The sequence below is a fragment of the Apium graveolens genome, chromosome 11, assembly GCF_009905375.1.
Source record: "Apium graveolens cultivar Ventura chromosome 11, ASM990537v1, whole genome shotgun sequence".
NCBI lineage: Eukaryota > Viridiplantae > Streptophyta > Magnoliopsida > Apiales > Apiaceae > Apium > Apium graveolens.
In genome coordinates, this window is record NC_133657.1 from 198,801,075 (window position 1) to 198,873,163 (window position 72,089).

The 72,089-nt window shown below is 36.0% G+C and overlaps 3 protein-coding genes across 3 annotated transcripts; 2 read left to right on the forward strand and 1 right to left on the reverse strand.

Annotated features, from left to right (window-relative positions):
- Positions 1 to 5,272: 5,272 nt before the first annotated feature.
- Positions 5,273 to 9,223, forward strand: LOC141696466 (uncharacterized). The gene is made up of 2 exons (XM_074500606.1): positions 5,273 to 7,881; positions 7,963 to 9,223. Exons 1-2 carry the CDS (start codon positions 5,273 to 5,275, stop codon positions 9,221 to 9,223), a joined length of 3,870 nt encoding a protein of 1,289 aa, XP_074356707.1.
- Positions 9,224 to 27,091: 17,868 nt separating this feature from the next.
- On the forward strand, positions 27,092 to 39,315 carry LOC141698580 (polycomb group protein FERTILIZATION-INDEPENDENT ENDOSPERM-like). Its single transcript, XM_074503300.1, has 15 exons — positions 27,092 to 27,409; positions 29,220 to 29,414; positions 33,301 to 33,526; positions 34,287 to 34,352; positions 34,494 to 34,616; positions 35,200 to 35,280; positions 35,372 to 35,464; positions 35,609 to 35,684; positions 37,711 to 37,790; positions 37,888 to 37,959; positions 38,063 to 38,122; positions 38,321 to 38,417; positions 38,739 to 38,802; positions 38,913 to 38,969; positions 39,096 to 39,315. Exons 3-15 carry the CDS (start codon positions 33,311 to 33,313, stop codon positions 39,154 to 39,156), a joined length of 1,146 nt encoding a protein of 381 aa, XP_074359401.1. The 5' UTR covers positions 27,092 to 27,409; positions 29,220 to 29,414; positions 33,301 to 33,310; the 3' UTR covers positions 39,157 to 39,315.
- Positions 39,316 to 41,283: 1,968 nt separating this feature from the next.
- On the reverse strand, positions 41,284 to 46,032 carry LOC141697798 (protein STRICTOSIDINE SYNTHASE-LIKE 3-like). The gene is made up of 4 exons (XM_074502343.1): positions 45,504 to 46,032; positions 43,358 to 43,633; positions 42,534 to 42,701; positions 41,284 to 41,830 (listed from the first exon to the last, which is right to left on the reverse strand). Exons 1-4 carry the CDS (start codon positions 45,833 to 45,835, stop codon positions 41,431 to 41,433), a joined length of 1,176 nt encoding a protein of 391 aa, XP_074358444.1. The 5' UTR covers positions 45,836 to 46,032; the 3' UTR covers positions 41,284 to 41,430.
- Between the last annotated feature and the right edge of the window lie 26,057 nt (positions 46,033 to 72,089).

Here is a 72,089-nt window from a genome sequence, read left to right on the forward strand (position 1 = left end):
GCGGACATTCCTAAAGCTAGTAGAAGACGGTTTCCAGTGGGTTTCCCATTGGGCCTCGGGATAAGAAATCTAAGCCCATTAGGTTTCTTGTTCTCCAAGAACTACGTGGGCTTGATCCTCTATAAATAGGGGTACGTAGGCACATTGTGAGGGGTCAGAAGCGAGAGCGCAAAGGAGCCACCACTAACCCTAAGCAATCTCAGCCCCCAATAATCAACACCACCAAAACACTGTTCATCTTTTCCGACGAATACTGTCCATCAGATCCACCGACTACTGTTCACGTTTCCGGCAAAGAACCGCCATCACAGATCTTGTTTCCGGCTACTAACCTCAAGTTTTGTTGTTCCCAAATTCCTCCGTCAACAAATTGGCGCTAGAAGGAGGGGGTCGAACAAGATCTACATCTGGGAGGAAGGATGTCTCAATATCACGATGGAGGTTTTTACGATGGAAGTTCTGAAGAAGATTCCGATCATGGCTATGAATATGAACCCTACGTTCTGCCCATGACTGACCGTCCCACACCGGACGTTGGAGGACAGCCACCTGTGCTCATCAACAACGCCGACTTGTTGGAACAACTGTATCGCATGGGCGACGCTTTGAATGGTTTCGATTCAAGGTTAAGCACCATGGAACGGCGCAAGGGCAGGAGGGGTCTTCTCCACAACCGAGCGGCTCAGGCACCTGGAAAAGCACCCATGACAGATAGGGATGTCTCGGCCGGCCATGGCCACACTGAAAGAGGGCGAGTGCCGATAACCCCACGACGCCTGGACTATTCTAATGACACGTCCCCGATCATTGAGCTAGTGGAAGAAGATGCTGATGGACGGGAAGTTCTGCGAACAGATAACCGGGGAGCCACCCATCCGAACCGCTCTGGATGTAGTCTCGAGGAACGCTGGAAGGCGGAGTCAATGTCGGAGAATCAGCCACGAGGCTTCGCAACTCTGAAAGATCGCTTGGGGGTTCGTTTGGGCGATGACGATTTGAGAATGGTATTACTTGAATGGCAGAGAGAAACTGATCGCGGAGATGTGACGCCCCATGATACAACGCGTGTGCCCCTGAATTCCCAGAAAAATCGGGAGCGGCACCGCGATCTAACGCGTGTGCCCCTGAATTCCCAGGAAAATCGGGAGCGGCACCGCGATCCAACGCGTGTGCCCCCGAATCCCCAGGAAAATCGGGAGCGGTACCACGATCATGAGAGAGCTCCTCCCCGCAGATCGCTGGATCGATATGGACGTGGGTATGGAAACGATCGATGGAGATGGCCTCAATGGAGAGGAAGAGGTGGAGGCCGAGGCAGATATTTAGACGGATACCGTCGTGGCAATTACCGCGGACACCTTGATTCCCGCTGGAATAACCAAGCAGATGGCTATGATTATGTGGAACATGATGATCCCAGGAATATAGAAAACTATGATCGCGCTACGGTTCGAGGTCGCGACCAAGGTGGGGAAGAGAATCAAGGGAGAAATCAAGAACGAAATCCTGAAATAATTGTAATACCTGAAGACGCCCAGAATACAAACCAGTAGCAAGCCCCTCCCGGGGGGAATCAAGTGGAAATACCTCTGTTGCAACCCCAAGGTCCGCAGCCTCAAATGCAGACCATTCTCGGCGTGGGAACTTTCAACGTAGGAGATCTGAAAAGGCTACTTAACCAGCTCGAAGGCAGGGTGACTGTAACGACCAAGGAATTACGCTTGTATTATATTATAATAATGATAAATTATGTGTATTATTATGCGGTTAAATGTGTTAAGTCGTTAAACCCTAACTGATATGTGCTATGTGTTGGCTGTTTTGATCCAAACGTGTTTTGGATATTTATTGAGCATTTTATCATCAGTTATATATATATTATATCAAAACCTGTACAGCTCAAAACTATGTTTTAAAAGCCCGTATTTCAAACAAAATCATTGGCCCTATTTTGCCAAAAATGCCCTATCCCATATCGCTATTCTGAACCCCTAAACGTTTTACAAATTTACTTTTTTCACGAAAAATGACTTTTCCGGACCCCTTCGGGTACCAAAAACCCCACAAAAATCACATTTTTATTTTATATGATCATGAAATTATCATACATTATTTTTCTTTGCATTTTTTTAATATTCACAATTTTTGGGAATTTTTAACATTTATTTTATATTTAATGGATATTTAAAAATTCATAATTAATACCCAAAAATTATAAAAATTAGGGCCAAATATTTTTATTAGATGTATAATTAGACCCTTAATTTTATTTAGGGGTATTATTTTTATTAGTATAAATACCTGTTTTATTATTAATTATTCATTAATTAATTGTTAAAAATCAGAAAATAAAAATTAGGAAGTGTGGGTGAAGTTTGTGTTCTTGAAGAAGGGAGAAGATCAAACTGTGATTTTGGGAGATTTACTAATCCACTGAAAACGCTCGAGTAACCAATACAATCCTTGTGAAGAGACGAATCTATTGATACTAATATCAACAACTGAGGTTTGTTTAATCTCAAAATCGATTTTTATATTCTTGGCATGAATTTCGGTTTTTCATTTTGAAGAATCATTTGATTGTTTGGATTATGTAGTTAGTTTTGTTGTAGTTCTAGGAGTAATCAGGTATTTTTATTTTGATTTTATAACCCCTGGAATGATGGGCCGAGTTCTTGGGTTTTAGTGCTTTTGATTTCGTTTTTTTTTCAGATTTCGAGATGTTATCTATTGTTTTTGTTGATGGGAATTGATTATAGATACTCAGTACTTTAATTTGGCATAAAAATCAAGTTGTTTGGTTGTGTTTTGAGGGGTTTGGGTTTCTTGCCGGAAAATTTCGAGTTCATCGGAATTTTTGGACGTTTTTGCTGATTGTGGGGTGATGGTGAGCTGCTATGGTGACGGGTGAGTTCCTGGTAACATTTAGATGGATTTAGGAACAAAAACGGAGTCGATTGGTGTATGATTGGCCGGGAATCGACCGACGCCGGACGTCGGAAGTTCGCCGGATTCTGGGCTTCTCCGGTGAGTTCTTCCGCGCCGGTCATCTTCTTCGCGTCGCCGGCGATCTGTTCCTACCTTTCCCCGCCGTTCGATCCGTAAAGTCCCTGTTTCCTGTGTGCAAAGTTGTTTCTGTAATTGTTAATTAATTATTTTATATTTATAAATCAGAAATCAATTTTAACAATTCTAAAAAAAAAAAAAATCTAATAAAAATTAGATTTAAATTCTGAAAAAAATATTGTTAATAATTTCAAAATTATTTTCTTAATTTAGAAATTCGAAAATTATTATTTATTTAATTATTTAATTGTTTATTTAACGATTTATTTATTTATTTATTAATTAATAATTAGGTAATCAATTAATAAATAAGGATTAAAAATATCTGAATAATATGATTAATAATTCGTTAATTAGTTGAATAATACGAGTAACTCGTATCTATACGAGTAATATTTTGATAAGTTAGAACTATTATTCGAGCGATAGTAACAGTTAGTTGTATCGATTATTTATTTGTAAATAATCGATATAATCGAATAATTAATAATAAGTTATGAATAATGATAATAAAATTGTAATTAATCCTAGTAATTAGGGATTAATTATTTTAACATACAATAATTATTAAATAATTATTTAAAACTATAATTAAGGATTATGTAATTATAATAAATTATTTATAATTAATTATTAATTAATTAAATCTTGTTTAATTTATAATAATTCAACCGTTAATCCGATTTGAGCGAAACGAAGACCCCTAGACTCAGAAAAATGAAACGAATCCAATAAAAATAATTATAAGTCTAAAAATTGATTATGTGCTTTATGTGCTATGTGCTTTATGTGATTATGTGAATCTATGTGCTATATCAATATATGTGTATACATGCGAGTCAGATAGAAACGCATGGGTAGACTGATAAGGTTATGTGATATCAATTCAAGATACACGTATATAGTAAGTTATCTAAACAACTATCTTTCCATGATTGGTTCAGTGTTAGCAAGGCAGAGTAAGCTAGGGACAGAAGGCGGTGAGTTGAATCAGGTTAAGTACGCGCAAGACAAGTTTTTCCCCTATTCTAAATTCAGAATAGTGAATTATACCCCATTTTACATATCAATTACACTTTGATAATTCTTGTTCATATGCACTGATACATATCTATTGATTCTTGTTTCTATTTCATTTCGATTCTTGATTTCTCCCAATTTATTGAATCCTCTATTCATATTCCAATATTTTTACCCTTGTTACATATATTATGATATATCCTGATGTTGGGATACATCAAAAGCATTCCGATTGTTCCGGATGCTAAACTTCGGACTGGATGGTTACGATACAGGCTGGGTTATACTCAAACCTTTAATTAATAGGCCATAGTTGCCTGAGTACTCCTTATGTTGGTTGGATCTATACAGTTGGGTATAGATTCGCACTGTATCCTGACTGATCAGCGGGTTATAGTGCATATGTTGGTTCTTGTTTCCAGTCTTGTTAATTTGGCACTCGCCATCATTGGCAAATTACTATTCGATACAGATACAGATGGTTGTTACAACCAGCAGCTTATTGTTTCTCTCATTTCTCTTTTTCTATACTATATATATATATATTTTGCAGGCTTGTTGAGCAATTTTGGCTCATCCCTTTTATTGTTACTCCTATTATTTTACAGTTAAGGTAGAGAATGAAACCCATCAGGACCCGCATAGTCAAGAAGCGAGTCAAGCAGCAGGACCCTCTTATACCAAGAGTGTTCCTTCCTATTTCCGAAGAGAGCTTTGAATTGCCAGATCAGGTGTAGCAGGATAAGTAGTAATGTTGGGTTGAATAAAAGTCTTGTGTAGTTTGAATAAAAGTTGTGTAGTGAAACTGTAGGTAGAATAAAGTTTTGTATCAAAGATAACTCTTGAGACAGGTTTTATTTAGTTGGGTTTGTAATAAAGTGTAGTGCGTGATTCTTGTTTTCAAACTCAGACCTTAAAAGATCCCGAGTAGTGATAGTTCGGGATAATTATTATATTTATATTCCGCTTGTGCAGGTTTAGTCGGTAATTGTTGTTAATAATGCCCCAAATCTATACCCCGGATTTGGAGGGTGTTATAGTGACGGCTACAGCTGAAATCCCTTCCCCATTCTCGGCAGCAGTAAGGGATGCACAATTGCCGGCCGGGTATCGTAACACTACTAGCGATCTCCGTTTCCACGGAAACTCAGATCCGGTGGAATTCCTGGGTCGTTTTAATATAGAGATGGATGTGTACCAAGTCCCGGACTTGGCTCGATGTCGTCTCTTGGCGGCAACCTTTAGAGAAAGTGCTCAGCAGTGCTTTCAAAAGCTCGGGCCAGGGGTGATCACCTCGTGGGATCAGATGAAGAATTTGTTCTTAACTAAGTTCCAAGCCTCGGTGAGATACGCTCCCTCTGTCACAACTCTTGCCAATGTTAGGCAAAGAGAAAATGAAAGCTTAACATCGTACTTCAAAAGGTTCAACGCCGAGTCTACTAGCGTGAGGGGGGCGTCAGACGAAGCCTTAAAAAGTTTCCTGATCGCAGGATTAAGGGTTGGTTCAGATTTTTGGAAGCACTTGCAAGGGAAAGATCCGGCCACTCTCGCAGATGTCTTCGCTTTGGCGGAATCCTTTAAAGCTATAGAACAATCTTTGGCAGATGTACAACCAACCTCACAGTCGAGTCAGAAAAATAAAGGAAGGAAGAGGGATAGGTCACCAAGCCCGAGATACCGAAAGGATAGTCGAAGCCCAGACCGGATAAATACAGCAAGCACAAGGAGGGGATGGAGCCCTCCCTCAAACTATGACTACAGGACAAGCCGGTACACACCTTTGGTCGCATCTATCGACCATATCTACGAGGTAAACAGAAATAAAGGGCTATTTAGAAAACCTGAAGCTTTATCATCATGGCAAAGCAAAGACAAGAAAAAATATTGCAAATACCATGAATCATCTGGACATAACACGCACGAGTGCCGACATTTAAAAGACGAAATCGAAGCGCTTATCAAGGAAGGATACCTCGGAAAATGGGTAGTCAAGGAAGTAAGGAAGCACAAGGGTGACAGGACAAGGGAAGAGGAAAGACGAGCCCCACGCGGGACAAATAATGATACCCCGGAGGAAAATAAATTTATCAGAGATGGCAGTATCCGAACAATCTACGGGGGAGATCCCGGAATGGAATGCAGCAACCGAGCCTTGGCAAAATACGCTAGGGAAGCCCGGTTCAGGCCTCTCACAGATATTCATAGGGTGGAAACCCGGCCACCCAAGGTGTTTAAAGGTGAGTCCATGGATATCACCTCCATAGAAACAGATGCCCGATGGGTACATCACCCACACAATGATGCGTTGGTTATTTCCATCCAAATCGGTACAAAGAATGTCCATAGAGCCTTCGTGGACAATGGAAGCTCAGCAAACATCCTCTATTACAGCACCTTCAAAGAGATGGGACTGCCTGATCAGGATATGTCGGGGGAAGACTCGTGGGTCTATGGTTTTTCAGGTGCAGGAGTTAGAGTCATGGGGTCAATTCGGCTCCCATGTACATTGGGGGAAAACCCACTGTCGGTGACAAAGATGCTCGAATTTAAGGTCCTGAATCAGGAATCGTCCCACAACGTGTTATTGGGACGACCTTTTCTGCGGGAAATGAGAGTCATCACTTCAATTCATCACCTAACTATCAAATTTCCAACGCCGAATGGAGTGGGAAGTATCAGGGGTTCCCAATATGACTCACGGGAGTGCTACAGGCAAGCAATGAAGGGTTTCAGAAAAGACTTCCACGCCGATGATACTCCGGACGTGGATCGGGAGAAAAGCATTGAGCAACCAACCGAGGAAATCCGAGTCCACTATTATGTTGAGCAAGAAGAAGAACATCCCTCTGAGTTGCCCTCGACAATGTTGTACTTGGAAGACACAATCAGAATTGAGATGTTGGGAGAAGAAGAGGAGGCGATGGATACCATAGTCCAAGCAGATTTCCATGGGGAACGTTTAGAAGGAAGATTTGATGTCTTGCAAAGCCTCGAACAGGGCGATGCCATTCCTCTTGCAGGAGCACCCTCGCCCGCAAAACATACTGAAAAAGTTGATGACTCTACTACGCAAGGCACACCTCCTGAAGGGGATGCACCCTCTCTACAAGACCAGGAGATCTATAATCCCCTTGACTTGGATCCCCGGATACCAATGCCGATAGAAAAGATGGGGCCAGCAGAAGATACGATCGAAATCCCCGTTGATGAAAAAGACCCGAGTAAGGTTCTGAGAATAGGGTCCCAATTGGCACCAAGGTTAAAGGAAGGTCTTTCAATATTTCTGTTGGCAAACCTTGATGTATTTGCATGGAGCCATTCTGATATGGTGGGGATTGATCCAGAAATAATGTGCCACCGATTGAATATCGACCCCAAGCATAAAGGGGTTCGACAAAAACGAAGGGCCGTAAGTGGAGAGAGAGCTATAGCCCTAGCAGAAGAAGTAGAAAGGCTCCTAGACGTCGGACTAATTCGAGAATCTTTTTACCCAGAATGGCTAGCAAATCCGGTATTGGTAAAAAAGCCCAACGGCAAATGGAGAACGTGCGTGGACTTCACCGACCTATATAAAGCATGCCCAAAAGATAATTTTCCCCTACCAAGAATTGATCAGTTGGTCGACGCCACGGCGGGACATTCCCTGCTCAGCTTCATGGACGCATACTCCGGGTATAACCAGATCCTTATGTATGAGTCTGACCAGGAGCACACCTCTTTCATCACTGATAGAGGGCTTTACTGCTATATCGGAATGCCATTTGGTCTGATCAACGCCGGTGCCACTTACCAAAGGTTGGTAAACAAAATGTTCAAGAAGCAGATTGGGAAGACTATGGAAGTGTATGTGGATGACATGCTCGTGAAATTAAAAAGGGCGGAAGATCACGCCGCCGACTTAACTGAAATGTTCCATATCCTGAGAAAATATAGGATGAAACTAAACCCGCAGAAGTGCGTGTTCGGCGTAGAGTCGGGAAAATTCTTGGGATTCATGGTCAATGACCGGGGAATTGAGGCCAACCCGGAAAAAATAAAAGCTCTGCTAGACATGAAATCTCCCACCAGTGTCAAACAGGTACAGAGTCTAACAGGAAGGATCGCGGCCCTAAATCGATTTGTGTCAAAGTCGTCGGATAGGTGCAAAGAATTCTTCAAAACGATCAAAGGGAGAGGGAAGGATTTTCTGTGGACCCCTGATTGTGAAGAAGCTTTTCTGAAAATCAAAGAACAACTGGGAAATCCGCCGATGTTGGCCAAGCCAGAAGACGGAGAAACATTAATTCTGTATTTGGCGGTGTCAGGATATTCCGTCAGTGCCGTCTTGGTAAAGGAAGAAGCAAGCCACCAGTGGCCTGTATACTATGTAAGCAAAAGGTTGTTGGATGCGGAAACCAGATATACCAACATGGAAAAATTAGTGTACGCTCTAATTCTTGCGGCACGAAAGCTAAGACCATATTTTCAGGCTCACCGAATAGAAGTTCGCACCGCTTATCCACTCCGGCATATTTTACATAAACTCGAATCGTCGGGGAGAATGTTAAAATGGGCCATAGAGCTAGGGCAATTCGATTTGGAATATTGTCCACGCATGGCAATCAAAGGACAAGCGCTGGCCGATTTCGTACTTGAGTTTGATGAAGAAATTGATGATAAGGCCATAGTGCCGGCAGAACCAACCTCGCAAGAAAGTCATCAGGACGAAAAGAAGCAGGAACTCCCCCACCCGTGGTGGACATTACATGTGGACGGGGCCGTAAACAACAGCGGGTCAGGTGCCGGAATAGTCTTGATCACCCCGGAGGGGCACCGCTTGATGAGTGCTATCCATTTCAAGTTTTATGCTACCAACAATGATGCTGAGTATGAAGCCTTGATTAACGGTCTGAAGTTAGCTCTGGAGGTAGGGGCCGTGAATTTGATAGTTCGAAGTGATTCCGAAATAGTTGTCAATCAAGTCAACGGAGGATTCCAAGCCCGAGGACCGCGGACAGAACTGTATATGAGATGTGCAAAACGCCTACTGGGAAAATTTTCAAGTGCCAGAATGGAAAGTATTCCACGAGAAGAGAATAGTAATGCGGACGCTTTGGCCAAGATGGGTTCACAGATGGACAGCGTTCAACTTGGATAAATCCCTTTGGGAATCCAGGAAGGTCCAAGTATCCCAGAGGTGGAGGTGTTTCAAACGCAAAAAATCCCACAAGAAAACTGGATGACCCCCATCCATAACTATATTCAGTCAGGGGCTGTACCGGAGGATAAACTACAGGCTCGACGTCTTCGGTACCAAGCTGCAAAGTATGTCGAGTATGACGGGGTACTATACAAGAGAGGATTTAACCAGCCACTGTTACGTTGTGTGGACAGGGAAGAAGGAAATTATATTCTCAGAGAGGTGCATGAAGGGATTTGTGGCAATCACTCGGGGGGTGGTTCCTTGGCATTAAAAGTGCTCAGACAAGGGTACTACTGGCCGACTATGAGGGAAGATGCTTTCAATTTTATCCGGGCTTGTGATCGTTGCCAACGGTTCGCCAACTATTCCAACGTCCCGACATCCACCATTACCTCATTAACAAGTCCTTGGTCTTTTGCCATGTGGGGGATTGATCTCATTGGAGAGTTACCCAAAGCAAAGGGGGGTGTGAAATACGCCGTGGTAGCTGTGGACTACTTCACCAAATGGGCAGAAGCCATGCCACTAGCCACGATCACGGCAAAGAAGATAAGGGATTTTGTGTTCAACTCCATAGTATGCAGGTTTGGTATTCCTTACAAGCTCATTTCAGACAATGGAAAACAATTTGATAGTAAGGAGTTAAAGAAGCTCTGTGAAGACTTAAAGATTAAAAAAGACTTCACCGCGGTTTATCATCCGCAGAGTAATGGTCAGACAGAAGCCATAAACAAAATCATAAAATATACCTTGAAGGCAAAGTTAGAAGAAAAGAAAGGGGATTGGCCAGAAGAAATGCCTATGGTCCTTTGGTCTTACAACACGACACCTAGGACAACCACAGGTGAAACCCCTTTTCTGCTGACCTACGGGTATGAGGCCATGGTTCCCGTGGAGGTAGGAGCAGGATCTCTACGGAGAGATGCGTTCGTCGAGGAAAATGCAGAAGTTAACCAGAGGCTCCACTTGGATCTGTTAGATGAAGCCCGGGCAAACGCTCAATTGAAGCTCGGTGCGTACCAACAGAGGGTCGCAAGGTATTTCAATAAAAAAGTAAAACCCATATCGTTCAAGGTCGGAGACCTCGTGTTGCGAAAAGTTATGCCTAACACTAAGATAGCTCAGCACGGGGTGCTTGGAGCTAATTGGGAAGGACCGTACAAAGTCAAAGCTATACTCTGGAAAGGGACCTATCGCTTAGAAGGACTGGATGGTAAACTTATTCCTCAAGCATGGAATGCAGAACATTTGCGGAAGTATTATCAGTAGGGTGTGATTGCGTCCCCCTTGTTTCCTTATTTTAATTCTTATGTAATAGACTAGTAGCAAATAAATTCCTCGTAGCCTAGGGGGTAGTACATGTGACTGCAAACCTTGGCACTAGCAGAAGGAAGAAAAATTTTCAAATAATTTCCCCATAGTGCATAGTAGCCATGGGACTGGTGTAATAAACGCACTAGAGCGCATTATCAATAAAAGAGAAAAGTTACTTCAAAAATTACGATATCCGCTTGACATAAAAATTCTCATCCGAAAAACAAAATGGCGCGCCCTATAAGGAGGCGCGCCCTATAAGGAGGTGCGCCCTATCTGATAGCTCCTGCTTTATAATCAAGACAGATATAGTAGACGAGGATGGAGGAAATAAACGCACATGGCCAGCAAAATAAGACTAAGGCAAAAGCCCCCCAAACAAAGGCGCGCCTTGGGATTAATAAGTCAATTAAAATTGTGCAAAGGTACTAATGGAAAGGAACAAGTATATATTATCTGCAATATGGCGCGCCCCTATATCTGAAAAATACGAAGAAAGAAACACAATGACAAACTTTGAGATCACACAAAAATTTATAAGAGCGCGCCATATAGTAACATACTCCATGGAAACATATGGTTGCCAAGGGGAAAATCAAAGTGACTTAACAAATTTTTGAGTAAAGATGAAATTAACAACGAGTCATACATGCAAGAATAAAAGAGTAGCAGAAAAAACAAGTCATACAACTTTGCACAGCATCAAAAGAGGGCTGGCTCCTCATAAGTATTTGAAATTTAAAACTATAAATGATTAAGACGCGCCTTGGGACTGGTCTGTTGGAGGAATAGATTGGAGAGGGACAGTTGGATCAACTTCAGGCGCATCCTTGGAGACTTCCTCTTGAGGCGCGCCCTCCCCTTCTTCTTCTTCTTCCAATCCAAGTTCTACCCTCCTTGCCTTGATTTCAGCAGCATGCTCCTTTTTGAATTCCACCATCTCAGCAACAGTCTCCTCCCCAAACTTCTCAAAGGAGTAGTCAGGATCATTGGCCATAAAGCCCACTCTGTAGAAATGAAAACCATTGGCAAATGCCTCATCAGATATCTCCCTCTTTTCATCAGGCCAGCCTAGTTTCCGTTGCTCCTCAAGATATTCAATCCTCAAGTTGGCTGCACCCAGCTCAGTGTGGAGAGAGGTAGCCTTTTTGTTGGCAATCTCTAGCTGGGAAGTAAGATTGACCACCTCATCCTTGAGAAAAGAGATCTCAGAATCCTTAGCTTTAATGTCCTTGGCATGCAGAAAGTCTTTGTCTTTGAGGGTGTTCCTCAAAATGTTGTTATCCCCCTGCAGCCTCTCCAGGCGCGCCCCCTCTTCCAGTAGTTTGTCCACCACTCGAGTAGAGTGGATAAACAATTGGCAAGATGCCTTTATTGAAGCACGAGCTGCATCTCCCAAATCCATGGCTTGCCATTGCTCCACTTCTTCATCAGAAACATGAAGGGAACCCATGGGGCCAAGAGCATTCAAGGCAGCAGAAGAACCGGAAGGCGCGCCCTCTACCCTTTGCCTCTTAGGCGCGCCCTGTTTCTCTGTAAGATCAATTATGGGCCTTTTTGGAGCAGGTGCTGTTTGAGGAATGGGGACGGAAGATGGAACAGACACCTGTGCTGCAGGAGCATCCTTCTTTGCCTTGGGCCTAGGCTTGTCACCAGGGGGCGCCCCAAAAGACTTAGGGATTCTTGGAGGAGCCATTTCTGCACAAGACATAAAGATATATTAGTTAAACATTACAGTCAAATATGTTGAACAATGCAATAAATAGAAGCAATTGATAGGGACAACATTGATAAACGTGAGTAAAATGCTACGCCTAGAATAACAGTGCGCGCCTTAAAGACGCAAAAAGATTAAAAAAAAGAAAAGAGTAGGACGCGCCAAAGGTGAAAAGGCGCGCCTTTAGATTCTACAATGATTGAACCTGAAGGATCTTGGCCTTGTAAGGAGCCATCCTCTGTTTCTTCCTCTTTTTCTCCAGCTTCTTCTTCACTGTCTAAATCAATAACACGAGAAACAGGAGCACCCTTCCTAAATTTTACGTACTTACACTTCACTCCTACTTGGTCAGAAAGGATCCCTACTCGCATCAAGTTGGCTCGAGTGACTAAGGTTTTCAAGTTCCACCTGTCAGTAGCCACTCTAAGGAGGGCTTCAGCTCGTTTTTTGGGCTCGCCTTTAAGGGGTTTGGACGCTGGTCTGTCTGAAAAAGTATAAGGATGAGAAAAGAAAGAAAAAAAAAATGTGTAAAAATAACACAAGGAAAAAGACAAAAGGGCGCGCCCTTACTTGGTGATTTGTTGAATCTTATCCTTATTCTGGGAACATCATACAGATAGAAGAAGTTTTCCTTCCAGCCTTTCTCATGGCTAAGCTTTCCAGAGGAAAAACCCTTCTTGTTGTGCTGCTTGTCCATCACCAGATAGTAGTACCCATGGTCAGATTTTCTTAAATTGAAAAAATTAGCAACTTCTGCCATTGACGGTTGAGAAAAACCCAAGTCCGTATAGAGAATAAACAGAGCCAGGATAAACTTATAGCTGTTGGGAGAAAGTTGGAGTGGAGCCACATCATACAATTTTATCACTTCCCTAAGGTAGGGATGTAAGGGCGCGCCTATACCCAAAGATACCAGCTTGGGGCTGGTCACCATTCTGGGAATTTTAAAGTTTTTCCCGTAATTAAAGATATGGGGCCGCATCATGCTTAAAGGGCGCGCCCATATGCCCTCCATGTCACAAAATTCCATAAGCCATCCCAATTGCTCATCTGAACAAGCTGAGGATAGGCCCACGCAGAAAAGCTTCCCATGCTCCTTCCTAAAACGCTTCTTCACAGCTTCAGTACATGGTTCAAATTCATCCCAGTCAAAATCTAATTCACTATCAGAAACTTCCCAGTGGTGGAAAGGGATTGGAGAAGGTTCAGGAGAGGTGGAAAATTGGAAGGAGTCCTCATCAAAGAAATTTTCCTCATCGCGAAGGGGGGACGCACTCGCTTCAGGCGCGCCCTCAGAAACGGGGGACTTAGGCGCGCCCTCTATGTGTTGGGGAGACGGACTTGGGGATACAGTCATGTAGGATACTTTAGAGGGTCCTGCTCCTACGTTGACACCCCTCTCAATGCCCCTATATCTATCAGCGTTCAAACTCTCGAACCAATCATCGTCGTCCAGCTCTATCCTATCTGGGATTGGAACTCTATCCTTTTGGACCAGCTTCTGCTTGCCTTGCCTACGAGATAAAAGAATATTGTCTGTGGACGAATTATCTGAGGAATCTGCCATCAAGGTACCCTCTTTGGAATCCTGAAGAAGGCGCGCCACCCGGTTCAGAAATTCAGGAGTGTGGTGGGCGTTTGGAGGTTGAGGATCAAAGTAAGTATTTGGGGGCGAATAAATCCCCAAATTGATGAGAAAATTCTTGAAAGGGTGAAAAGGAGAGGACGCGCCCTCGTCTTCCAGCTGTTAAGAAAACCAAAAGAAATGTTAAGGGCGCGCCCAATACGAAAGAACGAGATACGAAAGAATGAAGGAAACAGAAAAGGTAGGGATAGATTTAAAAGAAGAGCAAGGAGAGCCATATACTAAGAAGGCGCGTCCTATTCTATCAAACAGTTATAAGTAAAAAATATCTATAAAGACTAGCAAATTAGGTGACAATGGCGTGGCTAAAATAAAAGGGAACGCGCCTCGTATCAACAAAGATGCGCGCCTTATCATAGGGCGTACACTTTTGGGGGATAGACGTTTGGGATTCCCAGAAACATAAAATTGAAAATTAGACCCAATGATTTTAGATCTAGAACTACAAATCACGCATATACAATATACATACACAGATACGTACATCATTTCATATAAATCATCAAGAACAGAAGTGGAAGATAAAAAGGTAACATGGCATGCAATGTGATTTACTTAATGAAATTCAGAAATGTAAGAAGCCAGCCGTACCTTTTTGGATGGAGAAGAAGTTGACTGAAAGAGATTTGGAGAATGGCGACCGAGAAGGCCGGTTCTGAGCAAAGCAATACCGCTGGGTTTGGAGCTTTTAAGAAGAGAGAGAGAAAGTAAGAAAAAGAGGGAAGGTAAAAGTAAAAGAAAAAATGACTGCTTATGACTGATATTTATAGTAAAAAATATGACAGCTGTCAAATCAATCATATCAATTATGAATCCCTAATAAGGGGAACAGCTTTTAAAACCGTTTGAACTTCTGGGACGCGCCCTATAGGAGGCGCGCCTTATTTAATTATTATGAAATCCTTGAAACTTTAAGGGAAAAATTGGGAGGCACTCCCTATTCAGGGCGCGCCCTGTAAAAAAGTATTGGAAGATTTGTTTATACGGATTTTAATAAAGATGAAGAAAAATTCCAATCCCATTTTCAATGACATATGGAATTTGGGGGGTAGTTGTTATGCCCAAAAATTGGTATAAACAATATTTAGATTAAGATTAATATAATGGGCAGAATTAAAGGAGGAGCGCCTGAAATCTAGGAAAAATATGAGATTGACTTTCCATAAATAGAAGGCGCGCCCTAAGAACGCGCCCCACTGATTGAATAGCTGATTAACAATTGTGGTTATCATGCTTTAAAGGCGCGCCCTCCAACAGGTGAATAAGGCGCGTCCAATTATCGAGAAGGAGGAGAGAATTCTCTTAACTGAAACCTGTAGTGTAAGTGAGCCTTCGGGCGTGCCTAGAGCAAGGAAGACTCTTTGGACGGGTTGTTTGGACATGATTGCTTTGGCAGACTTGCTTGATTTAGACAGAATTGGAACGAGCCCTAAAGATGAATAGTGTAGGGCGCGCCCTATGATGTAGAATGATATAAGAAGAGACCAAAGGCCGGTAACACAGGGCGGCGCCAACATACAGAGATGTTAGGGCACACCTTGAACTTCTACTTGAACATATAAATATAGCTTTTATATGCTGCTTGGATGGATTCTCTGGAAGACTCAAGGAAGATGGAGAATGTTATTACTAACTTATTTGATGCAGGTACTCTATTGAAGAACTCCTTCCTGTAGCATATCTACAAGAAAGGCGGTGTCCGTGGTCAGAGACCTCCAGGGGTATGCCTGGACGGAAGGCCTCCTCCTGTAGTCAATGGGTGTCCTCATTGGGGATGTGGGGTAAAATCTGGTGTGTGCTTTGGGAGCTCTGTCTCTGTAGTCAACGGGTGTCCTCGTTGGGAGACTTTGGAGTATCCTGCACTTTGCACCCAAAAGCTTGGGATCACTTGTCCTGCAATCTGGTAGGGGCTCCTTATCGGGGGATAAGGATGCGTCCAACATTTGGGGTGAACCACGGCTATACCTGCGTCCACGGACTAGAGAAACAGCTGGTAGCGGAGGGTTATCCTTGGCCAGGGAGATGCCTCATCCGTGAAGTCTCGAAGCCATGGACGAGCCTTGGGCCTTTGTGGTTGGGCCTCATCGGCGGACATTCCTAAAGCTAGTAGAAGACGGTTTCCAGTGGGTTTCCCATTGGGCCTCGGGATAAGAAATCTAAGCCCATTAGGTTTCTTGTTCTCCAAGAACTATGTGGGCTTGATCCTCTATAAATAGGGGTACGTAGGCACATTGTGAGGGGTCAGAAGCGAGAGCGCAAAGGAGCCACCACTAACCCTAAGCAATCTCAGCCCCCAATAATTAACACCATAAAACACTGTTCATCTTTTCCGACGAATACTGTTCATCGGATCCACCGACTACTGTTCACGTTTCCGGCAAAGAACCGCCATCACAGATCTTGTTTCCGGCTACTAACCTCAAGTTTTGTTGTTCCCAAATTCCTCCGTCAACATGGTATATGAAAAATAAAGGGAACTTGCTTTAGAAATTTTTCTCATCTCTGCAGGCATCATAGATTCCTGCAGGTTATTTGAAAGATAGTCTATGTTCATATTAATCTTAGCATCAATATTAGTTTCTGGAAGTTATCTGGTCTGTCAAGTTATCTTTTACAAAAAGCTGCCAGAACCACATTTGTGCGTAAAAACTGAACTTACATAGGACTTCTATTTTGAATATAGAGTATATTACACTTTACACCATTTATAAATATTGATTTTTTCGATTTGATATTAAACTTTTAATTTTGGTAAAATGTATCCCTTAATTTTAAATTTCACTTTATATTATGCCCTTTTAATAATTTTCGTCCAAAATAACCGTTACTATCAGGGGTAAAGCCGGAATTTTTTTAGAGTTTATATAATGACGATATGCACCCCATAGTTTTAATATTTTAACGAAATACGTCCTATATAGTTTTTTAGTTTATACTTTTTTTAAATTTTCATAACTTTTGAAATCCATAAAAATATAGATTGTAAAATTAAATTAAAAAACAAAACATATACCAGACAAACTGGCTAGGGTCGAGTGTGTTTTTTAAAAAAGTTAAATTGAAACCCAAAATTAATGCTATAAAAACGATCCAAATCAAAATCAAATGCAATAAAATTAACCAAATTTTGATTATTATATTATGAAATCCAAACTAAACTGAATAAAGTAGAAAATTTTGATTTGTGTAGTTTAGTTCACTGGATTCTGAGAAAAATAATGTCCTATAATATTACATGCATTTTACTAGTTTTTAATTTGGTACATATTTTGTAGCTAAATTATTTAAAAAATAAACATAAGAACATGAATCAAATAAAGTATTTAGTAACACTAAAAAATTTGAAAAATTAGGAAACTTATAGTTTTAATAGAGATTACTATAAAAATATTAAAATAAAAATAAGAAATTATAAATTATAAAGATTGTATCAAAAATTAATATCAAAACCTAGACACATATATCTTTTGATATTATTATTTAAAAATATATATAATTTAAAATTATCTGCATAATATTTAAATTAAATTAATTTTGATAAAAGACTTATTTATGATTTCAATTTAAATTTAATAGAGAATATTTATATTTTAATTATTTTTTAAGTTAAAATATAATCTAATATTATCATACAAATTTATATATTTTTTGAAACGAGTCGAAGTTAAAATCGGGGTGTAATCTATTACAATATTATAAATACGGGGTGCACATTGTAATAATATAAATATAAAAAAGTATTCAGATTTTACCCTTAAAAATTGTTAAAAGAGGTGCGATACGAAACGAAATTTAAAGTTGAGCGATGCATTCTGCCAAAATTAAAAATTTAAGATTAAACCGAAAAAGTGAATATTTATAAGGGGTGCAAAGTGCAATTTACTTTTGAATATATTCCCGAGATGTATGATTTGCCCGGTTATAAAACAACTAGCTCTATAACCCGTGCAATGCACGACCATACTCTAAATTTTGTTAATTAAAACTGTTTTCGCTGTAATTTTTGATGATATATTTATGTTTTTACATAACGGATGAATAATTTATTTGTTTATGCATATGAGCACGAGTGACTGAGCTATGTTTGCAATGATGCATTCGCAGGAAATAATAAATTATGTTAGTATACATTTTTTGCCACTTCATTATTAAATGGTATTTGTATAATGCTAATGATTGGAAAGTAAAATAAATACAAGTGATTATGTATGTCTGATGTATATAAATTACTATAAATATAAAATAATTATTAATTTGTTTTTTTAAATATTTAATGTGTTTATATTTTAGAAATGTGATTGATGAGTTAGGCTATATAGGCATTTGATGCCTGTTTTGTACGTTTAGTCACTAGCAGTGTTCTAAAAAGCGTAAATCGAGATTGTTCGGCGGAGGGACCTTTCGGTGATTAATCGGAAGTAATTTATTTAATTAATTAATAATAATAAATAATTCTATTTAAATGACCTTTAACAAGATTTATAAAAATAAAACTACATATCATTAATTCAAGATTTTCATAGTTAGAAAATTACTACTAACTAGTTCAGACCTTAAGATTTAAAACAAATCGAGCGAGGGTAGGACAAAACAATATAAATATGAAAGATGTAATCATTGTTAATAAATTAAGAATATCTTAAAATTGTGAATCAATTGAGCAAGCGAGTTAAGTGTTGAGATTTGAGAGTAATTCAAATAGGGATTTTGTGTAGATGATTTACGGATATAAAAATATATGACTGTTTCTATATGTAAAAGAGTCAATATATTAATATATTATTATTAATATTAATTATTAAATGTTAAATATTAATTATTATTTTCAAAAAAACTATAATTTTTCTTAAAAAAATATATTTTTTTATTATTTTTAAACTTTAACCGATTTTTTACCCGATTTGACCGATTTTTCCCGAACTGTCCGACTTTTGACCGATTCTTTAAAAAACCGTACTTTGACCCGATTAACGATTAATCGAGACGGGACCCATCCGAACTCTGATTAATCAGTTAATCGGCCGATTTTAAGAACACTGGTCACTGGATGACATATGATACTTTCCGTCCCAATAACTTTTTATTTTGGGATGCTCCAATATATTGCTAACATCTCCCTGAATAGTATATCATCATTATAATGACTCCAAAATTTACCCCCCGCTTTCTTAATTTTTCTTCAACGTAATTCATTTTTTTAATCTCCGTGTATAACAACGATATAAATAATCTATGGGACAGTGGAAGTATATGATATATGTCATAGAATGATTAATAGTGAAGTAAATCGTATCTATATGTATAAATAGTTTATTTTAATTTTAATTCATTGCATTTGATATAATACCATTTCATTATATTAGAGGACGATGTTAGACTGATGACAAATAAGATTATACGAGTATGTATCTGTGCATGTGTATGTCCATGTACTAACTTATACTAGCATAATAACCCGTGCGAGGCACGGGTTATTTTCTAGAATTGTTTTATGCATCATGCAATTATAATGTTTTTAATTGTTCTCTTATTTGTAATGTTGTACAATGTCTAACGTATATCAAATATAAGTTGATTGTTTATCAATGTGTATTATTTCATAAAAGACAATACCAAATTACACAACATTTTAAATATAACTCATTAAGCAATATATATATATATATATTCTTGTTTGTATTTTATAATTTGTATTTAATGAATGAATATAAATATGGTAGTCAGTGTACGTTTAAAACGAAATGATTATACTTAATCTGTAGAATGCCGTTAGTATGTTTACAAATAAAAAGTTAAAAAATAACATTTATGTTGAATACATAATTAACCAAAAATTTTGAATTTTATTTAAATAAACTATATGTACTGGTCTATATTATTACTGAGTTCACTACTAACTTACAATTAACTTACTCAATTTAAAAAGATAAAAAATGTATAATTGAAGTCAGGATGACTTGCAATCATGATATACAATAATGTTAAATTTACATTATTGTTAATATAAAAGTTGATTTTAATGAAAAAATGTTAGTTTTTGAAATTCAATGTATGTATGCATGGAAAAATATTAGTTTTTTATTTACACTACGGTTACCAAAGTAACATTAAGTTATATTTGTGTGTCAACATGTAAATTGTCGTATGTTACATTTCTTAGTAAATTACGATGGTTTCAATTATTTATATGCTAAATATCTAATTTATGTACATTTTTAATCACTATTAACGTCCAGTGAGACAAATGATTACTTAAATAACATGCATTTATAATTATTCAAAAATTAAAATTATGTAATAAATAAATTGCAATAATTTATATATGGTATTCATATTATCACTGACAAACAATCTATATCTAATTTTTACGCAACCGAGTATCAATCATGGTTGTAACATAAAAATAAATTATATATTATAAAGACTTATTATTGATATTCATGATTTTTTTCAAAGATTCGAAGGAAAAATTATAATTATATCGTTATTTAAACCGTTTTGAAGTTCCTTTCATTACTACTCTAATATTTCTTCATATAATAATTTGATAACATTGTATACCATTCTCCTAAAAGTAAATATTTTTCAATTTGATAAAATTTTATAAATATTAGTTGAATTGGTTAATTCATTCAAATTATTGAACAATATATATTTTTTCTTTAAATAGTATAAAATACATTGAATCAAATGTTACAATATAGTATATATATAACTTTTATTTGAATAATTTAAAATATAAAAATAATTCAAAATATTTGTGCAATATTATCTTGATCAATGAATATTATTATCTAGAAGAATTCTTTTTAAAAAGCTAGTTTTTTAAAGTGAAAACTAAAAAATAAATTGATTTAATATATCATCGTAGTTTTAAAAAATCTCGTGAGATCTCATATCAAATTTCGAATATTTTTAAAATCGGGACAAGTCCCAAAAAAAATAACGCGCTACCAGTGAAGTTAGTAATTTTAATATAAATAATCAATTGACTTGATCTTATAAACACCTCAAACACATTAATTTATATTAGCATAAATTATTAAAAAAATAACATTATTGGTAAGATATTCTCGCCGAACTTATAATTTAAATTTACTAAACGTAGAATGTGACAATGTTTTTCGGCCGGGTCATGTAGTCGAATTTCGGGTATTTTTTGAAGAATGGGTCAAATTCTAATTTTAAATTGGAATAAAATAAAATGTTTTGACTCATTATAATTTGAACTCATCTAAATATGTAATACCATTATAGATTATTTATATATAAGCGATTCTATTTTCAATATTTTCTTTAAAAATTATATATATACATTTTAATTACTTTTTATAATAATAAAATATTTTAAAAATATATGAGATACATTTTCAAACTAAAAAAAGATTAATAAATAAGATAATAATTCATTTATGTACTATGTCTAATTTTGTATCCGGAATTTAATTCTTTAAAATTAACTGTACAAATATTTAAGTAACTATCTTTTTTTTCGGAATTCAAGTAAATATCTTTAAAGTTAAATAAAATATTCATTTAGCACACTTACATATTATGTGTATGATAAAAAGCACATGTGACATTATGATGTAGTAGTATGAGATTGTATAGGTGAATGAAATATCTGGAGTTCGATTCTCATAAAGCACATCTTTTATATAAAAAATTAAAAACAGAGGTAGTTTAGTCTTTTCAATGAGACTTTTAATCTCACTAATTATCCACATGTTCTCCTATTATATATAGAAGAGATTTATGTATATATTTATTGTATGTATCATGTATGTATGTATACAAATTTTAATTATACAACAATTAATAATTTTTAATAAATGAATGACGATGTGAATTAAATATTATATAGATACTAATGCGGGGGTATAATTGTCATATTAATTAATTTGCTCAACAGACCCCCTAACGATGTTAACAACCTATGAGACAGTGAGAGTATATGATACATGTCACACAATTATTATTAGTAATTATAAATTGTACATATGTGTATAAATAGTGTATTTTTTTATTTCATATAATTTAATATAATATTAGGCCATTTCATTATATTGGAGGACGATGTTAAATTGATGATAAATAAAAATATACGAGTTTATATCTATGTATACAACAATTGAATAAACATACAGTTGGTTAATTCTTCAGAAGATTGTTGCCAAACTTCATCTACCTACTCTGGGAAACTTCTGCTTACAGACTATTCAGACTTGGGTTGACATCAACACACAACCTCACAGAAGCTTGGCACTTTTTGTTCTGCAAGTCTTCTGCTACCATGTTTGGAGAGAAAGGAATGCTAAACGTCATGATAATAGTATTTTTGGTCTGGACAAACTTCTGGATGACATTCTTGTGGATGCCAAGACGAGAGTTTCTAATTCAAAATGGTTGAACAAATTAGAATATATTAACAACTTTTATATTTGGCTATCCTGATTGTATAGATTTCGACTAACGACCCGCTTTTGCTTTTTATCAGCAATCTGTATTCCCCAGATTGCCTATAGATAAGCCTCTATGTGGTTTGTCACATAGCATAAGTCAATCCTTGTGTATTCTTCTCTTTTTGATATAAATACTAATTAGCAAAAAAAAATACAACAATTGATATTTGTTAATAAATGAATGACGAGGTGAAATAAAGGTTGTATAGATATTAATGTAGGGGTATAATTGTCATATGAATTAATTTGTTCAACACACTCCCTGACGATGTTAACAACTTATGGGACGGTGGGAGTATAGATATAGGTCACATAATTATTAATAGTAAAGTGTAAATCATATGTATGCGTTTAATAGTTTATTTTATTTTTATTTCATATAATTTAATATAATATTTGGTCATTTCATTGTGTTGAAAAACAATGTTAAATTGATGACAATTAATAATATATGAGTATGTATCTATATATGTTTGTATGCATGTATGTGTATGTATATGTGTGTATATATGTGTATACATACATGTATGTATTTATGTATGTATGTATGTATATATATATGTATATATGTATATATATACTAAACACTACTTTAAGTTATCTCTAAAGTTTTCCATTTTTGGCTTAGTTTATCTTTGCAAAACGTGTAAGTCTGTGACTTTCCTTTGTCAGTTAATCTTGGCCCTTTATCTTGCACTCTTCAAACTGCTTTTGTAGACTTTTCAATCTAAGTGATTAGATCGTTTGTTGGTTAATAATCTTGAATATTTAACTTGTCCGCATTTTGTACTTGAGGTTCATATCGAGATCTCCAGTTTGTTGTATAGAGAACTGACATATCGATAAGTATAATGGCTTATCGAGATCTCTTAGTTCTCTATAAGTGTCTTTGACTTGTCGAGGTCTCTAAGTTCTCTATAAGTGAACTTGTCTTGTTGAGGACTCCAAAACTCTACATGTAGAAATGACTTGTCGATATCACTAAGATCTCTATAAGCATTTTGACTTGTCGATATCTCTGAGATCTCTAATGAGAAAATTGACTTGTCAATATCTCCAATCTTCATATCTTCATTTTAACTTGTCGATATCTCTGAATTCTCTATATGAAAAATGACTTGTCGATATCTCAGAGGTCTTTATATACATTTTGACTTGTCGATATCTCTGAGATCTCGAATGAGAAAATTGACTTGTCGATATCTCCAATCTTCATATCTTCATTTTACTTGTCGATATCTCTGAGACTTCTCTATTAACCAATTTGGACTTCTCGATAAGTCATTCTGGAGTTCTCGAATGACTTCTCTATATGACTTGATCTGTGACTTGTAGAACATTTTTCCTAAAATAAATTTATTCAACTCCAACCTTCTTCACCTTTTCTCTGAGGCATGATCTTGTTGATCTTCTTCCAGAGTTTATTCTTAGGCTTGAGACTGTTTACAGAAAAATACTCCAGTCTGATCTTTGACATTTTTACAGACTCAAGTATTACAATACAAAATACAAATTTAGACTATCATACAATTAAATCTTAGGGTCGTCAATATGACTTAGTCTTGTTATAGTGTAGGCATGACTTGCACAATAATCTCCCCCAATTTGTGAGAAGATTGTTTATCACAAATTCATGCCTGGTAACAAGACTAACCCCAAGTTACAATGATACAATAAAGGTTACATAAAATTGACAAGAATGCAAGTACAACTTTTATACGTCTGAGTGATTACATGAGTTTGATAAGTACATTCATTACATGAAATTCTCATAGTCTGGCTCATTTCTAATAATGTCCTTAAAATTTACTAGCACTTGAAGTTCTTCAAAGATTTCAGTCCCTCTTAGAGCTTCCACAAGCTTGAGCCAATCATTTAATGAATAACCATTCAAGTAACCAACTCCGAATATTGAGAATCTTCCAACCTTAATGTTCAGAAAATGTCCATCCTTAGAAATTCTGCTCGTCCCCTTTGTCTTGAGCTCATTTGATCTTTGTTCAAATATGGAAATTTATGCTGCATACTTTCTATCCTTTTCTTCCTTTTCAACCTTTGATTTTGCTCTTCTTTCATCCCTTACTATCAACCATACACACAATATAGCCCTTTATGCTCTTGTACAAGAGTCCTTCCCTTTCATCAAACTAATCACCCTTTTGATTTCTGTGGTTGAGAATGTATCCATTAAATTACTGCCAAGTAAAGTGTAAGATCCATCTCGATAATATATTCTGACTTCCCTTAATGATACAAACCAAACTTTGACCATTTCTTCAGCTAATTGTTGAAAGTAGTCATCATCTATGATGCACAAATTTAGTGACAGAAAGTCAGTTTGACCAAAACAATTCCAGATAGCCAGAAGGTTTTTTATCATCTTTCTTCTTCTCATCATCATCCAAGTCACCATTAGTATTGATTTGAGTTTTGGGCAAATTGGTTTCAGCATTTTTCAGATATCTCCCTAGCAGCTTGATCATGTCTTCATCTTCAACAGTCTTGTACTGCTTTGTCTTCAAGTCTGTCTCCAAAATCATAATCAGCTTCTTGTTTGCCATGACACATTGCTTAGGAATATGGAAATGTTTGCAATATTTGGTGGTCGGACAGATGTATACCACTCCCTTCATTGGTTATAAATATGCTTCTAGAAAAGCAGCTACTTGGGCCTTTTTCAATTCATTGAGCAAGAGAGTGTCTTCATGAATCACTATGTTGACTTTGTTGATCAGAATGTCCAATTCAGATATTTTCTTGTTATGAGATAATTAAGGGACACCTGTATACACTTATACACACCAGAGTCATTTATATTGGTAACAATCCTTTTCTCCTGAAAGTTGTCCCTGGTCACCAAGATCACTCTTATGAAATTTATTGTCTTGTCCAGGGCCTTTTTATATGTGAAGAAGTTGTTGTTTAGAGAAGCCCTAGCCTTTAGCAATTCATCAAATTCTCTGTTTAGACTAGGTCCATCACCTGCTTTTAGTAGCATCTCCATTCCAACATCAATTTGTTGTTCAGTTTCCTTTGATTTGCCTTTTCTAGCCTGGACAGATGATCTTAGTAACCTAGCCTCTATCTCCCCCTTAGTCTTGTTAGCAGACAAGATGAGAGGTGTAGGGATTTCAGGCCTAACAGCTTATGGAAGTGCAGGCAATGGAATGTTGAGTGCAACCATGATAGCTCTCAATGAGACTGAATTTTGCATTTGTAGATGCTTATGGGAGTCCACCAAGGTTTGGATATTAGCCTGTTGACTTTGGACTATAGTTGTGAGTTGTGATACTTGAGTTTTCAATGACTCATTTGTTGACTGCAAAGTGGAGACTTTAGATTAGAGAGCTTGAATTTGCAACTGGACAACTTCATGTAAGGCTATGAAAGATTCCCTCAGATTTTTGATGTTCTTGTCCACATATGATAAATCAAACTTGGCCATTTGATCTGTAAATCTAGAGAATATTTGCTTGATTTCCATCTGAGAAGGGATGATCTCATCTACCTTGTCCTTGACCAATTTCCTTGTCTTGTCTTGATGATCAATCAAAGTCAGTTTTAGAGTTTTACCAATAAAATGAAAGGCTTTACGTTGAGCTTTTTAGACATCTGTGATTACATCATAAACTTCTTGTGGACTTAGGGTTTTGGCCTTGCTCCCAAGGATGGTGATGTACTCTTCTCTAAATATGGCCAAAACTTCTTCCATCTCAAGATGAAAGTTTTATCTAACCAGGCATCACAGTTGCCATCCTGTTCAGCTTCATTTACAATCTTTGTTTGCTATTCTTGACCATCTGTCTGATAGGCTAGCATGATAGCTTGATAATCTTGGTTAGACATATCACATATCTGATTTAAGAAGCTGTTGAGAAATTTGAGCAAGTCCAGACAGCTGATCAACCAATAGATCATTCATTGTTGTTGGTTGAGCTTCTGCTTCCTGCATCCATTGAGAGATCAAATGAGGTTATGGTTGAGTAGGGTTAGAGGTAGATGGTTGGTCAAGTTGGATTTGAGGTGGAGGGTAGTGAACCAATAAAGCCACCTGTGACAGATGCCACGGTTTGAACTGTGGTTATGACACTGTGTTGTTCACCACTTGTGGGAAACTCCAATTGAATTGGAGGGGACTTGCCCAGGTTACTGTCATGTACCATGACCTCAAACCCTTGCTCATTTTGCAGTGAACTTGCACTTGAATGTGCTAAACTTGCCTCCCCAAGAGCATGATCATTGGCAATTGAACTCCTAACTTCAATTGTGAGTGCAATTTCAGCTAGAGTTTTGATGGGAGTTGTTCTTGCAAAAGGAACCTCCAATTGAATTGAAAAAAATTTAGATAGATCCCCTCAAGAGTACTACCCTTAAACCTTACAACCTGTGAATGTTGATTTCACATGAAGGTGGATTAAACGGTCATTAAGCGGTCAAACCGATTTTGACTTGTCAAATTTTTAATTTTAATTATTAATATTTATTTTAATAAAATAATTATCTTGATTTAAAAAATTAAAAATATATATTTTTTAAGAAAATTTATGTTTATATTATTACTTTATTTTTATTATTTTAATATTACACATATTTTTATTATATATATAATTTTAAATAAATATTATTTATCCGCTTATATACCCACCTAAATTTCCGCTTAATCACTTGAGCGCTGGAAGCAGATATGCGATTTTTAGAACCCTAAGTTATTCCAGACAGGGTAAACTACATTAATCAAATACCGGAAATAAGTACAGTATAAAACTCGATAATCTATTCTTTTTCGATCTCATAGTAACGGTCCCGAACACAATGGTTTTTACTCGCCATAACGTAAAACTAGTTTCAAGTAATTTGATTTTGGGAAAAACCTTTAACTAGCAGATTCACGTGTGATGAATCTGGTCAATCAGTAATCACCAAGTACTGGAGCAAATTAACCAACCACCAACAGCAGCGGCATCGGAAAAACATAGTCAGAGGGGTGACTGTGACTGCAACACGTAAGCCAACTTCTTTGTTGCGTGTATATATATACACACACAACAACTGTTATTTGCTAATTTTTTAAAATTATATTGTTATACAACTTTGTAAAAGTGCAAAACAATTGTTCTCACGTGTCACACTCGAAAAGTATTTTCCCAGTCTGACTAGTGTTGGAATAGAAACTACAAACTTAGGGTCAATAATTAACAGAGGATCAATGTGAAATGTTTAATATTTGAGCATAACTGTCAGAGCAGAACTTATAACAATAATTCAATTAGGGAATCGAATCTAGAGAAGACAAAGATTGAACTTAGTTGATACTCGATATGATGCCATGTTTTAACATTATTATTTGCTCTTCATTGTGATGTGATGGATTGAAAATTATGTAGTGTCTTAAAATTTATGTTTGTGTATGTTCCGTTTTTGTTGGAGAATTAGCCGGAGGGTATATAAACCAAACCAAACCAAACGTATCTAGTATATCCCGCATAACACAGGTCTGGGGAGTGTAAGATGTATGCAGCCTTGCCCTCATTCAGAAGAATGAAAATGTTATTTCCCGAAAGACCTCCGACTTGTGTGTGTGAATATGTGCGCAATGCGTAAAAAGTGAAAAAAAACCATATGTGAAATATTAAACAAGAACAAAGTGGCAATTCCGATCAAATGGATAATTACTCACACAATTTATAAAATGATATAGGCAATACCTGAGCCCATGACTTGTACTTACACGGGACTTGCCTATGGTCGAATGCATTTTCTTGTTAACAAGCAAAAATTCTCATAGTAATGGCGGTGGCTACAAAACGGATTTTGTCCCCACTTGTAACTTCCATGAATAATTTACACCAGGCACATAAATTTTATGTTGTTGATTCTAGAGACTAACCCCCAAATAGTGTTGTGTGTTTGGAAGAATACTCGTAGAAAGCATCTGTAGTTGATTATGAGTGGTTTTATTAACAAATTAACGTTTTGTATCGTCAATTGTACATAAATGTTTGCAGAAATTTTGGTTTTTAATTTCTTGATAGTTGAGTCGATTTGAAAGTTGATCTTGACACTATATCTACAATACGAATTTATGATAGAGGAACATATTGCCAAACTAAGTCTTGATTTCCATCGATCAACTCATTAATAGTAGTTGAGTACTGGTGGAGTTTGAAGCTAATCGGCTACTTGGTTTAAGAGTAAGGTTATAAGCAATGATACAGTCACGTAATAGATTACACTGTAATCTAGTGAAGACAAACTTCAAACATAGTTGATACGAAATATGATTCCATGTTTTAACTTTATCATTTCCTCATCATTGTGTTGTGATTTGATCGGAAAACATGTACTAACTTTAAATTTATCCTTGTATATTGTTTCATTTTATGGAGATTAGTTGGAGGGTACTTGTGTCACCTAAAAGAACACCCATAGGGAGTTTTTTGCATAGCCGTTTTGATAAGCAGCCACTTAGGAATGGTTTTATCAAGAAATCAGTATCTTGTATCATTTATTATACATGAAAATTTGTAGAAGTTTCAGTTTTATATTTTGAATCCCATTTGGGTTGAAAGGGATGATCCTGACACTCTATTCTACAATACATAGTCAATTTAAGATTCAAACTAACAAAATTACTTGGATCATTAAAGCTTTGGATGATAGTTTATTTGAAATTGACTAAAGTACTGACACTTAGAAATGACTTGAAAGGTCTAAAATCATATTGTGCTCGAGTGATTATTATTTGAAGTTTTAGTAAGAACGTCAGTATATCTCTCAAAAATATCATTCTCACCTGAATGTCATGCAACGCAGGAGGGGATATCTCAACATGTCAATGGTATCACAGGTACACATATACATGTATATGTGTGTATCTGTTTGTGTGTGTGAATGAAATAAAAAGAGGGACGGTGTTGAAGCCAAAAGAGTGCAGAGTGATGACCAACAGGCCTCAGGAGGGTAGAGACCTCACTACTCAAATCTTTTTACCACATTGGCAGCAATTGGGTAAAGTCATCCTCCTCTTTCATTCAGTAAAATGATACTAGTTATATATTGGTACTTTCATAAAATCTCTTGCTTATGTTAATTTTTGGAAAATTCTTAAAACAATTGTTTATAATTTGGTCTGCAAAATTGAGTTTCACTAGTGTTTCGGTTTCGTAGCTACATTTATGTTCCATTCAATTTGCAGTACATATTAGATGAGATTATCAGGCATTTTCATAATATTACTATTAAATGCAACGAAATCTACCTATAAACAAAATCTGTCAATTAATCAACTGCATTTTTTCAATACGAATTAAATTGCTAGTTATATAGTCTAAGTAGAGAGTTTTGAACTTGCTGAAAAAATCACATGAATTTAGAATTGAAATTATGAATAAGAAACCTAGCAGCGTAATCCAAGATCATGTAAATGCCACAAACTCGTTTATCATACAAAATGTGGATTAAAATCCATCAAATGCGAATTTAAATATTTAGAAATAAAAACCAAGTCAACCATGGAAATTTACTCAAAAAACCCACCACTTCCATCTAATTAAATTATTGCCTTAAAAAATATATATTGTAATCTAAACAAAGTGATTTTCCTTTTAAAAATGGAAAATATACATTGTAATCAATCTTAAAAAATACAAAGTAATCACTATGGGATGACCTAGTGAATCGAGAATACAGGAATGAACTTATGTTTTAAATCTCAAAGACTGAATAGTTTTGGAATTGAAGAAAGATAGTCTGATGTCAATTTTAATAATCTTCTGAGGTAATAGATTAAACTCTGGATACGTAAAAATAATCACATGTCATTTATTCAATTTTGATTTTTAAAACAGAGCAAGCTTGAAAAACATAGCAGGGTAAAAATAAATAGCAGAAACAAAGCATATATACTCAGCAAGAATTTTGGTGGTTTGATCAGAGAGATCAATTTTAACATGATCCATAAGAGAAGCCATGTCTAAGATAATTTTCCTTCTCAGAAACAAAAGAGTTTCGCGGACTATATATAACAAACAATTCAATGTATTTATAGATTGCAGAATATACACAAAAAGATACTAACTCCTCATTGTCTTTGGGGAAGTCGCCAGCGCCAGTTTCAGAGCCTTTCTCAGAGCGATATTAGGAGCCCTCGTCATCGAAGCCCTCTTCATCATCGCTAGTTTCGCCCTCTTATTGACAATTTCGTCGCCGTCATTGCATTCTTCATCACCGCTGTCGTTGATTTGTTCATCGCCATCGTCGTTGATTTGTTCATCGCCATCGTCGTTGATTTGTTCATCGCCGCCGTCGTTGATTTCTTCTTCATTACTGTCGTCGGGGACGATGAACTCCCAAGCGATATGTGGATGGGCACTATGTTCGGCGCGGCTTTGATATTGGGGATGGTTAGTTGCTTGGGGTTAAACATGGGGATGGGATTGGGGTTGTGGTTGGGTTTGGCGGGGTTCCGAGATCGTCAACTCCACCCCGCCAACCCCAACCACAATCCCATCCACATCTCCAGCTCCAAGTAACGAATCCTCCCCAATATCAAAGTCGTGGAGAATATAGTGCCCAAACACATAATGCTTCGGAGTTCATCGGCCCCGATGACAGCGATAAAGATGAAGAAATCAACGGCGGTAGTGATGAATGCAACGACGGCGGCGAAACTGACGATGATGAGAGGGCAAAACTGGCGATGATGAAGAGGGCTCTGATCACAAGGGCTTTGAAACTGGCGCTGGCGGCTTTTCTGAAGATAATGAGGAGTTAGTATTTCTTTGTGTACAAACTGCAATCTATAAATACATTGGATTGTTTGTTATATAGTCGGCATAACTCTTTGAAGACAAATTGTCTAAGACATGGCTTCTCTTTCAGATCTTGTTAAACTTGATCTCTCTGATCAAACCACCAAAGATTCTTACCGAGTATATATGTTTTGTTTCTGCTATTTATTTTTACCCTGCTATGTTTTTCAAGTTTGCTCTGTTTTAAAGTCAAATTTAAATAAATGACATGTAAATATTTTTACGTATCCAATCTATATCCAGAGTATAATCTATTATCTCATAAGAGTATTAAAATTGACACCGGACTATCTTTCTTCAATTCCGAAAACTATTCGGTCTCTGAGATTTAGAACATAAGTCCATTCATGTGTTCTCGATTCAGCAGGTCATCCTAGGGTGATTACTTTGTATTTTTTTTAAGATTGATTACAATGTATATTTTCCATTTTTAAAAGGAAAATCATTTTGTTTAGATTACAATGCTATGTATATTTTTTTTAAATATTGTATTGTAATATAAACAAAAACCAAGTCAACCATGGAAATGCACTCATTATTAAAAGAAAAGAAAGATCCTAGATTGCAGATTCATCAGACCTCCAAAACAACTAAATTCTGAGAATTGTATAGACCTGGGTCTATACATATATGCCTCTTTTAGATTCTGATGTAGTGCTGAAAAAGTAATAAATGGAAGAAAAAGAGAACAAAAAAAGAAATTGAACAAAATTGTGAACCAAGGACCTAGGGTTAAAAAAAGTTGAAACCCAAAAATCTTGAAATTCTTGCAACTATAACCGCACAGTGGTACTAACTAGAATTTGAGGGACTAAAGCTCATTCTTGGTCTCTTACCAACTTAGCCCATTCGATTACATTATCTTCGAGATAAACTTTGCTAGATTTGAAATTACTTAAGAATACTAAGGGGGTGTATTCAGTTGGGAGTTTGAAGAATTTTTATGGATTTTGAAAATCATGGGGTATTTAATTTGGATTTTAAATAATCCTTTATAATCTGATGGTATTCAACAAGAATTGGAAATAGTCTTTTAAAATATGAGTGTATTCAATTTAGATTTTAAAAAGTCAATCAAAATTTGGTGGTATTCGATTTGGATTTTAAAAAATCCGTCAAAACAACTCCATCAAAATCCGTGAACAATTAAAATCAACGAAAATCTTTTAAAATCCATAGATTATTAACAATCCTTTAAAATCTGAAATGAATACACCCTCCTAAGATTCTTAAATATTCCATTTCCGTTCTCTCTCTCTCTCTTCAATGGCAGAATTCCTACAAACCTCCCTACGTAGTGAAGTATGAAATTGTTCCGGTAATATTGAAGATTAGAAAAACTAGTGGTTTTTTAAAAGACAGATTTTTTGCTGTACAAGTTATGGGAGGAGTCATATTGTTAGTAATTGTTAATTAAATAATGTTCCGGGGTTAAAAGTTTATCCTCTGTCGTCCTAGGTCCTGGTTTGGACCCTCGCTCATCCCGAGAATTTGTCAGAATAGATACTCATTTTTAAGCCATATTTGTCAAAAAAAAATGTTCAAAGAATGTGTTAATTACACTGTTTTGTATTCTTGAATAATTGTATTCTTTGTCAAAAATTGTTTTGGGTCCACTTGAAATTATTTTCATCCAATTTAGGCTTCATAATTTACTACTATTAGACTGTTGTGGCGTAGAACAGATATAATGGTGTGGTGATCTGCCATTCTATTGCTCCGGTATATTTTATTTCTCTCTATTTTTGTCATTGTAAGTTTTATCATTGTTTGGTCGACATTATGATCGTATCAGGAGTACGATTGTAATTTTAGTTGTTTCCTTTCTTTACCATTTAGCTTTTATTGCAATTTCCAATTTGGATTAGGAGTCTGATACATTGTTTGATTTTTTTAGTTACCTTAATTATAAAAGGAGGTGGATCCTATGAATAGTGTTATGTATTAAATGAATATTTTGCTTTATTGTGATAAATAAAAGTATTGGATTTACACAACAAAGAGGGAGTAGGAGAGACGTATTGTTTTGTACGTAATAGAAAACCTGTTTAATTTCACGTGTTAAAATCAATACACATTCTCAGGAGAAAAGAAATGAAAGGAAAAAAGGGGGCTGCTATCTTGACGGAGATGGTGAATAAGGAACCCGTGGGGTTTGAGGTGGTGATTGGAAGCTTAACGCCGTCTAAAACGAGGAAGTACACATTGACAAACAGGCTTTGGGAGGGTGACCGACCTCTCTACGGCATCTCTTACAACTTCATTGACTCTAAATTCTTCAATCTCTTTGCTACTGTTGGAGGCAATCGAGTTAGTATACCCATCCCTTCATATTGTTTATCTTACGTTTCTTATTTTTTTAGTTGATTGAGTTTGTCATGTTTCTGTTCACCTTAGATTAGATTTGGAATTTCATTCTGAACTTGATATCTCTACATTAATTTGATTTCTGCTTCATTATTATACAGTTTTATTTCATATTAATATATTGGTATTGCCGCTGTTGTAACTCATACACCAAGGTCTTCTATGCATAATTTACTGTTTTAGAAAAAATTAGGACATTGTTATTCTCTGTTTGCTAGATTGAAGTACCGAAAAACATCTCCACTCAGAGATTGAGAGGTTGTCACACCTGCTTTTGTTTAGTATGTCAAGTCATTAACAAAATTGACACTTAATTTAGTGAACTTGCATGAAAGATGCTATACTTTCTAGTGATCACACTTCATTACTCTCTCTGTTCATATCCTGACATCAGAAAATATCTGTACTGTTTACCCATGATTGTAATCGCAAGTCAGTTTATTTGGAAAAAGCTGAGGGAACCTGCAAGTCTCTAATTGGGAGGTCCAATTGTAGCTCAACTGCTACATATCTGTTATATATGTTCCTTTACTCGCGAAGGGATTGGGGGAGGGGGAAGTGAAAAATATATATTGAATATGTAATGCTCTACTCTGAGGGTTAGCTTGTTTTTTGATTCTTTCTTGCGGATTTATATCTAATATATGATAAAACTGTTACTGTTGGCTTGTTATTACATGTTTATTCTATTCTTTCTTAATAGGTGACTGTTTACCAATGCCTTGAAGAAGGTCGTATTGCTCATCTCCAGTCTTATGTTGACAGTGATGTGAGTAAATATATTATATATGTAAAATGATCGAGGGTGTGTAGCATATATGTGTTTGTGAGTTTATGTGTCCTTGATGCATGCATTTCAGAGTATGTATTGATCCTGAAAGTTTCAAAACTAACTCGATTTGTTAATTAGAAGGACGAGTCCTTTTACACTGTGACCTGGTCATGTAACCTTGAAGGGAAACCACTTTTGGTGGCTGGAGGAGTTAATGGTGTAATTCGAGTCATCGATGTTGAAAATGAGAAGATACACAAGGTAAGCACCTCTATAGTTGCTCTTAATTTAGTTACACATGTGTGAAAGAAGTCTGTAAGTTCTACACTCAACTCCTACCAGCATCACCTATAATTCCGAAATTTTTTTAAAGGGCTTGAACAATTTCCTCTATAGTATTGGTAAGAAAAAATATAACCTCCTTAGAACATTTTTGCTTATTTTTATTTAAGAAAGTAAGCTATCAAGATACCAACTTACCAGGCCCTATAAAAACAATTCCTAGCGCCCATGACAATTCCATGATTTCAACAAAAGATAGTCTGGGAGACTTTTTTTGCACTGACCTATCTATTAAGCACATAATCGTGAAAGCAGGATGTCAATCTGTCATGTTTGGACATGGTTAAGTTATTTAGAACTACATATTCTTGCACATGGAATTATGTCAAGAGGAGTTTATTAGGCGGTAATATTGCTATACTAATAGTTCTTTGTTTTCGCACATCTACCTGAAGAGTGGACAAAGAATTTTTATCTTATATATAAATTAAATTTCCCATTTAATGGTACTTTCCACTTGTTTGACATGCTTGTTTTTATGTAAACTCTCACCCCAATGCAGTCCATTGTCGGTCATGGTAATTCAATAAATGAAATCAGGACCCAGATGTTAAAACCACAGCTTGTTCTTTCTGCCAGCAAAGTAAGCACTGCAACCTTTTCCTTTTTTCTATTTCCTAGTACATTCTTCTTTCCTAATGCTCATAATTGATATCATGTCTACTTCGGAATAGGATGAATCTGTTCGTCTATGGAATGTCCAGACTGGAATATGCATTTTAATATTTGCTGGATCTGGAGGGCATCGAAATGAAGTCTTGAGTGTGGTATTATGGAAATTGCAATGACTTCTGATACATTTGAAATTCACTTCACCATCCGTAATGTTGACCGACGGATATCCTTTTGAGATATTACTGTCACAGCAGTGATATCAGATATGTAACATATGATTGGTACCATTCTTTCAGGATTTTCACCCTTCGGATCAGTATCGCATTGCAAGTTGTGGTATGGACAATACTGTCAAAATCTGGTCAATGAAGGGTAAGTTAATTTTTTTATTGTTTTATCATTATCATGTCTCATTGTGACAGACTATAAAAGGTATCATTACTGACGGTTCCCTATTATACACACGTGTATAGGCTTGTGTTCAGATACAAGGTATCTTAGCCTACAAAAATCTACCAAAATGAATCCTGTATGTGTATGTTTGTTTGTGTGTTGTGTGTACCCTGAGATTTATTTGGGCATGTTTTGCAAATCTTTTAAGTCAGCTTATTGACTTATAAACCCGCAACAGCTTATCGGCGAGTGTTTGTCGACCCAACTTATAAGTTGAATTTATAACTTATAAGTTGATAAGTTGAATATTAGTAATGACGTACTTTTTCTCAACTTATTTTTGTTTTCTCGTTTTTTATTAATCTTAGTTTTAAAAGATATTTTTTAAATGTTAATCTAACTTAAAAGATAAGAATTAAGATAATTATATTTAAAAATTATTTATTTTAGTTCATTTAAAAAAAAGTTCTGACTTATAAATAAAATTATCCAAACCCTTGAATATAAACATTTATAAGTCACTTATGCAGTTTAAGTCATAAGTTACTTATTTTAAGATTTCTCAAACGGGCACTAGTTTGGGGTTGCGCAGTTGGTCTAAAGCCTTTTTTCCATTGGAAAGGTTTTGGATTCAAATCCCTCGGTGAACTTATTTTTTTTAGATTCATTTTGATCCCCCCTCTGGCACTTTGTGTGTGTGTGAGTTGCCACAGTTGCAATAAACTTATATTTTGTTGGGCACCATAATAACCAATGTTATGGTGTACCACTGCCCAATCCAATTAATTATAATACACAAGAATGAGATGGAGATGATCAGATGAACATATTATTGACATGCATGACTCTGCATGATTTTCTCATCACTTGTGTTTTTTATTTACCTGGACATGTTTGATATTTGGTATTTGAATGTTATTATGTAGTAAATATGCTTAAATTGGACTTAGTATTCTATTACTTTCGATCAAATTGACTTGTTGGTTTTTTAGTTTTTACTAGTAGTCGAGCGACTAGCAGACTAGTCTTCTCAAAGGTATTCGGGCGATGAGGCTCGACCGTGATAATATTACCATGCACATAATAATGAAAAAAGTCATACTTTTATTGTTTATATATGTACATGTTCTCCCTTAAAATTTATCGAGGAGTCTGAAACTTGAAAATATGATATTTAATTTTTTTTTAATGGTAGAAGTGGAAACTGAAAATAGTATAAAACAGAAAGTATGATATTTATCTTAATCTCAATACCTTCAAGAAAGGAAGACGAAAATGGCCAATAAGGAACAGAGAGATAGAATAAAGGTGTCCAAGGATGGTGGTATCAAAGACAGTTGCGAGGATTTAGAAAATAGGCAAGTTAACGAGAAGGAACAAAAGAGTTTCTTTAATACATGGTTTCATTGAATTTCTGTAAAAAAATGTTTTGTGTAAAGAAACACAATTTTTCCATTTTTCATTTTGTTTTTCGAAATTAAATGTTTATCCATAAAGTAAAAGTTAAATTAGTAAATGATTCAAACTCATTTTTTTTTGCTTTTGTATATGTACTGTATAGACATTATATTTCTACCCAACTATTTCTCCAGTCGGAATTTTGTGTATCGATAATGGTTGGCGGTAGCTTCAAACATGCATCATGGTTTTATGCATTGCTCAATTTGCATTTTCTTACTGAGGTTGGTAATGTTAAGCACAAATATATGTAATATACGCATATTTGAGGCCTAATTGATGGGATCTAAACTACTCTTTTAACTTGTAAATGATTTAAAGTGTTTGTTCACATTTTTGAGAGTTTGGATAAAGAAAAATTGAACACTCATCCAGAGGACTAAAACGGCCATTGGGAAGATGAACATAAAAGTCAACCTGCTCTAAAAAGACATGATGCATAAACACGACTGCCAACATATTATGGTCCTTCATTCAATTTATGGTACTATGAAGTTCATTTTTTCAAGCCTTCCCCATCATGATTTATGAATATATATTTATACAGATTTTTGGAATTATGTGGAAGAATCTTTCACGTGGACTGATCTTCCGTCAAAGTTCCCTACAAAATTTGTGCAGTTTCCGGTATGTGGCTCTCGTATTCTTTCTCTTTCTTCCCTAATCCAAGATTTCTCGTCAAGATATTTGTCGAAATGAATCTGATATAAGGCTTTTATTTCAGTTGTATATTGCCAAAGCACATACAAACTATGTTGACTGCAATAGGTGGATTGGGGATCTTATTTTGTCCAAGGTGCAGTCCTAATTAATACACCTCTGATTGACAGTTCATGACCGTAGGTATTAAGCAGTGTAATTAGTTTATTTTTTTTAAAAAAAATTACTTCTAATAACAGAGTGTTCAGAATGAAATGGTGTTATGGGAGCCAATACTAAAAGATCAGCAGCCAGGGGAGGTTAGACGTTTGTAATTGTCATTTTTCATGCTTTTGAGATATTAGTATTTGCACGTGCATCTCTCAGTCTTTTCTTCGCTGTTACTGCCTCCTATTCAAGTGCATCTCTCTGATCATGCCTTCTATTCGTTACTGTTTTTATTATTTAAGCAAGAATATATTTGTAAAAGAAATTTGCTGCTCTGTGAGTTTGTGTAGGGTTCTGTTGACATCCTCCAAAAATACCCTGTTCCAGACTGTGACATGTGGTTCATCAAGTTTTCTTGTGATTTTTTTTACAATGCTGCTGCTATAGGTAATACTAAGACAAGTTTTGAAGCCCTTCTGTTTTTATTGTCTAGTGAAACAGTCACTTTTTAATTATGGGAGACTGAGGGTGACCTCAGGACAGTTTCCTGAGATTATAACAATTTTTAGTACAAATCCAAATTGGTATACTTGTTAATATAAAGTTCACGCTCCCTCTTCTTGATAAATAGTCCTGTATTCGTATTAGGGATGCTTTTTAATCTTCAGGTACTACCAGAGGTCAACTTCTGGCCCAGCAAGTATGGGTAAAGTCATCCTATACACTACGGAATTTTCACAATTATTGATTAAGTGACCTGTTTGCCAGGAAATAAAGATGGAAAAGTTTTTGTTTGGGATTTGCTATCCAGCCCTCCTGTTCTCATCACGAGGTATATTTGAATTTTTTTGAAGTATTTTGGTTGAAGCATAAATGGAGAAAAACTCTATTGTAATGGAATTAATTTAGGTATCTGATAGAAACTACTCATGTTATTGTCAGGTTGCCTCGGGGAACAAGTTCAACTATTAGGCAGACAGCGATTTCCTTTGACGGAAAGTAAGTGACATGCAGCAGATCGCCTTCAGTTAGCATTGCAACTTTCAGCGACACTAGAGTCCTATATAATTGAATATACATGTCATTGTCTTTTTTCGCATTTTAACAGTGCACTTTTTGTCTCAGAACTATCCTCAGCTGCTCGGATGATGGATTAATTTGTCGTTGGGATGAGGCAACTTCCTAGGCTTCTTGGCATGGCAGTTTTAAAGTTCTCTAAAAACTTGTACTATCAACAGTCTGAAAACTTTTTTCAAGTTAGCATCCTGCTTGTTTCTCGAGGAAAGATTTATATTTGAAACATGAACTTTACCTTGCAGAAAAAGCGTTTAATTAATTGGCCCAATATTCTATTTCTTGATTCCTACTAGCTTTAGGGTTGTCATATACTCAAACTAATAATAACCAAAATGAATCTGGTGAGGCTGTTTAGAAGTACCTTTGGTCCTCCAAATAACATCTCGCTAGTGGGAGAAATTACCAAAACACTATTTTTTCTGTCTTCAAAATGTCCTAGTGCACGAAGTGGTGTACTAAATGCCCACGCATCTCTCAAATGCATATTCAGTTTTGTAAAATTTGTTAAGAACATGTACAAAATGTGTGTTCCTTTTTTACTTTAAGTGAATCATGATACGCATTCATACTAAATTAAAATATGTATGTTCTTTATATTGAACCCGCAAAACGGTATTTTAGGTATTTTGAGCTGAAAAATGGTATATTTTGGATATTATTTCTAATTAATTTAGGTATAGTATATAAATTGTCTGCTCTAGATATAAGTAGGCCATATAAATTGAGCGGTTAATAATATGTTTGCACCTTGCAATAAGATTTGTGAATTGTCAGCTCTGTAATACTTTCATGTAATTTATTTATATTTATTATATACACATTTACAATCTGAAACCATCTAGGCTGTTGGTATGCATTGCCATCAAAAAATACAAGTTTTAGTGACAATGTAAACAAAAGTTTGGTTTAAGCACAAGAGACCATTTTTAAGTTGCTATGAATCCCAGCAGCAACATGTCACAATGATTGCCGGAATGATGCTTGAGATCTAAATCTTGTATCCGTCAGCGAGGCAGCACTATGATATGTTTAGTATTACATCCGTCATTAAATACATGTCTATTTTGACTTTTGACTAATTAATTAGATCAAATTTTGACTGTAATTTACATGGACTATATAAATGAGAAAAATAATAAAAAAAAAATTATTGGAAAGTAAATTTAATCTATTTTAAAATATAACTTTCAGATCTAAAAAAAATAATCAATAATTTTTAATGGAAAGTCAAAAATTGGTCATTTTGACCCGTTGAATATCACAGGAAGACTTGGAGCCAAAAACATCATAAACATATTGAATGGCCTTGAGCATATATACAATAGCAATAATGAATATTTGTCTCACAACTTTATTCACACTCAAATGGTATATGAAAAATAAAGGGAACTTTGGCTTCAGAGATTTTTATCATCTCTGCAGGCATCATAGATTCATAAGCGTCCTGCAGGTTATTTGAACAATAGTCTTAGTCTATGTTCATATTAATCGTAGCCTCGAACCACATTTGTGCATAAAAACTGAACTTACATAGTACTTCTATTTTCAATATATCTATCACCGAGATGTATGATTTTTCTGGTTATAAAACGATGTTAATCGCGGTAGTCCATTCATCCAGATACTACAAATATTAGTCCATAATTTTGATCAGCTCGACACACGTTATGCACCAGGAATCATTTTTATCCCAGTACACATACACAATAATTCCAAACTAACGCTAACAAATTATATATGTTAAGATATGAGATACGATACTGGTGAGCCCAATTCATAACACCTTAAGATTTTAGAAGAAGTGGTTACAAACATGAAATCAGAGCTCAGGATGACGGAAGGATGTTAGGATATAAGATATGATCCTCGTAAGCCCAATTCCTAACACATTAGAGTTTTATATAACTAAATTGTCAGGCATACGAATGAAACATCAAACATATAACTTGAAAAACATGAAACTAAGTAATCACCAAACTTGAACATAGATACAAGTTGAGGAGGAGTGCATGCACCATGCTTTCTTAGGTAGCGAATTCAGTGCAACAAAACGATTGAACTGATCATCAAACTTATGTACAAATTAGATGAAACTTATTCATCGTTAATGAGACTTAATAGGAAGAACATATGTGATTATCGATTATATCTTCTTCTTTCTCTATTCACTGTGATCATAAGCTATGATTTACGGAAGGTTATGCTGCTGTATTATATACAGAATAGATATTTCCAGTGACAGATAATTATTTTATTATTCATAAGTTTCGGTCACTGTTCTTTTCTTTCCATACATAAATTTACACTAGCAATAATTCCTTCCAATCCTTCAAGTGCTACAACTCGAAAACTAAATGCTACAACTCGAAAACTAGAAGGGGGTTTATAATTTATAGACTGCAACAAAAGGCATCAATACACTCCCCATCCAAAGCTTCCCATCTTTCTCTTCAACCTCGCTTACTACTTTCACAACTTTCCCTGAACTATCTTCCAATATTTGTAAGAGCTTACCTTCCGTGCTGTACTTTACAATTATGCCATGCAGCCGGCCTCCTATGTGGATCAGATACTGAATCTTTGCTGGAATTGGAAGTTTCAGCAAAAATGTTCGGATTTTGGGATGTAATGCACAAAAGTATGTGTAGAGTGATCGCCGACAGTGTATTGCCACCCAAAAGTCGCCGTCTTCATTTGTTCTAACATTGTCGGGAAATCCAGGTAAGATTGCCATAACTTCAGCTGTCCCTGATTTCTCGCCTTTTAACCAGTACTTTCGTAATCTACAAGAGAATAGAAGCAGTGTCGAGTTAAAAGAGAGAAATGATTACCAGATTCATATTCAAAAAATTATTACTAACAGATTACCAATCATCAGCGTGTCTGCAAAATCTACAACTACGACTACTTCCAACAAATTACTAATCATTCAATATTGTTCCAGCTTTTTCAATGACGTAAAGATGACTTCAGGCTAGCTTTTGTGAAATGTACGACCCAATATGCTAAATAATTATAGTAACGGAGTAGTGGTAATCGTTCACATAAACAATTTCACTTTGCATTATCTTTTCCTATAGGCGAGAGAGGAAAAGAGAGATAAATTTAAAAGGTGTTATGCATTTTTGCTCCCTTGAAACTTGTCCAAACCATATTTATGCATATGCCAAATGCTCAAGACTTAGGTTGCTATGATGATTAAGAACTTTAGTAGCATGAATCTTTGTGCCCATAAGTTGCTATAACACTCACCATCCATAATTCCAGTGTCATTCAAGGTAAGATTGGTACGATGTAATGTCAGAGCTTATCTAAGCATCTGAATTCTAAACTTCTACAACAAACATTATAGTAATATTCCCATACCAGATGGTTTTTCTGCTGCCATATGCTCATTAATCAACATATGAACAAACTATTGTACTTAAGAATCTAGAGTGGAACAATAAACGTGTATATCTAGACTCATACAGGCAGTTGTCTTACCTGCCAATGGCTCCTTCACAGAGTACAAAGAATGATCCATCCTTGCTTAGAGTCAGACCATTAGGAAATTGGAGATTCCGAAGAACAACACTAGTTTCTTTTGTATTAGGATTGTATTTCAGGACCCTGCCACTGTCGTCCGCAGAGAAAACTAGCTGCATGAAGTTTCTGAAACAAGTACAATTTAAGAACTTGAGCACATTTACAGAAAATGGGTGCAACTATATTGCCATAAGATTAGCAAAATTGTTACACAAAAAGGCGTGGAACAAAAGAAGTTTATTCATCCATGTGCAATTAGAGAAGGTAAAATAGCCGACCTTCAAATGTGAGAAGAAAATTAAAGGACATCCTTTAGAACTTTTCTCGGTGTTACACAATTATAATTTTAAGTAAGATTTATAATAATTTCATTGAACATCGAAAGCTTTCCATTAATAAACATCAGCTACAAGAAGTTCCTTTTAAACTTTGCTTTTAAAATAATCCTTTGCAACACTCCATTCTTTTCCTTGTAATTCTACAACTACAACACATCATAAGTATTAATTTCCTTTCGTAGGTTAACTTCTCTTCATATAAGTAACATTGATTTCCTAATCTGTTTTCAGTACCAAATAATAAATTGGGCTTTGGAGCATTAGGTGAGAAACAAGAATTGGCTAGGTAGCCTTCCCAATAGATATCAGTATCACCATGGTCCTTCGAATCTAATGGTGTTACCACCCATAAAAACAAAAGCAGCACACTAGTAAGCTGAATATATATGCCAGAATTTCAACTCATCCAGATTGAATGATATAAAAGCACAATTAAAAGTCTACCTGCGTTGATACTTGCTGCTACTATCAGTAAAATATATGTTCCCTTCCTCATCAATATCCAGGTCATTTGTGAACCTCAAAGGAATACCTTCCGCTTCATTTACTAAAGATGTTGCTAATCCACCTTCAGGACCAACTTTCATTAAACCAAGATATGCATCTGCTATATACAAATCGCCTGTTTTCTTGTCAAATCGAAGCCCCAAAGCTCTACCACATATGTGCTCATTTTTTAAGTAGTTTATTGGTGATGGTTTTGGGTCGCATAGATTTGACCTGAAATCCAAACAACAAACAAAAAGTCCGTGTCTATTACAAAACATAGTGGCATTTGTAGGGAGTTCAAAATATTCTTTGACAAAAGGAGCATAATATGTATTGGATTTATATACTTATACACATATATGACAAAAGATATCCTTTGCAATATCATATACTAATTATCTTGCCACCAAACAAGTATTTATTTTGAAAAAAGAACTGGCATACGGGTGTTGGTTCAAACTGCTATCTATTATTAAGAAGTAAGAAAGATATTATTAAGTCAATTGGTAGATTCCCTAGGGCCTAGCTGCCTTTTCGTTCAACAATGCTTTGATAGATCATAGATGAGGACATGTATAATCTGTACCTAAAAAATAAAATATGGATACAACAGAAAAGAAAAGATGTATACAAACACTGCAGAGTCGAAATATGTTGATAGAGAACAAACTAAAGAAACTTTTACGAATGTCAGACACACAAATTATTTTATCTATTGACATGAAAGTCTACATCATTCTTTAGAACAGAAATTACTCTGGAACTACGTATTTGTACGAGTATCCGTGTCCGTTTATCATTACACAATTTTTTTTTATATCCCGTTATTTCTTCAAAACAAAATTAGGTACAAGCCCTTGTATACTCTTTTGATTATGTGAAGTTTGCATGTAATAAAAGGTTTAATAATATGCTAAAAACTGCAAGATAAAGACAGAGAAGAAAGTCCTCTAGTCATATGCACGCTTTATTTAGTTTGTCAATATTAATTAAAAGGCTTCTTCATAAATTATTATTATGCCTTGGATAACCAGATTTAAGAGATACCTATCAACTATCAAGATATTAAAGACAAAGGAAAACACATGAACATTTAGCATACATCAACTCAGCAACTGTGGATGTACTTTCCATTTTACATATATCAGAAGGTTTTCGGCATCATTCCTGAGTATACTACATAAATCATCTATTTCGATTCAATTAGCTCCTTTTATAAAACAATGCATTCAGCAGCACGAAATCAAGTTTATAGAAAACTTGGATAAATGAAAAATTGTTCAAATTGTATGATCTTTTAAACCTGATAAGTATCAACATGGACAAAAACACATAACTACTCTATAAGTTGTCTTGATGCCATAAGTGACGATAACATTACACCTCAAATGACGAGCTACCTTTGCACTCACACATTGACATGAATATGCCATACAAAACCCGCAATCACCAATTTTTCCTATCAGTTCAACTCAAAGTTTCCTTTCCTTTGTATCAATGAGGTAAAAGGCTCTACGTGAGCATTACCTAGAAAAGCATAAAGACTTGGCTACATGTGTTTTTAGGACTTTATGCCATAAACATTTCCACGACTAAATTGATAAAGAGGGAATTTTTAATTGGCTGTTGGCCTATCTCCTGCTGAGTGTTCTACTTCTAGCCTTATACGTAAGAAATTTAAAGTGCATAATAAGAAGTTATGCCATTTTTGCTATATTAGGTGTTTTTTTCCTGTAATAACCATCATGCTCTTTCATTTACACAAGTATATGTATAACTAAAATCGGCAAAACTTCATTTTAGTTCCTAGAAACAGCAATTCAAATATTACATAATTATATTAGGTGTTATGCTCTCTCTCTCTCTCTCTCTCTCTCTCATTCCTATTATAAGGAAATCAAGTCAACTGCCAGAAACAAGAATTCAAATTCAAATTCAAATTTAATTATTAGGTGTTATGCTCTCTCTCTCTCTCTCTCTCACACACACACACACACACTGGTTTTCAAATTAAATTTAGTCAAATCAAGTCAACTAGCATAAACCTTATCTTTCCCAAAACTCATAAACAAAAACAAACATACCAACATAAACAAATTACCTATTATTAGAAGTAACAGCAAAATCAAGCCAAGATTCTCCATTCCAAAACAAGATCCTGCCATCAGCAACACCAGTGTAGGGCCCACGTCCCTTAGGATCAAAAGCCATACTCTCCGGTCCTTGAACTTGATTCAAAAACTTTATCTCCGACTTCTGCAACAAATTTTCGACATCTTTCTCCGCCGGAACTTCAGACCAGTCCGGCATATCTACCTTAACTGCTTCAAACTCCGGGAACTCAGATATTGCTCCTTGCTTAAATGGGTCAGTCCCGCAGTAAATTGCAAACAGTAGAAATATTCCGGCCAGAATTCTCGCCGCCGGCGACATTTTCTTGATTTTCCGGCGTGGGAGAGAGAGAGAGAGAGAGAGAGAGTTAATGGGGTCTGATGAAAAGTAGTTCGGAGGAAATGGGGAGATTAAAATGTGTTGTATCTACCACCAAACTGTCAAAATTGGGACCCTAAATTTATGTGTCTTAACTGCTCTTCTTCTTAGCAAGACAAATATCTGACGATGTAAACATTGTCGCTTTTCAAATTTGCGCTGTTAAAAAACCGTTTGATTGATCTTTGAATTTGATACTCAAGAATTCGATTCGCGGGGTCACGAGTGTCACTCATGTGATTTATTATAAAAACATTTTATTTAATTTTATTAATTTTGGAAAACAATTATAATGTACGTACATATTGATTATAAAATTTTACACGGCTGAGTTCTATGGAGTCCACCTTTTTATCGGAGTCCTCGGAGTCCATCTACGTTCTGCAAATAAAATATATTGTAAAACGTGTTATTTTGCAAAACATGTTACACAAATAGCATAACTTCAACAAAATCATGCAAATCTCATATATTTACGGTACAATATGTATGTTCTGCAATATGTTCTGCAACATGAACATTTATGTTCTGCAAACTAAACATGTTTTGTAGAATATATATTTTTGCAATGTTCTGCTTGTAAAATGTATGCAATCTACAAGATTTTTGATAGAATAGTGATGTTTGTCGAAAAATAATATGTTTTACAATATTTTAAGCTATATTTTACTTGCAGAACATATATGGACTCCGAGGACTCCAATTAAAGGTGGACTCCATAGAACTTTACACTATTATATCTAAGTATATAATTACATAAATTAGTTTTTCAGACTTATAAGTTTTTAAAGGCAAAAATAAATTCTTATATAAATACTAGAGAAAATTATATAATTAGCGTAAAAGCTTTAAAGCACGAACCTGTATATATATCAAAATAATTTTTTGAATGAAATTACACATACACTGAAATAATTTTAGAATATGAAGTTAATATTTTAATTTATGTTGTATTTATATATCAATTGTGCAATATTGAATACAGTTTTCATGAATCAAATATTTTTTAGCTTTAATTGAGTATCATAAGATTTAGATAGATAACTAAACAGTAAAAATCAGATAATATGAACATCATTTTTGAATTGTCTTACTTTTTTAATTTTCATATATTTTTCAGAACACAATGAGATAATTTAAGGAATAAAAGCTTATTTTTAGACGTTCCAAATTTTCGGTTCGATTATTTTCATTCTCGAAAATCATAAAATAAATAATTAATAATAATACATATAATCGTATTTAATAAAAAAACCTATAGGGTATTATAAAAAAACATTGATTTAACATTTGGAAAAGTAAAGATGGAAAAGAGCGAGTAAATTCGTTTTCAATTAGGTTCATCCCAAATTGTTAATACCTAGACGGGTATAAGGAGTTTCACAAAAATTAAGAGAATGAAATAATCGGAAGAGGTGGTGTTGACGTAGTAATTTGGTAACAACAAAATTTGATTTTTGTAGTCGGAATCAAAGATTTGTGATAACGGTTCTTTGTCGAAAAACGTGAATAGCGTTCGTCGGAAATCGTGAACAGTGTTTGGTGGTTGTGATGAATTGGGGGTTGAGATTGCTGAGGGTTGGTGGTGGCTCCTTATGGCTCTCGCTTCCTACCCCTTACAATTTCCCTACGTATCCCTATTCATAAGGAATCAAACCAACGTAGTTATTGGGGAAAAAGAAACCTAATGGGCTTAGATCTCTTGTCTGAGGCCCAGTAGGAAACCTATTGGAAACCGTCTTCTACTAGTTTTAGGAATGTCCATCGGCGAGGCCCGACCACAAAGGCCCAAAACTCGCCCGCGGCTTCGAGACTTCACGGATAAGGCATCTCTCCGGCCAAGGATAACCCTCCACTACCAGTTGTTTCTCTAATCTGTGGACGCAGGCATAGCCATAGTTCACTCCAAATATTGGACGCATCCTTGTCCCCCGGATAAGGAGCCCCTACCAGATTGTAGAACAAGTGATCCCAAACTTTTGGGTGCAAAGTGCAGGATACTCTGAAATCTCCCAACGAAGATACCCATTGACTACAGAGACAGAGCTCCCAAAGCACACAACAGAATTTACCCCACATCTCCAGTGAGACACTCATTGACTACAGGAGGAGATCTTCCATCCAGGCATACCCCTGAAGGTCTCTGACCATGGACACCGCCTTCCTGTGGTTGCATTACAGGAAGGAGTTATTCAATAGGGTGCCTGCAACAAATAGGTTAGTAATAATAATCTCCTTCTTCCTTGAATCATCCAAAGAATCCGTCCAAGTAGCATGTAAAAGCTGCATTTTATGCCAAGTAGAAGCTAAGGGTGCACCCAAATATTTCTGTATGTTGACGCCGCCCTGTGTCATCAGCCTTTAATCTCTTCTTTTATCATTCTACATTATAGGGCGCGCCCTAAATTATTCAACGGTTAGGACTCGCTTTAACTCTGTCCAAGGAAAGCCAAGGTATGAATCTGTCAAAGTAATCATGTCCGATGAGTCCGTCTAAGGAATATGTCAATCAAACATTTAGGACTCACCCTAATTTGTCCAAAGATAAGGGATTAGATTGACCTGTACAAGGGTTTTGGTGTGTACCAACCTGTTCAAAGGTTTTGGCTTGCGCCAACCCGTCCACGAAAATCCATTTCCTTGGTTGTCCGTCCTTGGCTGTCCGCCCTTGGCTGTCAGGGAAAACCCATTTTCTTGACGTTTGTCCAAATTGAATTATGTGGACCCAAATTTGACCCAGATATTTTTTGTACCAAATTTTGGCTATAACATGTGGTAAAGTAAAAGGAGTGTAAGATATATTAAAGTTAATAAAAATGTCATGTCATTTTAGTAGAAAATATAAAATAAAACGTACACTCATAAACTTATCATGGGAAAAAAAAGAATTGGTCGAAGAGAGGGAATAAAAATGGTTATTGTATAATTTAATACAATTTCATCACTAATTTTCTTAGTTTAAAAATATATATAATAACAAATTTTGAGATACACGACAAAGATATATTATATATATCAATGTCCTAAAAATTACCAATTCGGTCGAGTACTCGGTAATTATTTTTTAATCCCTCGTCCTATCCAAGTTCGAGTAATTAGGTTCATAATGATTTTATGAAAAGTCGATTAAAACTCGATTTGACTAAAGTAATCGAGATCCAACCTGAGTCTGATCTCAATTTTTTATTATTTTAATTTAAAACTATCCCGAAAAAATATCAACACATGAAATTTTATATGTTAATTTTTTTTATAAAGTTTTGACATTTATTAGAAATGATTTGTGTTTTATTAATAAAACTAATTTTTAATTATTCTGTCAAAAATTATTAAAAAAGTAATATATATTTGACATTTATTATTTCGAATGTGTTATTAATCTATTAGTATTATTATAAAATTTATATTTAATTGGTATATAACTATATATGAGATTAAAATTAATTAAAAAATGATATCTCGTTACTCATTCCAAGTACTCTCCGAGTTCCGAGTACTCATTTTTTCGGAACAAAATCTAAGTCGAACTAATTTCCGATTCTTACAACCTTATTGGTTAATATTTATCTTCTACTGTGTTACCCGACTAATCGACGAATCGAGCAAGATATCGAACGAGTACTCAAACTTTTCGTAGAGGTGATTTTTTATTACTTAAATAATAACAGAATTTTGAGTCAAGCTCGAATTAGATATTAAAAAAATAGAAAAAATGGTAAAGAGACACTTAACTACCAAAATCACATATTCATTTAATAGTCTTACAAAATACATTTATCGACGATTTTCACCTCCATGAATTTGATACTCTTTCTTAATCCTATAATTTTAACCATCTGTTATGAATTAGAATTAACATTTTTTTGGTATACATACTAAATAATATTAATAATAGTACGTATTGTTTTGGTTGGTTTCAAATTTAGACTAATGTGTAAGTTATGGCATGATACATGTATATACTAATAATTTAGTTTTTAAAATTAACTTTTTAATATATCTGCTTTTAAATTCAAATACTCATTTCGGGTACTGTTCGACAACCCAAATACTCGTTACTCGGTAGATCACTTAATCAATTAAGTGCTGATTTTAGAACGCATTTTCAAATTAAGTACAATTTTTATGACATTATAAAAATACAATCATAACAATTAACAACATAATTAATATATGTATAACTGAAATATGTGCCGACAGCGTCTTGACCCCTGTTCATTTTTCGGGCCAATTCCCCCTCCGTGCGACGAAAAAAATGATATTTATGTCGAATCGGAATTTGTTGCTCCAATTATTACCAAACTAATAAATATTTTGTTAAGTATTTCAGGTGCTTCGGTTGCGTATACTATAAATCCTATAGCGGATCAATTTCAACGAGTTTTTAAACTAGTACTTTTGTAATCGATTCTATAACTTCTTCAATAAACGTTGATTCTTCGATCAAGTTTGGTACCACTGTCCATCATTTATTCTATAAGCCTGGCTAATTGGAGGAGCATCATAATGTTTGGTATAATCATTTTATGAACAAAACCTAATCTAATTAGTTTCCGCTTCAGCCGATCTAAAGTTTTTATACAATTTATCTCTCTCTATCTTCCTCCCGTACCCTCCCTTAAATATTAAAATAATATTTTCTCACAATCTCACGTATACCTTTGATACATGTGACTCGGGGAGAAACTTTTTAATTATTAAATTTAGCCAAATAATCAGAGCTTATTAATGTTTATATATATGTCAATTGCCAAATACATGTGAAGATAAGTTTAAATATATACATGTAAACAAAGATCTTGCTTTCTTAAAGTTTTTTGGGTTCTTCAGACGCCATCATATGAATTTTGTGAGCTGAGTTCAATTGTTTCATGTCGGGTTTGGGTAATTCGAAACGCGAACGGGTCGGATTCGAGTTCACATTTTTTAACACGAAATGGGTCGGGTTGGGGTTGAGTTGGCTTAAAAACATAACTGGTACATCAACCCGACACGAATTCGACCCATTATCCAAAATTGCCACCCATACTAGTGGGGCGACTCATCCGTTGTAGGTGAAGGAGAAACCGACTCTATGAACCCGAGAAAATGTTGCACAACAGTAGTATAGGCATTAAGATCACGTTACGTGCTGATTCTCAATGATCAGAAGAAGCTCAGGATCTGACTGTGTTTAGATGCCATCAGTATTTGATGTGTCGTCAGGATTTGATGCATCATCAGTATTTACATGTCATCAGTCTCTGAAGGCAGTCTGTTATGAAGATTGATTATGTTCCTTATTTTGAGAAATGGATATCTGTTACGTTCTGAGTGATAGGGATTTATGTATCCAGTTAAAGATATGTATCATTTCCTGTTAGTATTTGATAATGCATATCTTAGATTGATTTGTAGCAGCTGTGTAATATATAAACACAGTTTAGGTCATCACATAGTGATTAACTCGAGTATTGTACGACCTAGCAGCTCTCAAGAATATCAGTATTTCTTTAGAGAGTTTGTAACAATTTATATCATAAATATAAAGAATTGTTATATTTTTATACTTGTCCAAACATCTATACAATTGTATCCAACCCCCCTTAAACAATTGTATTACTACTGGGCAACAATTGGTATCAGAGCGGACTGATAATTTACTATCAGAAATGATCTAAACATGTCTCTAAATAAGTATGAAAGTATCAAAATTCCCATTCTAAAAAAGACTGAATATCCCACATGGAAGGTAAAGATGCTCAAGCACTTGGAAGCTACAGATCTAGACTACCTCGATGTAATCAATGATGAACCCTACAAGCCAACAAAACTGCTGCCTGCAACTCCTACTGTTGCTGAACATCTTCAGTTGAAAATGAAGAGTGAGTGGTCACCAGAAGAAAAAGTTATTGTGCTAAAGGATGCAAAGGTAAGAAACATTTTGCATAATAGTCTTGACTCCGTGATGTCAAACAGGGTTATAGCCTACAAGACTGCCAAGGAGATTTGGGATGCTCTTGAGACTCAATGTCAAGGAACCATGGCCATCAAGAAGAACAGAAGGGTTGTTCTAATTCAAGAATATGAACATTTTCAGGCCAAGTCTGATGAAAATCGTACTGACATCTATGATTGGTTTCTCACTCTGCTAAACAACCTATCTTTGGTGGGAAAGGTGTATGATCTGGAAGATTGAAACACCAAGTTTCAGAGAGCTTTGAATGAGGAATGGGAGACTCAGACTTCAATCATACGACATCAGTATGATTTGGAAATAGTCACTCTAGATGAAATCTATGGCATGCTGAGAACTCATGATTTGGAAGTTCAGCAAAGGAAAGAGAGGAAAAGCAACAAGGAAAAATTAGTTGCTTTGAAAGTGAATGTTAAAGCTTCAAAAGACAGGTCTGTTGAAGCTGCAAGGAAAAATAACAATCTGCCAAAATCAAATACTGATGATTCATCATCAAATCCTGATGATGATACTGATTCTGAAACTGATGAGAACGTGACAGATTCTGATGTCATGCAAATGGCTGCATTACTAGTTAAGGGCTGCAAGAGGATGCAATTCAGGAAGTCTCAGAAGAAAGGAAGCTTCAGGAAAAAGTTCACTGGAGGAGAAAGGAAGTCGTCTGGAAGAAGAGAAGGAAAGGACTCTAAAGCTGGAAAAGTCGACATGTCAAAAATCAAGTGCTACAACTGTGATGAACCTGGTCACTTTGCTACAGAGTGAAAAATACAAAGCATGACAAAGGGAAGAACAAAGCCTCGATTACATCAAGCAAGGATTGGATGGATTCCAATGATTCTAAAAATGAAGAAACATGTGCACTGATGGCTAGTTTTGATGCTCCTTCTTCCTCTGATTTTAGGGTATCAACTTCCTTCTTCTCTCTTGATACTGAAGATATATCTGAATTGAAATATATTTTTAAGTCTCTCCATGAAAATTTTAAAAATAAGATTCTAGAGAATAATAGACTGTTAACTGAAAATGAAGTTTTAAAATCTAAGAATGATCAGTTGGAGTCTGACTTAGTAAATCAGATTGAAATTCAAAAGAAATGTGAGAAAGCTAAACATACAGCAAAGATATTGGAAGCTAAGTACGGTATGTTAGAAAATGAATTAGAAAATGAGAGGAAAACCCTTAAAGCCTGGATTGTTTCAGGCAAAAAGGTTTATGAGGTGATCTCTAAGAAAAATTGGAAAGAATGTCTTGGTTATGTAGATGGAGTTAAGGATGTTGACAGTGAAAATAAAACTACCCTAAAGACTCATGTTAAGTTTATCTCTTCGGAAGCTGATGAACCCAGATCTACCTTTGAGAAGGGTTCAACCTCAGCATCCCAAGAAAATTTAGTAAGTGATAAAACTCAAAGAAAGGAAAAATAAGGAAACCATTAAGACTGTTAAGAAAGAAAAGAACATAGGACTTTTTTCTATTGACAAACCTCAAGTAAAAAGTCATAAAAGAAACAGGAATGGTAAGCAAGGTATTTCTAAGGATTCTAACTATAAGTTTGTTCCCAATACTCCTAGAAAAACTTGTTTTAACTGTGGTAATACTAATCATCTTGCTATTGATTGCTGGAGGATTAAGAAAATAAAAATTGTTATTCCTGAGTCTGATGTTAGGGGTAGATCAGTATTTTACAAACCACAAAATCCTTGTTTTCATTGTGGTAGTAGTTGGCATTCAATTTACACTTGTAGTTCATATCATAAGCTGTATCACAATTATTATGAACCTTTGCCTAAATTCAATAAAACTGCTTATGTGCTTAATTCTTCTAGTTTCACTAAATCTACCTCTGATAAGACAAATCCTAACAAGGGAAAAACTGTCAGAAGTAAGCCTGAATCACAAAGACTTAAGTTGTCCAAAATGAGGGCCCAACAAGTATGGGTCCTTAAAATCCTTCTAATTAATCACTTATCTGACTGCAGGGTAACAGAAAAAATACTCTTGTCTTGGATAGTGGATGTTCAGGACACATGACTGGAAATAAATCCCTGCTGTCAGAATTTGAGAGGAAGGTTGGCCCGGATGTATCTTATGGGGCTGGAAATATAGGACACACTCTAGGATATGGCAACTTGATAATTGGAAAGGTAGTAATAGAGAATGTAGCTCTGGTGGAAGGACTGAAGCACAATCTTCTAAGCATCAGTCAAATCACTGACAGAGGTTATCATGTGGCGTTCTATGACTCTCACTGTGAATTTGTTCATAACAAGTCAAAGAAAATTGTCTTGATGGGATACAAACATGGCAACATGTATGAAGCAAGACTGCATAAAAGTTTTGAGCAAGAAGCTATTTGCCTTATCTCAAAGGCATCAGTAGATGAGATATGGAATTGGCACAAGAAGCTCTCACATTTCCATTTCAATTCAATCAATGAACTTTCCAAGAAGGAACTAGTAAGAGGATTACCAAATATGTTATACTCATCTGATGGTCTTTATGATGCTTGTCAAAAGTCCAAGCAAAGAAGATTATCTTTCAAAAGTAAAACAGAATTCTCTATCAATGAGCCATATCATATGTTACACTTGGATCTCTTTGGACCAGTAAACATAATGTCGATCAACAAGAAAAGGTAAACACTTGTAATTATTGATGATTTCACTAGATACACTTGGGTTTGTTTTCTACGCAGGAAGGATGAAACTCCAAAAATTCTTCTGGATCATATAAGGCAAATTGAGAATGGATCCATGTTAGGAATATGTGTGCATTAGTTTGATGATATGTTTAACAAAACACTTAAGTAGAAATCTAGTGTTTGTAGCCTCAACGGATAAGACCACTTTTGGCTATCCGTTGATGGTGTAGCTTTACTTAGAAATAAGTCTAGTGTTGTAGCACATTTCAGTCTCTGAATTTGAGATATAATTCTTAATTGTTGAGGGAAATTATAAGTCATGTTGACTACTAAAGGATATGCAGATAGGAAGGCCAATTGTAAATATTTCATGCCTTGTAATTTTGTATAAATGAAATGGTGTCAACGGATAACTTAAAGACCTTCAACGGATGAGAAACAAAGCTTCAACGGATGTCTCTAAAGCTTCAACGGGTAACATCCTTCAACGGATGAGTGCATCAACGGATAGAGCTTCAACTGCTAACACATCAACGGATAAAGCCATCAACGGATGAAGGCTTCAACGGATGTTCTGTTAAATAACAGTTGACAAGTGGTAGTTGTACCTACAAACAGAGGCACATGGGTTGACAGAGACAACTGAGATGTGGTAGCCTATTTCAGGAACATCAGAAAAAGCAGCCGTTCTACTCTAGTATAAAGAGGCAATAGTCAACAATGCACTGGAGTAAAATGGAGAAGAAACAAGTGGAGAACTTATTTTATTATTATACTTTTATCTTTGTCTTCACTTGTAAACTTGGTGTTATATAAACCAAGTAGCAGCTAGTAATTAGAAGAGAATTTTTCCAGAGCTGTTTAGAAAAATCTTGAGAAAAATTATCTAGTTTGTACTAGGATGCAGCTGTGATCAACTTCTTGAATCACAGATTTTCTGAAATACCATCTCTGGTGGAACAACAAATCCACCAGAAAAGTTTTTAAGGTCTGTTGTGTTCTGTACTTTTGTGCTTGAATATATATCTGTCTGTATTAGCTTAAAGCAATTCACACACTTGTTTATCTTAAACACACAGCCTTTGAAACTGCTCAAAACTTGAAAAAGTTTTGAGATTTACATTCAACCCCCCTTCTGTAAATCTCATTGTTAGTTCACTAGGAATAACAATTGGTATCAGAGCAGGCTCTTGACATACAAAGAGTTTAAAGTTCTTGGAAACTAACAAAGATGAGTAAGAAGGATATTGGAGTAAAAATCCCAGTTCTTGACAAAGACAGTTATCACCATTGGAAGGTGAAAATGTACCTTCATCTACTCTCCCAAGATGAAGGTTATGTAAACTGCATTAAAAATGGTCCTCACATTCCCCACAAAGTAGCCACAGTTGCTACAGCCACAATTGTTGTTGGTCAATCCATTCCAAAACCTAGAGCATAATGGACAATGGAAGACACAGAAGAAGTCCACAAGGATAAGAAGGCTATGAACATTTTGTTTAATGGTCTTGACAAGGATATGTTTGATAATGTGATAAATTGCACAACTGCCAAAGAGGTTTGGGACACAGTTCAGCTACTGTGTGAAGGTACAGAACAAGTAAAAGAAAACAAAATGCAGCTTCTCATTCAACAGTATGAGTATTTTCATTTTGAAGAAAATGAATCTTTAAATGACACATGATTCCAAAAGCTGTTGAATGGACTGAAGCTGTATGGTAGAGTGTACCAGGTGAAGGATTCAAATCTTAAATTTTTAAGATCCTTGCCAAAGGAATGGAAACCCATGACTGTCTCCTTGAGAAAATCTCAAGATTATAAGGACTTCACTCTTGAAAGATTATATGGAATTTTGAAGACTTATGAACTAGAGCTGGAACAGGATGAGGTATTGGAGAAGGGAAGAAAGAAAGGAGGTTCAGTTGCCTTGGTAGCTGAAAATGAGAAAGAATGCAGACAAGAAACTGTGAGATCAACATTAAACTCCAAAGATGGCACAAGTAAATCAGAATCAAGCAAGGGTAAGGAGCAAGTTGCTGAGAATGAAGACAACTCCAGCCAAGATGACTCTGATGGTATTGATGAGCATCTTGCATTTCTGTCCAGAAGATTTGCAAAGATGAAATTTAAGAAAAACACTAGAGCCACTAAACCTCATAAGAACATGATGGACAAATCCAAGTTCAAGTGTTTCAATTATGGTATAAGTGGACACTTTGCAAGTGAGTGCAGAAAGCCAACTTCTGAAAAGAAGAAATTTGACCAAGTAGATTACAAAAAGAAATATTTTGATCTGCTCAAGCAAAAGGAGAAGGCTTTCATTACTCAAGAAAAAGACTGGGCAGCTGATGGAGAAGAAGAGGATGAAGATGTGGAATATGTCAACTTGGCTCTCATGGCTGATTCTGAGGAAAATGAAGTTAGTTCATCAAGCAACCAGGTAATCACTACTGATTTAACACAGCTTACTAAAGAAGAGTGCAATGATGCTTTTAATGACATGTCTACTGAATTGTATCACTTGCGTGTGTCTCTTAAATCTCTTGCTAAAGAAAATAGTAGGATTAAAGAGAACAATCTGTTTTTAAGTAATAGAAATGCTGTGTTAGAAGATAAGTTGATTGACCTAGAGAAAACTAAGCTACATTGTATATCTGTTGAAAATGAACTAGCTGAATCTGTTAAGAAAGTAGAAATACTTTCTAATCAATTAGAGAGAGAGCAAGAGGTGATTAAAGTCTGGAAGACATCTAGGGATGTTAGTGCTCAAATTGTCAAGGTACAAGGAATTGAATCATTTTGTGAGGCTGTCTGGGATAAAAACAAAAAGAAAATGGAATTAATTGATGGGCTGTCAACGGATGTGGAATCAACGGATGATGAAAATTATCCGTTGAAGGAAGAAAAGGAGCATCCGTTGAAGGTTCCTCAATTAAAACAGGCAGATATTTCTAAAAGTGAAAATCTAAAGAAACTCAACAAAAATTTGGTTCAACTTCCAAGAACTTTGTCAAAGAAGAAGCAAGCACATCCAAAGATTTCAGTAAGGTGAATATAGGACACATGACCTTAGAACAGTTAAAGAATAGGCTCAAAGTGGTTGAGGATAAAAAGGAAACTAAAAGGAAATCTAATAGAAATGGGAAGGTAGGGGTTAACAAACATAACAATTACACACCTGATAAGTATGCTCCTAGAAAAAGCTGTGTGCATTGTAATAGTGTTAATCATCTATCTGCTAATTGCAAATCTATTAAGAAAACTCCCATACCTGTACCCTCTTCCATGCCTAATATGTCTGCATCACCTCTGCATGCTATGCCTGTTATGTCTCAACAGAATCCTTATGCACATTTTGCAAACATGCCATATTTTAACAATCCTTATCTTGCTGCATTTAGTATGCCTCAAATGCCATACAATATGCCTATGTGGAATAACATGTTTGCACAATCCATGCCTTATCAAATTCTAAATGTGCTAAATGATTCTGTGACTAACCCTACACCTCAACCAACTACATCTAAGATCAAGGTTGACTCAAAGTTACCTAAGTCTAAAGATGCAGGAGGAATGAAGTCTAGGAGAAAGGCTAACATGAATGGACCCAAGGAAACTTGGGTACCAAAATCAACTTGATTGATTTTATGGTGTGCAGGTTAACAGAAGAAATCTATGGTACTTGGACAGTGGTTGTTCAAGACACATGACAGGAGATTTCTCCCTGCTCACAGAGTTTAAGGAGAAAGCTGGCCCTAGCATAACCTTTGGAGATGACAGCAAAGGGTTTACTAAGGGATATGGCTTGATTTCAACAAGGAATGTCATCATTGATGAAGTTGCATTAGTTGATGGTCTCAAGCACAACTTACTGAGCATCAGTCAACTATGTGATAGAGGGAATACAATTTCCTTCAATTCTGAAGCCTGTGTTGTCACCAGTAAGAAAGACAACAAAGTGGTTCTAACTGGAGTTAGAAAAGGAAATGTGTACTTAGCTGACTTCAACTCTACTGATGCAGAATCTATTACTTGTCTCTTCAGCAAAGCAAGTCCAGTTGAAAGTTGGCTATGGCACAAGAAGCTATCCCACTTGAATTTCAAGACAATGAATGATCTAGTCAAAAAGGACTTAGTTAGAGGAATTCCTCTTGTTGAATTCTCAAGGGATGGTTTATGTGATGCTTGTCAGAAAGGCAAACAAAGGAAAGCATCATTCAAAAAGAAGCTTGAAACAACAATTGATGAACCATTACAGCTGCTACATATGGATTTGTTTGGACCAGTCAATGTATTGTCAATTGCAAGAAAAAGATATTGCTTAGTGATTGTAGATGATTTCTCAAAGTTTTCATGGGTCTATTTTCTTGGATCAAAGGATGAAGCAAGTGAAATCATTATCAATCACATCAGGAAAGTCAATAATCATCCTGACTTGAAGGTTAGGAATATCAGGAGTGACAATGGAACTGAGTTCAAGAATTTGACAATGAGGTTGTTCTGTGAAGAAAATGGAATCATGCATGAGTTCTCAGCTCCAAGAACACCTCAACAAAATGGGGTAGTTGAAAGAAAGAACAGATCTTTAATTGAGGCTGCTAGAACAATGCTTGAAGAATTAAAGTTACCAACATATTTCTGGGCTGAAGCTGTTAATTGTGCCTGCTACACTCAGAATATTTCTTTGATCAATCAAGCTAAAGGCATGACTCCTTATCAGTTGTTCAAGAGAAGAAAACCAACTCTAAACTTTCTTCATGTCTTTGGATGTAAATGCTTTATACTGAGAAATCAATCTGACCATAAAGGGAAGTTTGATGCAAAGGCTGATGAAGGAATATTTGTTGGTTACTCAGCTGGAAAATCATATAGGGTCTACAATCTAAGAACCAACATTGTTATGGAATCTGTGCATGTTGTGTTTGATGATAAAAAGATTGATGGACTAACAGATGAGGGACACCATGAGAGACTCAAATTTGACAACATTGAGATATATTGTGATGATAGTGAAGAGGAGACTGATGGAGATGACACTTCAAAAGGGATTCAAAACATGCCCTTGGATAATGCACAAAATTCTGCATCCGTTGATAGAGGCAATGCAGTATCCGTTGAAAGACATAGTGCATCATCCGTTGAAGTACAAAATGAAGCATCCGTTGATCATAGGTCATGAACGGATAATCGATTTACATCATCAGTTGATAGAACTCCAAGTTCCCTGCAAAGGACCAACAACTCAGGGGGAGTTTCAACTAATCAACACTCTGTCTCACATCATGACAATACTGAGGCCACCTCATCTAGAGTATATCTTCCACCTCAAAGGAAATGGACCAAAAATCATTCCTTTGAACTGATCATTGGTGATGCATCATCTAAAGTGCAAACAAGAAAAGCTACTCAAGATGAATGTCTGTATAGTAGTTTTCTATCTCAGGAGGAACCTAAGAAAGTGGAAGAAGCTTTATTGGATCCAGATTGGATATTAGCTATGCAGGAAGAGCTGAACCAATTTGAGAGAAACAAAGTTTGGAAGCTGGTACCCAAACCAAAGAACAAGAGTCCTATTGACACAAAATGGGTATTCAGAAACAAGATGGATGAAAATGGCATTGTCATAAGGAATAAAGCCAGATTGGTTGTTAAAGGCTATTCTCAACAAGAGGGAATAGATTTTGATGAGACATATGCTCCTGTTGCAAGACTTGAAGCCATCAGAATTTTTCTAGCCTATGCAGCCCATGCCAATTTCAAAGTCTATCAAATGGATGTCAAGAGTGCATTTCTAAATGGGAAATTGGAGGAAGAAGTTTATGTAAGTCAACCTCCAGGGTTTGAAGATCCAAATTTTCCAGACTATGTGTATTATTTGTTGAAAGCACTCTATGGACTGAAGCAAGCACCTAGAGCCTGGTATGAAACCTTATCAAAATTCCTTTTGGAGAATCACTTCACTAGAGGTACTGTTGATAAAACTCTCTTCTTTAGGAATGTTAATGGCTCTAGTATACTTGTTCAAATTTATGTAGATGACATAATATTTGGATCTACAGATGATAAGCTTTGTAAAAAGTTTGCTAAGCTAATGCAAAGTAATTATGAAATGAGCCTGATGGGAGAACTAACCTATTTTCTTGGTTTACAAGTTAAACAAGTTAGTGATGAAATTTTCATTAGTCAAACTAAATATATTTATGATCTTTTAAAGAAGTTTGACTTAATAGAATGTTCATCTGCAAAAACTCCCATGGCCACTGCCACCAAACTTGAATTAAATAAGACTGAAAGGTCTGTGGACATTACAAGTTATAGAGGCATGGTTGGTTCACTTTTATATTTAACTGCCAGTAGACCAGATATAATGTTTTCTACATGTCTCTGTGCTAGATTTCAAGCTGACCCTAAAGAATTTCACTTAGTAGCTATTAAAAGAATTTTCAGATATCTCAAGGGGACTCCAAATCTAGGAATTTGGTACCCTAGAGAGTCTGGTTTTGATCTAATTGGCTACTCAGATGCAGACTATGCAGGTTGCAAAATAGACAGGAAAAGTACAACAGGCTCCTGCCAATTCCTGGGAAACAAGCTTGTATCATGGTTTAGCAAAAAGCAAAATTCAGTCTCTACTTCTACAGCTAAGGCTGAATACATTGCTGCTGGAAGTTGCTGCTCTCAAGTGTTATGGATGAGGAATCAACTCCTTGATTATGGACTACATGTTGATAGAATTCCTATTTTTTGTGACAACACAAGTGCCATAGCCATAACAGAGAATCCTGTGCAGCACTCAAGGACCAAGCACATTGATATCAAGTACCACTTCATTAGGGAACATGTGATGAAAGGTACAGTGGAACTTCATTTTGTTCCAAGTGAACAACAAATTGCAGACATATTTACCAAGCCACTTGATGAATCAACATTCACAAGATTGGTAAGTGAGCTAGGTATGCTTAATTACTCTTAAAATTCATGTCCTTATTGCAATTTGAATTGAAGCCTGAAATGTATTAGCTGCAAGAACAAATTTGATTTTTAACATAGATTATTCCATCAACGGATATTCCCTATCCGTTGAAAGTCAAAATTGTTCTGTCAACGGATGTTCATTATCCGTTGAAAGTCATATACATTTCTGGAATTTTTATCCGTCAACGGATAAAACTGAAGTGCTCTTCAACGGATGACAGTTTACCTTATCCGTTGAAATATCACATCAGTCGATTCAAGTGTTTCACAGCCGTTGATTCTATTGTCTTAACCGTTGATACTCATACATACAGCTGTATGTATTTGTTTTAAAGGTAGTTTTCAGAATACTTACAGTTTATTCTTAAACGGCTGAAATTCACTTACACATATTTATTGTTTAATCTCTTATTTATTTTTTTTGAGAAAGTATATAAGCCCTTCTGATTTTTCATTTTTACTTTACGCTTTCTTGAAATTTCAAAGCTTTTTACCATTTTCTCTCTGCAAAACCTTCAAGTTATTCTCTGCAATTTCTACTCACAATAATGGCACCAGTAGTAAAGATTATGTCTCAATCTGGGTTCATCTATGAGAAGAACAATTTCATAGCTTTGGTAGAAAAGAATGAAGCCCACTCAGATTATCACAAAATGATGGACTTCATCAAAAACTGTAAACTTAGCTATGCAATGCTGGAAGCCCCAACGATTTACTGTGAAGTAGTTGAGGAGATTTGGACATCTGCTGAGTTCAACTCCATAGATATGACTATCTCCTTCACTCTCAAAGGTAAAAATCACTGTGTTAACTGTGATGACTTACTAGCATGTTTTAAATTACCTGAGAACAATGCCATGACACCACACACTGATAATGATGTATCCAGCATGTTAGATTCCATAGGTTATTCTCTTAACTCTGCTAGTTTAGGGAGTATTAGAAGAAAAGGCATTAGGAAAGAATGGAGTTTTCTTGGGGATGCCTTTATCAAGGTTTTCTCTGGGAAAATTAGCAATTTTGATGCCATAACTTCATCTCTTGTTAATATGCTCTATATGCTTGTTTCTGATAGGTATTTTAATTTTAGCAACTATATTATGCTAGAATTGGGTACTAGATTAGGTAACAAAGCTAATAGACCTAATAACATCTATTATGCTAGATTCTTTATGTTATTGGCTAACCATGTTGCTGAAGGTTTGGTCATTACAAATGAGAATAATAAACTCAAGTGCTGGGCACAAGAGAAAAGAGTTCTTGCAGATTTATTGAGAATGGATCTCAACAGCAGTGTGCCATTGGTATATTTACCAATCATGAATGCACCACAGGTAGGTGAGGTAATTGCTTCTACAACTCCTACTTCTTCCAACCCCTCTATTTCTTTATCTTCTAGTGTGGCCATGGAATCTGTGACAATGCCCCAACAGATACCTACCAAGGTCACCAAAACTAAACTTTTAAAATCAAAGACAAAGAAAACCACCTCTGTTGTTTCTCAAAAGACAACAGTTGTAACACCTACCATTAACCCTGAGGGGAGTGAACAGGGTGTGAATGGTGAGGGGAGGGGTGAACATCAAAGAAACCCCCAGGATAAGGAAGGAGAGAAAAGTGCTTCCCAAGCTAGCCAAGCCACAGTTTCTCAAAAAGCTGTGGTGGTTGAAAAGGTTACTAGCATATCCCTAGCTGCATCCTCCCAAAAGGATGTAACTATTGAAAATAGTTCCCAACCAGGAACACACAAACGAGGGAGGGACACTAAAGCCAAACACTCACCAACAAAAGCCTTTATTAGAAGAAAGAGAGTTATAACCCAATCTTCTACACAGGGTGCACACACTGCACAGATACATCCATCTGTATCTATGCCTTCTCAAACTCAGTTTGATGTGGCTCCAACAAATGTGGAGTCACATCCCCATTCTCTCACAATTAACACACATCAATCACCACACACTTCCTCACCATCTCTAGATGTGGATATGTTATTCCCATCAATTCCTGATTCTCCCTCTTTACAACTCATGGAGGAGCCCCACTCAAATACAGGTGATCATCATCTTTTAGATGATTTGTTGGATCACCCGCAAATTCTTTCAGATGTAATTGAAGCATCTGTGTCACCAAAACTCATATCAATCTATACAGATTCAACAGTTATATCACTTTCAATTTCTACTTCTTTTTCTTCTTCAACGGATATCACTCATCCGTTGACAAGTGGTTGTTCTTCAACGGATAAGCTTAACAGCAGTTATCCGTTGATACCATCAGTTTCACCTTCAACGGCTATTCCTCATCCGTTGATAGTCTCTACACACACAAATGAAACAATTCCAAGTGTAGAAGACTTGATTACTGTAAAATCACTTCTAGGACTGAGGGAAGGGAGTGACAATTTGAGTGAGAGGCTGGGTTGCTCCCAGGCAAAAGGAGAGATTGAGAGCTCAAATATGCATGCTATTTCTTCCAGCATGGCAAAAGTAAGTGAGAGGAGTACCACCTTAGTAGGTGAAGGTGAGGGAGTGAGTTGTGTGAGCCAGGGGGAGCCCCTGATGCAAGAACATAGAGAAAATGAGAGAAAGGCAGGTACAACAGATATAAGGATGGATCCAGCCATTGCTAGTGAGTCAATGATTGTGAATGATGCTGAAAAGGAAAGACAATTTCAGCAACATTACAAAGCTGTAATTGATAACATTTCCTTGGATGCTGACACTTTTACTCATCCTGTTTCAGCCTATCAAGTATTGGCTGCACAGGGCAATGTGGAGGCAGAAAAGACACTACATCTAGTACATACAACAGCATCTCTTCAAAGGGACAAAACTGCTATTAACAAGATGCCTTCAACAGCTGGTGAGTCATTATAAGAATTTGGAGTAAATTCTGATGATGATGACTTTGTTTCTTCTGATGGAAGCATGAACTTAGGGGGAGATGAAGGCCCTAGTTCTATTCCAAATCTACCTGAATGGGCTTTCACAAAGGAGTCTACAACAGGGTAATTCAATGTCTCCTTAGTCAAACAAATCAGTACTATCAGACAGGCCATTCAGAAAACTTCTCATGCTGGTACAAAGGCTATCCTTACAGCTCACTTGGACTCACTGCATCTCATGAAGTTGCAGCAAGTAAAACAAAATCTGAGTGTGGATGAACTCAGAAAGGATATTGCTGATTTGAAATCCTACAATTCTGAAAAATTGGATTCAGTCATGCCCTTTGGTACAATTCAGGACATTTTGTTGAGATTGAAAAAGGAATCAAATACTGAAAAGAGGCTGGCCAAATTGGAAGACAGAGTTCAAGTTATTGAAGATTCTGTGGCCACCATTCTTCACAACCAACAATCTCAAACAAATCTACTTATGCAGCTGGCAAAAGCACAGGGCTTGACCCCTCTCCTTGATGATAACAAAAAGGGGGAGAGTAAAAGGGAAGGGGAAGGAGAGCCATCTACAAAAATCTAAATATCTAAAGTGCTAGTTCCTGCCATCACTACTTCTCCAATCATTCAAATCAAAGGAAAGCCTGATGGAATTGATTTAATCCAGCTAGCAGCAGCTGAAATTCAAGTGAAAGAGCAAAGTAGGAGAATTGATGAAAGGATGCAACAGCTGTTTGGCTCAACACAAGATAAATCAATATCTGTTAAACATAGCACAAAGGTTGAACCAATCAATATGGAGCACAAGCCAGAAAGGAGAAATAAGGTTGGAGAGACTTCTTTCAAGAATCTAAAACCTATGGTTCTCAAGCCCAACACCAGATCCAGCAAGGACTCCACAAAGAACCCTCTTGACTTTGCTCAGATGAAAGAAGTGGACTTTCCTCTTCCAAAGCCTGATGAAGACAAAGTTTTGGGTACAAGCATCATAAAACACAAGGAGACCATGGATGAGGCAGTAAGGAGAAACATGGCTATTATCTTTAGAGAGGGAAAGAGCATATGTGTGATGCAAGGACATCCCAAATTCTCAATAGCCAAGAGGGAAGAAACCAAAAGGTTAAAGAAAGAAGCTGAAAAACTCAAGGCTGACAAAAGAGCACAAGCAAAGATTGAACAAAAGCTAAAGTCAAGTCTAGTTGAAAATGAGAAAGGAATTGAAGTCAGGGGTGAAGACAAGATTGCAAACTTAGATGAGGTTTTTGGGAGTATATTTGGTGAAAGCATGGAGGAAAAAGAGAAATGGCAGAAGGGAAACAGAAGAAAGGCCAAGGCACATAGAAGGAGTGAAGGCAACACTGAAGAAACTAAATCTCTACCTTCCATACCTGAACCCTTTGTTGCTGATCCCACTATAAACATCCATGGTGAACCAATCATCCCAAAAGAGGAACCTATTGATTGGGATACCATCAATTTGCCTACCTTTTTAACCACTCTTCCACTACCAAAGAAACAGAAAAGAAAATCCAAATCTACACCTCCCCTAAACTCTAAGAAATTCACTCAAAAACACAAACCTAACCCTAAGCCACCCATTTCTAAAGATGATTATGTTCACATCTGTGACATAAAAGAAATTTCAGATATTGAACTCTATCTGGATGAGCTGGAGGATGTAAGGGGAATTGCTGCTTACAGACAGCTACCAGAGAGATTGGTGTTCAGATACAAAGGAGCTGGGGAAAGAACATGGCCTCTCTACAGGATTCTGAATGAAGGCTACTCTACCTTGATCAGAGTCTTTTCAGCCATACAAAAGGATTCTGGCTTTACCAGGACTGCCAAGACTGAAATTCTCAACAAGATTGCCAACATAAGGAAAACTTGGAGGGAGCCCAATGCTTTGCCCAGAACCTTACTCATTCAAGAAAGGGGAACTATAATTCACAAATCACCTCATTGGTTGATGGAATTCAGAGATGATAAAGGAGTCAGAAGATTTTTCAGACTTGAAGACCAACTCAAGATTGCCAGCAATGAAACTCTCAAAGAAATGCAATCTAAGTTGGATATCAGTGATGAAGATGAAGCTGAATTCTTCAGACAACTCCAACTCCAAATTGAGGAAAATGACAAAGGGCTAGGAAAGAAAACCAGGGATCAAAGAAGAAAAAGATGATTTGCTCAGGCTAGAGGAGCACCCTTGGAAATACTGTAAATCTTCAATTACCTTCTAGTACATACACTTTTGTAGCACTTTTAAATTTCTACTTAGTTTCAGTTCATATATTTGTTAAGTGTTTTGTTATCATCAAGTTAACCTTGAATTTATGTCTACAATTCTTATAGACATAAATAGGGGGAGATTGTTAGGAATATGTGTGCATTAGTTTGATGATATGTTTAACAAAACACTTAAGTAGAAATCTAGTGTTTGTAGCCTCAACGGATAAGACCACTTTTGGCTATCCGTTGATGGTGTAGCTTTACTTAGAAATAAGTCTAGTGTTGTAGCACATTTCAGTCTCTGAATTTGAGATATAATTCTTAAATGTTGAGGGAAATTATAAGTCATGTTGACTACTAAAGGATATGCAGATAGGAAGGCCAATTGTAAATATTTCATGCCTTGTAATTTTGTATAAATGAAATGGTGTCAACGGATAACTTAAAGACCTTCAACGGATGAGAAACAAAGCTTCAACGGATGTCTCTAAAGCTTCAACGGATAACATCCTTCAACGGATGAGTGCATCAACGGATAGAGCTTCAACTGCTAACACATTAACGGATAAAGCCATCAACGGATGAAGGCTTCAACGGATGTTCTGTTAAATAGCAGTTGACAAGTGGTAGTTGTACCTACAAACAGAGGCACATGGGTTGACAGAGACAACTGAGATGTGGTAGCCTATTTCAGGAACATCAGAAAAAGTAGCCGTTCTACTCTAGTATAAAGAGGCAATAGTCAACAATGCACTGGAGTAAAATGGAGAAGAAAAAAGTGGAGAACTTATTTTATTATTGTACTTTTATCTTTGTCTTCACTTGTAAACTTGGTGTTATATAAACCAAGTAGCAGCTAGTAATTAGAAGAGAATTTTTCCAGAGCTGTTTAGAAAAATCTTGAGAAAAATTATCTAGTTTGTACTAGGATGCAGCTGTGATCAACTTTTTGAATCACAAATTTTCTGAAATACCATCTCTGGTGGAACAACAAATCCACCAGAAAAGTTTTTAAGGTCTGTTGTGTTCTGTACTTTTGTGCTTGAATATATATCTGTCTGTATTAGCTTAAAGCAATTCACACACTTGTTTATCTTAAACACACAGCCTTTGAAACTGCTCAAAACTTGAAAAAGTTTTGAGATTTACATTCAACCCCCCTTCTGTAAATCTCATTGTTAGTTCACTAGGAATAATAATCCAACTTCAAAGTGAAAATACTGAGAAGTGATAATGGCATTGAGTCCAAGAACTCAAAAATGGAGCAAGTCTGCAAGTACAAAGGCATACAACAACAATTCTCAGCTCCTGGCACACCCCAATAAAATGGTGTTGTTGAGAGAAAGAACAGAATCCTGATTGAAGCTGGCAGGACTCTGCTAGAAGAAGCCAAACTACCCACTTATTTCTGGGCTGAAGCAGTAAACACAGCATGTTATACTCAGAATATCACACTGATAAATAGACATGGTGTCACTCCTTATCAGATGCTGAAAGAAAAGAAGCCCAGTCTCAAACATCTTCATGTATTTGGATGTAAGTGCCTTGTTCTGAGAACTCATACTAATCAGCTAGGAAAATTTGAATCAAAAGCTGATGAAGAAATCTTTGTTGGTTACTCACCATCAAGAGCATACAGGGTTTTCAATCTGAGAACAAATAATGTATTTATCTCCATAAATGTATCTTTTAATGATAAGAAGGTTCCTGGTTTTGAAGAAGACTCTCATGAAAGTCTAATCTTTGAAAATGAAAATGCACTGTTGGAATCTGCATCAAACTCCAATGGACTGTCAATTACTGATGATCCAAATCCAGACACTCCTTCAAATCCTGAAGATGATCATTTTACTAATGAACCTGCACATGTTGAGGGGGAGCAACAACAAGGTTCAACTGATAGTACTAACACTGAAGAATCAACTCAAAGTTCTTCTTAATCTGGTCATTCAGAATCTAATGATGATTCATTATCAGATGGACATGAGTCAAGTCCTAATACTTCATCAGGAGATAATAGCACTGATTCAGGGGGAGCCTCAGATGCATTTGATGAGGCATATGATTCAGGGGGAGCATATAGCTCAAGAAGGACATTTCCTAGTGCCAGAAAATGGACTAAAGATCATACTCCTGATCTGATCATTGGAAATCATGATGAAGGTGTAAAGACGAGGAGTGCAACTCAAAATGAATGTTTATATCACAATCTACTTTAAAAAGAAGAGTCAAATAAAGTGGAAGATGCACTTAAGGATGCAGATTGGGTCATAGCTATGCAAGAAAAGTTGAATGAGTTTGAAAGAAATGAAGTTTGGAAGCTAGTGCCTAGACCCAAAAATAGGTCAATTGTAGGCGCAAAGTGGGTCTTCAGAAATAAGACTGATTCTGATGGAACCATTGTCAGAAACAAGACAAGATTGGTGGCTAAAGGATATTCCCAACAGGAAGGCATTGACTATGATAAAACTTTTGCTCCTATTTTTAGGCTGGAAGCAATGAGAATTTTCTTGACATATGTTGCACACAAGAAGTTCAAAGTTTTTCAGATGGATGTCTAGAGTGCATTCCTCAATGGACAACTTGAAGAAGAAGTCTATGTTGAACAGCCACCAGGTTTTGTAGATCCTAAACATCCTGACTATGTTTATAGACTTGACAAAGCACTCTATGGACTAAAGCAAGCACATAGAGCATGGTATGAGAGTTGAGACCCTTGCTCAATTTCTACTTGAAAGTGGATTCAAAAGAGGTACAATAGATAAAACTTTATTTTATCTTAATAAAGGTAAAAATTGCTTTTAGTTCAAATTTATGTTGATGATATCATTTTTGGATCAACTAATCAAATACTGTGTGATAAGTTCTCAAAGTTGATGCAATCAAGATATCAAATGAGTTTAATGGGAGAGATGAGCTATTTCTTGGGATTGCAAATTAAACAGACTGATAATGGCATCTACATTAATCAGTCCAAGTACACAAAGAATCTGTTAAAAAGATTTAATATACAAGAGAGTGCAACTGCAACTACTCCTACGGCAACGGTTATAAAGCTTGATCCTCATGTAGGTACAACAGTTGATGTCACAAACTACAGAGGTATGATTGGTTCTCTTTTGTACCTAACGGCTAGTAGGCCAGACATTATATTTTCCACCTGTTTGTGTGCAAGATTTCTTGGCAAATCCTAGGGAGCCACATCTTATTGTAGTGAAGAGAATTTCCAGATACCTCAAAGGTACTGTATCACTTGGTCTCTGGTATGCAAGAGAAGCTGATTTTGGATTATGTGGATATTCGGATGCTGACTTTGCTGGCTGCAAGATAGATAGGAAGAGCACATCTGGAAGCTGTCAGTTCTTGGGAGGAAGAATAGTCTCATGGTTTATAAGAAGGATAAATTTATTTCTACTTCAACAGCTGAGGCTGAATATATTGCAGTTGGGAGTTGCTATGCTCAGTTGTTATGGATGAGGAATCAACTCATGGACTATGGATTGTTATTTTATAAAATTCCTATTTATTATGATAATCAAAGTGCTATTGCTATGACAGGAAACCCAGTGCAACACTCTCTTACTAAACATATCAGTATCAGATATCACTTTATAATAGAGCATGTCATGAAAGGAATGATTAAGCTTCATTTTGTTCCTACTGATCAGCAGTTGGCTGATATCTTCACAAAGCCATTACCTGAAGCAACATTTACAAAGCTTGTCAATGAACTTGGTATGGTTAGTTAGGACAGATAATTTCCTTTTAATTTATATTTGATCAAATCCTGATGTATATTGATCAAATCCTGATGTATTCTAAATGTTGTTGAAGATATTACATTGGGAATTTTTGATATATTTTATTATATGCATGATAAATTAAGTGAATTTATTTGTTAAATGTGAATGTATGAATATATATATCATTTTCATCATTGTAAATCCTTCAATGTGGAGTTTAGCTGCGAAGATTGGCAGCATGAATGGCACAGATTGGCAGCAGGAATGGTACATCACTGCCATTCCTAGTGAAGTGTAGAACTGGGTTCCATAGGAGGTCACGGCGCATCTCCTGTTCTTCGAGATGGATTATCGCCTCCATCTCGATCGCCTGGAGGAAAAAAGGCGAGAAGCTCTTCGTCATCAGGAACGGATCATCCGTCTTGCTGTGCTGTTCGTGAATAGCAAGAGAAACTAATAAACATCAACAACTTTGCTTCTTAGACTAAGGCTGTTGAAGTTCTTCTCTATTAGACTAGGATTCTCTTGTAATCACCTATGCATGTAATCAAAAATTTCATGAAATGTACTCTCTTAAACTATTAATGAAATTTTGTTTATTTTGTTTACAAGACCTAATCTATGTTCCTTAGTTGTGTATGCATGTGCTTGTTCTTAATTGTAGCCTGTTAATCTCTAAATCACACACTTAACATGTATCTTTTGATGATTCTTGAGATTAAAATTGTGGTTTTCTAATAAATTTGAGTTGTTTTGACAAATCCTGATGAATTTATATCGCCAAATCCTGACATTGTCAAATCCTGACAGATAAGAGATTCCAAATACTGACGACAGGTCAGCATGTTTTAATTTAGAATATTATTGAAAGATGATTTCTGAATTGTTTAGTGCTGAAAATTGAATTTCTTATTTAATTATTGTTTAATAGTGTTGAAAGAGCTTTGCATATTTAGTTGCTAATTCCGTACTTTACTCCTCTTTCAAATCCTATTCTTCAGTAAATACCATATGTTTGAAGTCTAATTCACTAAGCTTCCTTCTTCGTGTGTGTTGCATACAACTCAGCTTTGCAAACTTGTATATGCACAAGAACTTCTGCGACACAAATCATCATACACATAGCCTCACTATCCACATCTCACGTATATTCTTCCTCAACACCTACGAACATCATGTCATTTTCTGAGGTTTCACCTTTTTTCAGTCAAAGCACTATTATTCATGGAAACACCTTTGGCACAAATAATTATTTAGCTCTGCTTATACATCAGCAGTTTCCACAATCTTTTCATGATATACAGGATTTCTTACTCCAATGTCCAATTGGGTATGCTCTCACAAATCCTACTAAGGTGTCATACAGGGCTGTAATGAAGGTATGGAATACATCCCTAGTTAATGAAACAAACACTACTTTCTCTTTTGAATATAAGGGACGCATGTATGAAGTTGATGTTGATGTCCTAGTTCAAGCATTGAGATTGCCTGCTTGTGATGGTGCTCCTGATAATTATGCAACTGAGCAGATGTTTGATATGCTCAGAACTCTGAGCTATAAAGGTGAAATCACAACCATTGGCAAATTGACAAGGACAGAATTGAAGAGATAATGGAATTTCTTCTTTGACTGCATCAGCAGGCGTTTCTTGAATAAAACAACAAATTTTGATGCTCTTCCATCTACTTATCTGAAAATTGGGTACTCTCTTCTTTACTCTGGTAATTTTGACTTTGGTAATACTATACTTCAATTC

Bases quoted from the DNA above. Each gene is read 5' to 3' on its own strand.
- LOC141697798 (XM_074502343.1), bottom strand. From the start codon at position 45,835: ATGTCGCCGGCGGCGAGAATTCTGGCCGGAATATTTCTACTGTTTGCA. The intron at 42,702-43,357 runs GTAGACTTTTAA...TACTTGTTTCAG, and splicing joins AGCAGCAAGTATCAACGCAG to AAACTTCATGCAGCTAGTTT. The intron at 41,831-42,533 runs GTAAGACAACTG...ATTCTCTTGTAG, and splicing joins TGTGAAGGAGCCATTGGCAG to ATTACGAAAGTACTGGTTAA.
- LOC141698580 (XM_074503300.1), top strand. From the start codon at position 33,311: ATGAAAGGAAAAAAGGGGGCTGCTATCTTGACGGAGATGGTGAATAAG. The intron at 35,465-35,608 runs GTATTATGGAAA...CCATTCTTTCAG, and splicing joins GAAATGAAGTCTTGAGTGTG to GATTTTCACCCTTCGGATCA. The intron at 38,970-39,095 runs GTAAGTGACATG...TTTTTGTCTCAG, and splicing joins GCGATTTCCTTTGACGGAAA to AACTATCCTCAGCTGCTCGG.
- LOC141696466 (XM_074500606.1), top strand. From the start codon at position 5,273: ATGGATGTGTACCAAGTCCCGGACTTGGCTCGATGTCGTCTCTTGGCG. The intron at 7,882-7,962 runs GTTGGTAAACAA...GAAATTAAAAAG, and splicing joins GCCGGTGCCACTTACCAAAG to GGCGGAAGATCACGCCGCCG.